The 61,974-nt window shown below is 37.9% G+C and overlaps 4 protein-coding genes, 4 non-coding genes and 1 pseudogene across 8 annotated transcripts; 1 reads left to right on the top strand and 8 right to left on the bottom strand.

Annotated features, from left to right (window-relative positions):
- Positions 1 to 2,054: 2,054 nt before the first annotated feature.
- On the bottom strand, positions 2,055 to 12,344 carry LOC139149826 (mitochondrial import inner membrane translocase subunit TIM50-like). Its single transcript, XM_070721819.1, has 9 exons — positions 11,937 to 12,344; positions 8,387 to 8,418; positions 8,113 to 8,193; positions 7,798 to 7,917; positions 6,708 to 6,815; positions 6,169 to 6,267; positions 5,353 to 5,509; positions 3,251 to 3,354; positions 2,055 to 2,689 (listed from the first exon to the last, which is right to left on the bottom strand). Exons 1-9 carry the CDS (start codon positions 12,319 to 12,321, stop codon positions 2,603 to 2,605), a joined length of 1,173 nt encoding a protein of 390 aa, XP_070577920.1. The 5' UTR covers positions 12,322 to 12,344; the 3' UTR covers positions 2,055 to 2,602.
- Positions 12,345 to 14,549: 2,205 nt separating this feature from the next.
- On the bottom strand, positions 14,550 to 15,745 carry LOC139149825 (uncharacterized protein F13E9.13, mitochondrial-like). Its single transcript, XM_070721818.1, has one exon. The coding sequence runs from the start codon at positions 15,743 to 15,745 to the stop codon at positions 14,819 to 14,821; it is 927 nt and encodes a 308-aa protein (XP_070577919.1). The 3' UTR covers positions 14,550 to 14,818.
- Positions 14,550 to 28,107, bottom strand: LOC139149824 (retinol dehydrogenase 11-like). The gene is made up of 7 exons (XM_070721817.1): positions 27,793 to 28,107; positions 25,660 to 25,778; positions 24,790 to 24,945; positions 20,953 to 21,057; positions 19,267 to 19,479; positions 18,399 to 18,606; positions 14,550 to 17,779 (listed from the first exon to the last, which is right to left on the bottom strand). The coding sequence occupies exons 1-7, from the start codon at positions 27,849 to 27,851 to the stop codon at positions 17,680 to 17,682; spliced, it is 960 nt and encodes a 319-aa protein (XP_070577918.1). The 5' UTR covers positions 27,852 to 28,107; the 3' UTR covers positions 14,550 to 17,679.
- A 440-nt stretch (positions 28,108 to 28,547) lies between these two features.
- LOC139150746 (5S ribosomal RNA) lies at positions 28,548 to 28,666 on the bottom strand. The gene has a single exon (XR_011556283.1). It is a non-coding gene; the product is annotated as a 5S ribosomal RNA (ribosomal RNA).
- Positions 28,667 to 31,866: 3,200 nt separating this feature from the next.
- Positions 31,867 to 31,985, bottom strand: LOC139150745 (5S ribosomal RNA). Its single transcript, XR_011556282.1, has one exon. It is a non-coding gene; the product is annotated as a 5S ribosomal RNA (ribosomal RNA).
- Positions 31,986 to 36,324: 4,339 nt separating this feature from the next.
- Positions 36,325 to 36,443, bottom strand: LOC139150744 (5S ribosomal RNA). Its single transcript, XR_011556281.1, has one exon. It is a non-coding gene; the product is annotated as a 5S ribosomal RNA (ribosomal RNA).
- Positions 36,444 to 40,912: 4,469 nt separating this feature from the next.
- LOC139150737 (5S ribosomal RNA) lies at positions 40,913 to 41,031 on the bottom strand. The gene has a single exon (XR_011556274.1). It is a non-coding gene; the product is annotated as a 5S ribosomal RNA (ribosomal RNA).
- Positions 41,032 to 43,808: 2,777 nt separating this feature from the next.
- Positions 43,809 to 51,465, bottom strand: LOC139149823 (retinol dehydrogenase 13-like). Its single transcript, XM_070721816.1, has 7 exons — positions 51,340 to 51,465; positions 49,781 to 49,899; positions 49,192 to 49,347; positions 48,543 to 48,647; positions 46,793 to 47,002; positions 45,034 to 45,229; positions 43,809 to 44,666 (listed from the first exon to the last, which is right to left on the bottom strand). Exons 1-7 carry the CDS (start codon positions 51,399 to 51,401, stop codon positions 44,567 to 44,569), a joined length of 948 nt encoding a protein of 315 aa, XP_070577917.1. The 5' UTR covers positions 51,402 to 51,465; the 3' UTR covers positions 43,809 to 44,566.
- The window catches only part of LOC139149822 (retinol dehydrogenase 12-like), an 11,347-nt pseudogene continuing 755 nt past the window's right edge, over positions 51,383 to 61,974 (top strand).

Below are 61,974 nucleotides of genomic sequence, written 5' to 3'. Positions count from 1 at the left end.
TAACCCTGACTGTCAGAGGAATTGATCAGGCTATGAGTAAATATTCCGACAATTCTCATGGTAGATCCTGGGCCTGTACACATCATTTCCTCAATTATGTTACACTGCATGCACTTTTTTCAAAGTAAAATAAAATGGAAATAAGCATCATTTTTATTGCATCATTAAATCATATTTTTGAAATAACAAAAGCAACATTGATCATAAAAATAGAACCAAACGGTAGGCACGATGAATTGCTTTCAAGCAAAGTTTGCACGGCATACTTTGTACACACATGGCCGTATTTATTCAAGTGGTGTAGCTGAAATATACACTGACAGGATAAAAACTAGGCCAGCAACCTACATTTTGTCACATCTGTGCCAAAAGTGGAATTATAAAATATACAGGTGCAAGTTGCAATTTCAACATGTATATAATTCTCGGTTACTACATGACATTTTCTGTTCTATAAGCATTTATTCAGGATGAAATGACATTGAGCAGTAAACGTATTTTCCTAAAAATGTACTGCATCATTATTGCAAATTAGTTGTCATTTCACGGTGAATTGCACTTTCTTCACGTATGCTGGGTCAGCATGTCCTCACTGGGGCTAATTAAACGGTGTTGTTTGATTGAAAACCGCTAGGGGGCGCTATACCAAATGTGCTTATCAGGTGTGGTACCTGACATGAAGAATGCTGTAATAATCAGAATATGACATGACCTTTGACATTATGATAAACAAAAGCTCCAGCAGGGGTAATAATTTTGAGTATTGTGAATGTAAGTCGGAAAATACCCAATGATTATTCAAACATCTTTCCCATATTGTTCTTATCATTTTATTTGTCATAAGCGATTTGTCTATTACAGAAAAGGAAACACTACAGCTGTATGCAAATGAAAAAATAAAACCAATGTTGAAATGGGACTGGTGAATTAGACCACAGTGCTGTTATGTGTATATTCTTTACTATTAAATTGAATGTGACTCTGAAACCATCACTCAACTTGGATGCCATATAATTTAGATTCTTGTTGCCCTCTTATAAACAGTAAGTGCCATCGCATTTTATAACTCTGGTCTTCATTTTCCCCTTTGTCCAGAATAGAAAGCATAATCTGTGGGCAAAAGTTGTAACGTCATCCTAGTTCCACGACTACATCATCCCACACATCAGAAAAGACAAAATTTAACAATCACAAAATGATCCAACAAATCATACACACAAGACGTGACAAATAATCCTTTATTTCTTAAATAAGATCACTCTTCATTATAGTTCTTCTCATTTCCTTTTTCTTCTTCTGATGTATTATTACAAAGTTGTCAAAAAAATCTGATAAATGGTCATTATAGTTATATACTGTATCCCCCAGCCCGGGACATGTATGTATGCTGCAGATGTAGAAATATGCCACAACGAATTATTGTTGGTGTTCTCATATTTAAACTTCTGACACTTTTTTCCTAAGTGTGTTAATCAGGTGAAACTGAAGAAAATCTTTAGAAATTATCATGATAATAGAATTGATGACCTAACATCATTGAAAAGGCTGTGCACCATTGCAAACAATAGCGCTAGATTATGATTGCAGGTTTGTTACAAAGTTTAGCATTCAACACACGATAATGAATCTGTGGACAAAAATTCTGTATGTTTTCATTTTGGTGTCTGTATTTATTGTTGTAACACGTGTTTTCACTCCTTGACGGGTGAATTTGTTGAGTTTCGATGATATCACTAGTGATAACACATTTCTACAGGAGTAATTTTCAAGTCTTGTCAAAAAAATTCAGACTTGTATTTAGTTGTAAATATTAACTGTGGAAGCATATTGTCATTGGGAATCCGCTCTTTTGCAATGTGTATTTATTCTGGTATGGGCCACGCTCGAAAAATGAGTAGCTCTTTGTAGAGGGCGCTACATTTGTATCCACAGGAAATACTTAAAAAGCCTTTTATGATACAAGTGCGTTTTCCTCATGAGAGATAGCAGCTATTATAATCCTACCATCACAAGCAACACTGACAGAAATGACTGTGAAAGTCTACCACCATGAATAAGGTTTTGTGTAAACAAAATTTAATTTTACACCACAAGTTACAGCTCAATAATGCGAGGACACTCTGTTGAGAAAATACAGGTTTAAGAGCCCCTACACTGATTTTGTTGAAAGCAATTCTCACAATCATGAATTAAAAGTTATTTCTAAGCACGTCTCTTAACTTATTATTGTGTTAACCTAAGACGATATTAGCTGTTGGCAGATATGCCGACTGTAGAGGGCGCTGTGCAACATAATGCCCAACTCTCAGAAGGACACGGTTCCAGGGTAGATTGCTGCATTTGAAGCTTCTTCAACGGGGTGGTTATGAAAAGCCTAGTTACATTAGTTGTTTGTCCTATCATGGCTGCAAATGGTCAGTCTCCATGAAATCTTTTGAACTCTTGAGGCAGTAGAGAGCATACATCTCGCTTAATAATCACATCCTTTCCTAATGCAGTAGACTGCACCGAGCACAATCTCACTGCTGGAGTGTTTTTGGTGAAAATTCACATGATCTTTATCTAAAAACAGAAGTCATCTTTGCTCGGAAGAAGATCTCTCCTATCTGTTTCTGCCAAATAATCCTTTGGTAAGTCCCCCTGTCAGCGAAGTCTGTGGCTTGTCAGCTTGCCGGTAGGACTTCTCCTCCTGTTGAATAAAGGGGGAAGAGTGAAAAATAAATACATTCTGGCCTTTAGATTATTGTATAGAATTTGAAAACTATGAACTATGCTTTCGTCCCTGCAAATGAGTACCTGCCATGACAATGTTATATTGAGGAACTATTGATTACTCTAGTGTATTGTGGGTATTCAGTTGCATTGTGGGTAATCCAATGTTGTAGGCGTACTCTATTGGAAAGTGCCACCGATAATTGAATGACTGAGAAAAGTACGTTAAAAATTTAAGACAATTATTTTACTAATTGCTTTGGGAAATGCAATAGAGCTCCTGGTTCAAATTTTCTACATCTTTCTTTGAAAAGAAATCCATGACAATTTGAGAGGCTTTTTTGCAGTGACAAAACAGTTCACCATTGTTGCCAAATGAAAGCAAAAAAAAACAAATTTCATCAGGGCTTGTCTTTTGTTGCAGTGACAAACTGTTCACCACTGTTGCCAAATGAAAGCAAAAAAAAGCCAAAATTCAGCAGGGCTTGTCTTTGGTAAAATGACAAAACACAGGATGAGAACAACGTTGCTCTCTCACCTGTAGTCTGGCTTGGTTTCTCTTGAAAGCTTCCAACGGATCATCCTCCAGCCTGTAATGTTCCAGAACCGTCCTCACATCCTCGACTCCGGAAGCGGCTATGGCTGCATATGTGAAATGCAAAACAAAATATCCTCGGTGGTTATTGCAACATCCGCACATGATAAGGGGCAGCAGTGGAAAAGGATGGCAAAGTAGACATATCATTAACATGAATGTGGAAAGAAGTGATAAAACAGGAGAGGAACACAGGCAAGAGTTCTGGAAACAAAATACAGTATCTATTTCTGATATATTTTTGTTTATTGACATGTCTCGTTTGTATGAGAAGTGATTAATGTTTCTTGGTCTGATGACTGGGATACGTTAGGTCACTGGCCAACACTACGCCTGTTATGTATGTAAAACACAGATACACTGCCATGATTTCTAGCAAATATCAGAACTTGTGTCATCAAAGTGTTCATACATGTGTGCTGCAGGTCACACTCCAACAGCTCCATAACATGGACTGCGAACATTTTAACCTATAGAATGATCCAACAGCTTTGATGTGGTTGTAAAACATACAGAACCAAGCCAATGGCAGGGGTATGATGAGGATGGGTCTAATTTGTCCCGCTGAATTACTCTCTTGATTTCAGTTCAAGTTGGTCATATAACTGATAACATATGGCCAATGTCCCTGAAGCATGAATACAAAATTAAATATTTCCTGAATGTATGACATTATCTCACTAAAGTCGTACTAGGGAAAAATGTCTGACCAGCAGTTTTGAAAAACCAAGTGACCTTAAACAGGCAACAGAGCTCTGCTGAGTTATGTAGAGAATAACTTTTTGTGACGTTTTGATGATAAAGGTGGATATCTTTGATAGCTCGTTTCACGAAAGCCTGACCAAAAATAGCAAATTAGCTGCAAAAATACAAAATTGAAAATTTCATCATAATTTCAATATATTACATTAAGATAAACCCTGGAAACCTGTATACCAAATATCAAAGGTATCAGATAAGTATTTTTCGAGAAACAAATTGTTTGACCAAAAATTGCACCAAAAATACAAAATTGCAGATTTCATCATAAATTCATTATATCATATTTAGTTTATCTGTAGGAACCTGTATACCAAATATCAAAGCTATCAGACAAGTACTTTTTGAGAAATAATTTTTTTTGACCATAAATGGCAAAATTGCCCCCAAAATACAAAATTGTAGATTTCATCAAAATTTGAATATATCATATTTTGATCATTTCTTTAAACCTGTATACCAAATATCAAAGCTGTCAGACAAGCGGTTTTGATGAAATAAATTTTGACCAAAAATAACAAAAAAATTCCTTAAAAATACAAATTTGCATATTTCATCACAATTTGAAAAAATCTAAGTTTGGTCATACCTAGGGACCTGTACACCAAATATCAAAGCTGTCTGACCAGCAGTTATGAAGAAGAACATTTTTTACCGAAAACGCCTTTTTTGCACCAATTTGCATATTTTCAAAAACATCAAAAAATAAAAAAGATGGCTTTTCATAATCATATTTTGCATCTACATAACAAATATCAAATCTGTAAGTATTGCAGTTTTCAAGATATCGAAGTGGACTGACATCCTCCCAAATGGACATACATACATACATACATACATACTAGCTACTATAGACTTATTAGCTACAATAGACTATAGTAGCTAAAAATGCACTCCAACAAATGTATGTCAAGACTGAAGACCAGTGGATCCACATTGAGCAGTTTTACAAATAAACGTAATTCTAAGGGGGTCCAGCTGCTCCACCAAGCTATTGGAGGACTTCCTAAGAAGGCTCAAATAGTTTTAATAATGAAGACACTGCCCAGTTGCTTCAGGTATGGCAGATGCATTTCGTCAGACCTGACCCATTGGAGACCCCTAAAAACATATTTAAACATGAGGTTAGTTGATAATGTATGTCACAGCAGTGTGGATCACGATGTGTCTCGGTATCTCAAATTTTTTTTACCATTTTGAAGGACTTGACCAGGATGGGGCTAATTCTGTGTCCTTGGTTTCTTTTTCAAGTTAGTTCATTTTAAGAAGCAGAAGTTTGAACTCACTCCGTAGGAATATCGCCAAATCAAAGAGTGCTCTATCATCGTCATTGCCTTCCCATGCTTTCAGTCCTATTGCATTGTTTGGGTGGAGTTGATACGATTTCTTATCATAGTCTACGATGATTATCTTGGAAAGCTCTCGATTTAAGCTTGATAAATCCTAAAAAAAACATATGGAAACAGAGAAAAATTGATAGTAGCTTTGACAAAATGATATTAACACCTGCATTGATCATGTTCCTCACATTATTTACACCATATTGTTTTACACTGTTCTTTGTCACAATAATATTTCCTGTCTGTATCTATAGATTCTGAAATAAACTCAAGACTAAGTTGTTACATCACTTCTCTGTCAAGGTCAAACGCTGAATAAAATCTCACTGGAGAGCAGTGTGTTTTTTCTTTTCTAGAATGCGGGAAATGCATTCTTCATACTGTTACTGATATTGTATACAGTGATAATTTTAAAATCTCTCTTTTCTTCTCCAAAGCAGTCGCAAACCATGTTTTGAAAATAATGTACTGACTCCACACTGATCAAAACACTCAATGCAAATTTGCTGTCAGGAAACCGAATCTCAATTACCGCCAACTAATGAACACAGACAGAGGACGGAATCAAAATATCTGAATATCAGAGCATTGGAAATGCATGTCTATGCTATGAAAACAGAACACACTTACAGCTATGCTTGACGGATTTACTGCACCTGTGAGTTGCAAGTGTAAATATCCTGCTGCACTTTTGGAAATGCATGTCTGATGATAAAATATGTGAATCAACATGACCTCTGACCTGCATAGTGACACACTGACCTTGACATGGTGGCCATCCATGTACCGTGTGGCATCTCTGAAAAGCCTGTAGGTAATGTAGCCATTGGGGTCCAACTTGTCCACCAAGGGGTAGCCAGTCTGTGAAGACAAAAAAGAAGAGGATGAGATAGGATTGCCGTTTAATAGAATCAAACAGAGACTGTGCACTGTATGAACAACAAGTCTTCAGTATTCAGTTGCAAAAATATTTCAATTCCGAATCAAGGCATCAAAACATCACAGGAAACAAGGTATTTTGCAAAAACAGACAGTTGTACAAGACAAGTGTACAACATACTCTGAGTAGAATGCAACTCCCATGGAGGTTTTCTGCCATTGTACATGTTGGGAAAGTAGGGCAATTCTGTTTTCCATGGCTTTATCATCAATTTTCATGGTCATCCCTCGGTTAAAGAGTTTAAGTTTCCCTATATGAAGTAGGAGAAACATTTTGTAGGAGCAACATTTTAAACCTTCACACTCGTGGCGCCTGCTTCTGTCTTTAGTGTCTACATTCTCCATGGTTGCATTAAACTTACCAAACTCTGTTCCTGTGTGTACAGCACCACTTCAAACAACGGTGGTCCTACTTGGGAAAGAAAGAAATCAACACCTGGTCTTTTCTTGAATCTCCATCCCGTACCGTACTGTATGAATGAAAAAAGACAGCAAGGACAAGGTCTGCTAAGAACATTATTGCATGCAGTCGCAGTATTTCCCTACCAGACTTAAATAATGCATGCTGTGACACACTTTTGTTTGGATGACTGAGAACAGTTTTGAACAGCATCATAGACTCTCAGGTCGATGATGACATACGGCAACGTACACTGAAGTTGTTGTGGGCCACTCCTGGTACGAGCAATCCTTCAGAATTCACGTTGAATCAGCTACAATTGCCATTCATGTCGTGTTCAGTTCCTCAACAACATTTGACATGAAATTGGTTTTAAAGAGGTAGGAGAAATTGCAATCACTGACGGTCTGCCATATTGGATCATATCACAAAGCAAACCAAGATGCAGCTGAAATAATTGTAGCCTTGGTGGGCTAAGATGTGTGGCTAAGGCTTCTGTCGTGCGGCTTGCGCATTTGAGCATCACGCAAGCCGCACGACAGAAGCCCAAGCCGTCAGGCCTGCCCGACCCACCAAGGCTATATGGTGTGCGAACCCTGCTACCATTTCTAATGTCACCCAATGTGATTACATTGACACATAACGGGGAACATAGATATATGGTGTGCGAACCCTGCTACCATTTCTAATGTCACCCAATGTGATTGCATTGACACATAATGGGGTACCACGGCAAAATCTAACTAGGTACTGCCTTTAACAAACACACTGCAAAAGCATCTGATGACTTTGGTAATGGACAATTGTAATGCCATTGCGACATAAACTGACACAAAATATGACATTCACTGTGAGTTATTCTCATTACCTAGATGAAAATATCTTGGTTTCATCATTTCTGAGCAAGAGCACCAGATAAATGTATGAATGCACACATAGCAACCAACCTTTGTTGCTGTTGTTTTGACTTCGTCTAATAGAAACATGTGACAGTGGAAAAGTATAATGGTGTATTGTTCAACTTGATCCACCAGCCTGTGACATGAACTTACCGTCCATTCTGGATGCACTAAGACATTTTTCATCTCTAGGACCAAGGTGTACGGTGGCTGATAGAACGGCGCCTTCACTGGGTCTGGCAGAAGCTTCTCGGCTGTTGGTTCAACTATCATCTGTGAAAACGTAATAGCACGGTGAGCAAAAATCGATAACTACATTTGTTCAGGGACTAACCTCATCAATTAGCTGAGAGAAATACAGAACTTACGAATTTCTTTGTGACACATATACATCAGAATTCTTTCTCATGAAAGATCCATCTCTTTTCTAATTCATCATACTAAATCAAAGACAAACTTGTAACTTACAGTTCTGTAATTCCGACACCACTTTATCGTTCTCTGGATGTACGCCCAGACTACAAAGTTATCGTCAAATTCATCAGCTATCTGCAAATAGACAAATATGACGGACATATCGGTTAGAATCAATTAAAACTACCTATCAGTAATCTACCCACTGTACCCCTTTCCCGGTAAACAGGTCCACAATCACCATTGACAACAATGGGTTTGGGCAAAACCATGGTAATGAAGGGGTTAAATGTCTACCAATAACCTGGAAGGGAAAATTGCTACTCACCCTGTTTCCTTCTTCGTCTTTTTGTGGTTCACCTGTCAACAAGATTCATAGTGTAAGTTTTTAATACCGCTGACTGAGAAAGTACGTTTGTTACTAAATACAGAAACAAGCACACCGTCGGCTGTGGCAGATGGAAACTCAGATATAACTTGTCTTTTTGCATGCATGTTAATCCAGGGAAAGACACTAAGGGTTGTCCGATTGCCCGGGGCAAGTGAAAGTCGCCTTCGGGCAAGTGAAACGCCGATGCCACTTGCCCGACGGGACAAGTGAAAAATAATTACCATACCTAGAAATCAAATCCATGAGATCGATTTTCTGATATGGGAACAGCGACTTAAACAACAAATAATAATTATTTTACTTCATTGTGAGAACTAGGAATAAGTTTTCCATAATATCACATGATCGTTTTCAATAAACAATACCATCAGTTAATTACCGTACGCTGGTAGAGCGTACGTCCACAAAGTTCCTTGCCCTCACAAGAAAAGGTTATGGTGTCCACATGTCTGTACGATCAAAAAGACATACGAAGTTTTTGTGTTTTGTATGAATGTTTACAACTCTATAAAAATAAAATTAGGTAGCGACAATTAGCACCAAAAATAGTACTTTTACTAAAACATTCTCTACAATGCAATGTTTAGTTCAGTGACTGGCATCCCTGGGGTCATTGTGGAAAGACTGCATGCAAAGATGAAAGCATGCATGGTCACAATCAAGCTTTGGTGTCAACGGGTCCAGTCTTTGTATTTTCAATGAACACTGACTTATTTCTCAGGTCAATGGCCAAAAGTTTCTTGTCCGTGGCAACCAACCTCTCTGTTTGTGAATTTTCCCCATGATTCTAAAATGACTGTCAAGAAGCAATCGGACCGAATTTCACATCGAGATATTCAGCATGCATCACATCGTAAACTCGCTGACAACCTAAGTTGATGTCGCCTGGGCATTAAAAAGACCACCTAGGTCATCAGAAAAACATGTATAGTGCAATGTAATGAAAACTTCATGGTGCCATGGTGGTCAGGGATGATATAGGTAGTGTAAAAACATGACAAAAAAGTACACTATTTTTCAGAAGCTTCAGAAATTCTTTTATAACTTCTACAGATTTTTTTCTTTCTGTACAGTTCAGTTAAAACTGAAAAAATACCTCGAAGGTACAGTGGAAGTGGCTGTTTATTATTTGTACATTATTATAGCCCTAAGAAAGTAAACATACAAGCATATTATATATTATAATTTTTTTATGAACTTGAATATTAATGAGCTGTCCAGCAATAGTGAGAGAGTGACTGACATTTTTCACTACATCATGAAGTTTGATGAATAACATGATAAAGGTTTTGAAGTAAAGTGTGTGAAATAAAAAATCACTGATTTTGTTTTTCGAACCACATAATTTTACTGGGCAAGTGGTTTTCCAATTCGGGCAAGTGAACTTAACCCCCCACTTGCCCAAAGGGCAAGTGGATAAAAAATAAGTGTCTTTCCCTGTAATCGCTGCAGCTTTAATGGATGGATGTTTTGACTTGTGATTATTTTTTCTGTCTCAATAACTAGATCTGCAGGCACAAAATACAAATTGGCAATTCCTATATGCTTGATTTCCAGAGATTCATTTTTGCATATTAATGGCTAAACTCTGACATCATTACAAATCATTCCTATTTGTTCTCTGGAGTTTGGCTGTCTGCGAATTTCTCGTCAGCTGACAATTGTTATTGTACATTATATCACTGTAATGCATGCATTCTGAATGGTTTACAGTTCAGGTAACTGTTGAGAATGCTTGATACATGTTGGGTCAATCATCGTCACTGAAGTTAACGATACTGAATGTTATTAGTAAAGTAAAATGTGCCTCTCAGATGGATATTTGGACTCCAAAATTTGATAATTCTTTTCGGATCTACCACTTGTGTGAATGTTATTAGTAAAGTAAAATGTGCCTCTCAGATGGATATTTGGACTCCAAAATTTGATAATTCTTTTCGGATCTACCACTTGTGCGGGCTAATTTGATTGGTCTGCCAAATTTTCAAGCTCTATCTGACGAGCTCTATCCAACGGTCAAGGGTCCAGTGGCCGGCCATATCTTGCTAATGGCCGGCCACTGGACCCTTGACCGTGAATCGCTGGTAAACTAACGGTTTGGGATGTCACGAGAGCAAATTTTTTTCACAGTCTGTGAGCGACTGAGTTATTCCGGTAGGCACAGAGCGGCATCGAGTTGATTTCGGCCGACAACAATTAGAAAAGGTAGTTTATCGTGCACGGTCCAAATCGGGACCGCGCACGAAAAAGTCAGCAGGGCTGTGGTGGGAGGCCATATAATGCCAGGACCACACAGCATCGTACGCAGGGCTAGCACGTAGAGCTGCAACAGTCTAGGGATTGTAGGGTCTTTCAAGTTGAAGAGACTGCAGGTTGGTGGACACATCAACACACTTGACAAGTAAAGTTGTATCTATTACAACCTGTATTAACCATTGAGGTAAAAAAAATACCCTCATGCATTAACCCTTTCACCCCTATTTCCCTTTCTAGAGATCCAAGTTTACCAGAGAAAACAATGGGATTGATTCACATGGAGCTACCAAAAGAGGTAGCTCCATGGTTCAAACCAGGGTGGTGAAAGGGTTAGCTGCAAAATTGTTGCTCTACGGTGAGGCGGTCGGTGAGTTTTGGTTTTTGCGACCTCGCTCACCAGTAGAGCTACAATGCCGAAGGCCCTGAAGCATACAAAATAAGCACGCTGCACATGGCACGGCATTTTGATGTAAAATCCCATATATTTACTGCATTTGGTCATACTGATTTATCACTACTGAAGATTAAACACTATACTACACTAACCTTGTCGTGTATGGGGTTTGGTATTTGTTCAAATACGTCGACCGCGTTCCAAAAACATTTCTTGGAGCCGCCATTACCAACTTCCGGTAATGGCGGCTCCCAGAAACACGCTCAATGTTTATGGAACGCGATCGACGTGTCTGTGCTGATACCAAACCCAATAAATGACAAGGTTAGTGTAGTATAGTGTTTAGTCTTCAGTAGTGATATAAAATCGGTACGACCAAATGCAGTAAATAAATATGTGGGATTTTACATGAAAATGCCGCGTCATGTGTGGCGCGCTTATTTTGTATGCTACAGGGCCTTCGGCATTGTAGCTCTACTGGTGAGCGAGGTCGCAAAAACCAAAACTCACCGACCGCCTCACCGTAGAGCTACAATTTTGCAGCTAGTGAAAGGGTTAAACTGGTGTTCAGACACATTTTAGGATCCGGGAACAAGAGAAATCATCTAAGCCCACACAAATGTATGCCCTCCTGACAAGAACGACCTAGGTTAGAATTTTCAACAGCCTTGGTCAGACTTCTTGACAGCCAAACTGGGTACTTTGCACTTGCACTGGTAATGCTACACAGCACATAGTGACCCCAGGGGTAAGGTATCTCCCTGGTGACACTGAAATGGATATTACTGATCATGCAACTTTACGTCAGCAATGACTCAGTTCATAGTGAAATCTCACCGAACTCAATGATCGCCAACACTGCAGCAAGGCCAAGGGAACCGAACGTTATAATAAAAGCCCACTTCTGCGCTCGAGCAAAGCCAGTTTTCCCCTTCTTTTTCTTGTCTTCTTCTTCTTGCTGTTTGGCTTTGAGCCTGTCTTCGGCTTCCTTCATGATCGACCCCAGCGGTTGGTAGCTCTGAGTCGTCGTGTTGGTTGCTGTCCCTTCGCCCTGCGACGTTGCATACAACCGCGAATGGAAATTCAAACGGCCAATAGGAAGAAAAGTTCTATTCACTAAGTTACCAGTGGCTAAGCATGGCCTGAATGTTGGCGAACTTCGCTGAAGAACGCGAAAATAACTTGCACATGGCCAGGTACATATCCTCCTGATCGTGGCCATGTTGGACTGTACCACTTCGAAACGAGGTAAACTTTCAGTTACTGTTCCAAATATACCTTTTGTTTGAATCATTACCAAGTTGAGAAACTTTCGAAAGTTTTACATATAAGGGACCTTTATTTGAAATCGGGCCGAAAGAATGAAATTATAAGTCGAGATTCTCCAAGTACCTTCGTCCCCTCTTTTTCATTACTCATGTAATCCGATCTTATGTTGGCGAGTGCATCGAGTGACCTACGAACCGCACATGGCGCCCTCATCGACGGTATAAACAAAAAACAAAAGTTTAAATGTAGTTAGCCATTGAGGACGCCCCATAGATATGCCAAACATCGTTTTTCGGGTTCGACCAAGATATCATTTTGTAGAAATATATTCTTGCATCAAGAAAAACCTAGAATTGGCACCAGCAAAATATATTTACAAAGAGACAACCACGAGACAAAAATCTCGTTTTCTCACTGAAAAGACAAACAAATGTCCGAGAAAAAATGGCAAAATTAGGAACATTTTCATGTTTAGAAATAGACGAATCAAAATATATATCTCAATGATTATACTCACGATAGAGAAAAGAACATTAAATGTGTTACATTAAAGTTTGCGGTGAGCAAACGGCAAATAAACATTACTAATTTTTTTTCAGTATCATGGCACTGAAGGCCCCACAAATAGTGAGCAAATAGTTGGATCAAGCAAACTTGCACTTCTGACAGAAGCACGGAAGAATATTGATAAAATAAACAATGGTTGCCTGAGACAAAATCAGCGATACAAGCGACATGATAATGTTTAAAAAGGCGAAAAAATTGCAATAGAGAAAAAAAGGTATATATCTTGGCAGTGCGTTGTTTGCATCGGGCGGCGTGTTGCCTTACGAACGGGTCACAACGCCTCCGTCGACAACATAAGTAAAACATCTTTTTAAGATATTTTACCGTCGAGGGCGCCCCTCAATTATGGGAATCTCCCTACCATATTCCTATATCAACACGAATCTAGTATTGGAGGAACAAAAAATGGCATGTACCTACAAAGAGGCCGGTGGGAGACAGTTTCAGACGTTTCATTAACACATAGAAAAATAAACAACAGATGCCTGTGAGAAAAATATGGGCCATTTTAATGTGTAGAAATTGAGTCAAAATTTTATTGCATATTTGCAATGAAGAAGGCAAGGTATATACATGTACTTTGCAGCATGTAATTTTAACTTCAGAAGGGCACCCAGCTCCTCAATCAATAACATAGACAAAGTACAATTTTTAAGGTAATTCCTGATGAGGGCGCACTATAAGTGTGACAATATAGTTCTCGGTAGTTTTGCAATGATATATGCTTTGCATTGAGAGGAAAAACTAGTATTGGAGCCAACAAATATGTACTTACCAAAAACAGTCACTAAATACTTTCAAACTTCTCGTTTACTTATGGAAAAATAAAAATGGATGACTGGGATAAAAAGAGCGATATTTTAATATCTGGACATGAATGGGTCAATATTTAGCACAATACTTCCGACAGGGAGGGAAGGAAAGGTATATATGTGTGTTGTGTGCAACTCTGAATTAAGAACGGCTCAGAGCGCTCACATCAACAGTATAAACAAAAGACAATTTTTTTTTGGTATTCAGCTGTTCAGGTTGCCCAACAAATTTGTCAATGTTGTTCTCAGCATCGATGTATGGATATATTTTTGCATTGATAGAAAAAAAACAAAAAAACACCTGAAAAGAAACTCTTACGGGCTTCTCATGTGCTAATAGAAAAAAAAGCAGATGCTTGAGAGAAAATGTCCTGCCTGTGCTTACACCACACACCTTCAAACTGTAAATGCACAGTACACAAAAATGCATGACTGACCCTAAGATGCGTAGCATATAATTGGCTCGGGAACTATGCAGTTTATCTCCTGGCACTATTTTCTGAAAATTGCCACACATAGTGATCTGAGAAACAGGTTAGTTGTTGGTGTACTGCATTGAAGAGCACAAATGCAGAGTCATTTCCCTTACAATATTGGAATTGGGCTACACTTTTTACACACTTCAAGAACAGTCTTCCTCACGAGGATTCGCTAAAGACGCAAGGACAGAGAAATCTTCCTCTTGGTATATTCTGGTTTTTCACATGTAAATGGTGAATGACTTGTTTTTCAAGCGGTCAACCGTTATCTGTATGTCATGTGCAAGAAATACTTGAAGAGAAATAAGTAATATCAGACAACCTTTCCCTTATTATATATCACGTTTATTGTTTAGATACCAAACATGTTCAGACAATGGTGAGATTAAAATTAAGAAGTTAAATATTTTGAAAAACAGCAATACTGTCTGTTCTTGTTAAATTCACAGGGATTCAGTCTCACTTAGGTCCATTGGATGTAATTTCAGCTCCATCCCATTAGAGTACTGGTATGTTCAAACAGCAAGAAGAGAGAAGTTATAGTATCCATGCTGTGCGTTACATTAGTCAAATATGCATCATATCACCGACTCTAAAATTGGCGTCTGTGGTCTGTGGTCTTTTCAACCAAGTATGAACAAATAAATGCACCCCGTGTGAACATAAAGCTTTGCGTTTTATTCATGTTTCCAACTTCTCTCATAGTATTCACCTTTTCCACCATTTTCCTGACCCTAGTGAAGTCGACCCTGTTTTTCCACGAGCCTTGATCTTTGAAATGTGAACCAACTATCAAGCCATTGGCCGACATGTAATGTTCTACATTGTCTACAGTCACCCCTGAACCAATCAGTAGTGGCACATTAACCGCTTTCTGCACATCTTTCATTTCTTGTATATCTGTGGCTGTCCCTGTTGCAGGGCCCGTGACGATGACACCATCAGAACAGAAGAATTCGGCAGCTTTGGCAGTTTCGGTAATATCAACATCTGCAGTGATGGCATGAGAACTGTGTTTCTTCTTCACGTCTGTGAATATTTTGATGTCGTCTGCATCAATATTTTTCCGAAATCTCAGAAGCTCTGCGGCACAGGAATCCATGATACCTTCATCAGCAACATGGGAGAAGACAAACCCCTCTGCTCTAATGAACTGTAATCCTGTTGCCTTAGCAACTGCCATGGCCTGAATATTGGCTCCAGAAAGGATCTGCACCCCACAGGGAATATGGGAACACATTTGGTTGACTCGAGAACATATGGCAGTCATAAAAGCTGTGATTTCGTGTCCAACATCTTTGGTATGTAGGTACGGAACGTCATGCATATTTTCCACAATGATACCATCCACACCTGCCTTTTTATAGATTTCTGCCTCCTCGCATGCCATATCAATAACTTCTGAGATACTCTTGGTATTCCTTGGAGTTCCCGGTAAAGCTCCGACATGGATCACGCCAATAATATTCGACTGGCTTCTCCCGAACAACTGTGCTAAACTTTTCATTGGGTTTGCCATTTTGAAAGTGTTTCATGCATCTACAGGCACCCTTGCTCTGCGTAGTGCATAGCACAGTCCAGTCATATGGACGTGGAGGTCTCGCTTACCGCGCTTCTATGTGTTTACGAAACTGAAGTTGGACTCAGTTTCAAATTCGATTTCGGATTCGACTGAATGTCGTACTTCCGAAAATAATACCTTTCAAGGTTTCAGCAAAAGTCCGTCAGTTACATATTCGATAGCTAGATTTATATTTTGTTTGTAGCACTTAATAAGTACAATTCTCTAATGTTACATGAATACTTTTCTCAAAAGAAATTCTAGTAGATCGCTCAATACCACAAGAGGGCGCACTTTGGAGAACTTCACTTCGAAGAAATTTAAACTACCAAACAACTACCGAGTCGTCCATCTCTTTGTCAAGTTCGTCGTTTGACTTGAAATATGGGGATCGAACTCTCTTCCGGTGGTAAAAAATGATAAGACTGGCATCTATATTGCAAAGTTGAGTAAGCATTCATGAAATCCAAAAAAACGTCAGCAGACATGATGCATCAGGGTGGATGATGAAATTCTTGTAGATCTTGTTTATTCAATAGTAAAAAAAAGCAAAATGTTCAGTGAATCTCAAGGGGAAAAAAATCAAAATTCTTCCATTCTAGGTGATCATTTGATCAATGGTTGTCTACAGTAAAAATGGCTGTAAATCTAAAATCTTTTAGACTGTGTATTATATATCCACAGTGGGAGTCTGACAACAAGATTGTTGTCCACACCTATAATAAATCATGATGCCACAAAAACTTCCTTCCCAGACACTAGGCCTAACGCATAGCAATCTGTTATCCGATACTTCATTACTTATTGTATCCCGGGATTGTAACCTATTTATGATTAATTGTGAAGTCTAATTAAAGCTTTTTTCAAGATCTCTACTGAGACGTATATGCTTTCATCATATTTGAAAACTGATTAATTAAAAGGCTCTATATCGTGAGATTTTACTGTCAGGTTTGAAAAAGAAATCAATGAGATAGTTGTGTCATGCCAGATACCAATCATCATGGTTACAATGTGTATGTGAGGTAAAGTTCTTTTCTCTTGACGTGAAAACTGGGAAATTTTGGGATTCAATTTTTTTCCCTTGAAAATTGTCTTTTCAAGTTCAAGGAGGGATACTGTTGGATATTGGTTCAATGAACAACTTCTCACAGAGTACACAGCAAGTCTATGCAAGGGATGTCAAGAGTTTGGAAAGTGAAGATATAGTGCATGTCATGGCTATGGCTGAAAACTTCACAAAAAGTATGTAAAATCTCTTGAAAAAGCTGACCAAAGAATAATCTACATAAGAAAATAGAAACTGAGTTTTCATACTCATGCATGAGAAAATATAAAATGAAAAATTTTGGTGAAAAGGGTTTATCAGGTATGTAAGCAATTTTTTGAAGAAAATGTACCACTTCTCTTCACATTCATGAGTAAACACAATTTCTTAATCATTACAATTGTATGAATTCACATGTGAAATTTGCTGAAGAAATCGTCACGTTGTAATTTGAACAAAATGAACCAGAAAGGTCTACATCTAAAAGCTAAAGGTATTCTTGAATAATAATTTATACTAATGTTCATCACTGCCGTACATTATTCTCCCTCTGAATAAAATAGACATTATAATAACTAAAACGGTGAACAACTTTCAAATTAAAACAAAATCTATCCTCTTTGTGCACAGCTATCATTTCAACCAGCTAATTAACAATAGAAATGGTAAAGTCTGCCATACTGTGACAGAATTGGAATGTCAAATCTTTTTACTGCTCATTGCAACGTTCTTTCCTATATAGGCATGCTTCACATATCCGAAATTTTCAAGCACATCCAAATTTGCGACTTGTATTTATGTTGCTCGTTAGCTTTCTTGCAATTATCTTCTACTCATTTCTGATTTAATTGTCGAGTCCAACCATGTCAGCACTCACTTCCCACAGTTTCTTAGCAACTCCATCGTCTTTTGCTTGGGAAGTTGGCTCCTTCACAGCGCAATCACTGTTACGACAGAAAAAAAGAACTCTCTCATTATCATATAATTTGACTTTTTCTAATGGAAAAGGCAAAACTTCTAAATATGAGAAACGACTATAGATATTTGCTTCGCAAGAGTAAATTTTACTATGATGTTAAATATGGCACATTCTAGCAAATTACACTGAAATTCTAAACAATGCTCCATATCCATACAAACAGTACCTTCATTTGTGTACCCATTCAAAATATGCACATATTCCTACACACTGCCACACCAAATCCCCAAAAACGTAAAGCATGTCTGAGTAATATGACAAATTCATTTATCCATCATTCTAGAACACCTTGTCTGAACCCAGCAATATGACTGACCAAAGTCTTGGGAAGTAAATGAATAACAATGAACCAAAATGAAATTTCCCCGGATATTTGGACACACACAACCCTTGAAATGTCACTGTTTGACACAACAGCCTGAACTCCTAAAACACTGAGGCTAAAGTATTTAGTCACCTATACCACATAATAGGCTGTGTAAAAGTATAGTAACTCTATCACAGTTTAGATTTACAGTAAATGAGAAATTTCACTTTCAATGACAAAGCAAGTATAATTCCACCTTGGCAAAGCACTAATTTACCTGAAATAGAGACCAGACACCCCATCCAGCTCCTCGGCAACGGCGCAATGGATGCTGGTCTGGGCGCCATCTTTGGGCATTTTTAAGACCAGCATCCACATCGGATACAGGACTGCATACAAGATGTTCCAAAGGATTCGTGGAATGTATCTACTCAGGTCAGTGTCTACTGCCCCAGGATGGAGCGAATTGGCAGTCACACCGGTTCCTGTGAATATCATCATAGAGTGTTTGAAATCTTGTTAACCCTTTGAGTGCTGTAATTTTTCCCAACAAAATTTTAGTGCAACATTTTAACAGTTTTTATGAATTTTTCAGTAATATTTTAGATAATTTTGGACCAAACAGGTTTTACATTTCATTGACTACAGTTTTTCATCAAAATTTTGGTAAAAATTTGAGAAAATTTGACTGGGGTACATTTTACAAAGGCGACAAAAATTGACTTTGGTGCTCAAAGGGTTAAAAACTTTGTACAATTGTAAAAATGATATCACTCTCTCCAAATACAATATGTTTTCATTGGATACAGCCATAGTGATCAAAATTCTGTAGGAAATTTTGCAAGTTAAAAAAAAAGACTTTTCAATTTAACAGAAGGCAAAGAGAGAAACAAACTTTTTCACCCGAGATAGTTAGGCCTGATTAGGAACCCTGAAAACCAGAACAATATAATGTTTGCTTCCGGACTTTCCTAACACCTGCTTAACACTATCAACTTTAATATTTAAATTGATAATTCATAATTCATCCCCATTTGGTAGAATTATTTATGGATGACTGTGCACAAGTTTGACTTTTGTTGAAAAGTAATTGAGTATGACTGTAGAAGAAGGAATCAACGAGGAATTTAAAAAACTTCACTAACCTTCTAATCTTTTACTCAGTTCCCTTGTGAAAAGGATGTTGGCCAGTTTACTTTGTGAATATGCGTGCATTGTGTTGTAGCTTTTCTCGCCATTCAGGTCTTCAAAACACACCCTTTTGACAAAAGCGTGACCCATGGATGACACAGTGACGATCCTGCTCGGGGCTGATTTCTTCAGAAGGTCAAGTAGAAGATTGGTCAGAAGGAAATGACCTGAAAGGAAATGATGACATGCCGACATCTCAGTAAACTGTTGATGCACAAATGTATTTTGTAACAACATTTCTAATTGGCCGTAGGAGGACAGTCATCCTGCACCCTTTTGACACTTTTTCTTTTCCCATCAGTTCCTCTTTACTTATCAGTCGATAGATAATACTCCTGAATAGATCTTATATATACAAATGGATGCTTTATATGACTGTACTGTAAAGTAGGTTGGCATAATTGCTTGAGAAGTACATGTCACCTGCCTTAGAATATTGAAACTACAAACTATAACTTGTGTCAATCTCCAAGTACACAAATACCATGGACTGAAATCTGACCTGGATGATCAAACCAAACTGCAGCTAGAAACTACACCAGTTAGATGACACAAGACTGCTTCAAATATTCATGCTGCATCTCGCGCAGAGGGATTTATCAATGACTGCAGCTGGTTGTTTGCTATGACTCAATCCGATTGATCTTAAATTGTATCTCAAACACATCCCGCTTCAAACGTAATAATTAATGTACAAGGATTCACCAGTGTTTTTTGTGCTGTCCATAGAATACTGTGTCTTTTTGCATGGCTTAAATAATGATGGTAGGTCTATTATTAATCCTGTGTGTATGTAACATTCAATTATGTTGTGGCCGACAACTGAATTTTAGTTCAGACCAGAGTTGATTTGTCAACAATACTTAAACATGTGTATTATAGACAAAAAAAGGAACATTGTGTCCAAGATCGGGTGACCATTTGCCTGACGTCATTAATGCAAACTATTTTCTACTTAATGGGCAACACAGTCCCTTTTGGGCCTGTGATATTTTTATTACACCTCTCTTGAATAATTTTAATAGTAATTTTCTTTTAGTTTCATATGCAAATGACAATCATGATGATAGATTAAATCTGTTAAAAAATACTGCGATTATCATTTGAATAATTGTTATGTGCTTTACAGATTTTGCCAGCATAAGTTTGTAAAAAACTGGATTTCCTATGTAAATCATCTAATTTGATCATTTTTAAATCCCAAAGTTGTCAAGTTGAAATTAGTTCCAGGTCACTTTCAACAACTTACCATTGAATCCTATGGGACTCATAATGTTTGATATATGAAGCATGTAATAACATTGTATATTATACACTGGGCAGTGTCTTGGCAAGACAAATACATTGCATTTTATAATACTTCAGGGAGAAGAACATAAGAATATTTGTTTTACAAAATAAACAAAAAATGAAAGTGTTATCAAAATGTGCAAATATTGTCTCTTTAAAAAGTTGCCAACAACTTGCAGATACAATCCCTCCTGTAACCAAGGTGATGTTAAACCCTATCCTTTCTCTCATCTCCAACAGCTGATCACAAATTGTTGAGAAAAGCGTATGACTCCAAACTGAATTGCAAACCAATTCAATATTTCAGCCCTGACAACAAACTCTCAGTGCAACCAATCGCCGTGTCTTACCGAGGTGATTGACTCCAAACTGCATCTCAAATCCATCCTTTGTCTTCATGTAGGGACACCACATGACTCCAGCATTGTTCAGGAGAATATCCAGTCTAGACTCCTCTGTTAATAAAAGACAGTCAATCAAAGACATTACAGGGACCAATTCCTTGACGTGGTACACCTATTGTTCAATATGTGTACCTGTATCATTCTTGCTTTGTAAATCTTTGTTTTCCATTGAATTTCAAATCAATCAAAAAATTTGTTGCTATCTCATCACACGCATGCATCTTTAAGTAGATTGAACTATGAAAAATGCAATGCATTAATTACAGTATATCTACTGGTAAAATTAAATTCAAAAGTAGCTATAGCTTTTGACAATTTTTTTTATATGTCACCATTGCAAGTCTCCAAAGCATGTTGAAACACCCACTATTTAGCTAGTCAACACTGTGTCAAAATATGTAAAATGTAATGTTATTGTATTGTTCACATTTGAATTCTAGTCTGGGACCTTGTCAAGTATGGTGCCACCCAGCTACCTGATGGACTGCATCATTATTTTTGGAAATGGTCAAATGGTATGGAGGGCTGACATGTGTCATGTGCTGACTTGAGCTAGACGATAAAAAATCCATGATAAAATTGAATCACTTGATTATGATTTCTGATTTGGAATAAAGCAAACTGTTTTATGGTTTGAGTAAATGTTAAGAGTGATCTAGAAAAAATCCTAACGTATGCATGTTTCTTTATATATCTATTTAGAATAATTCCACCTCAAGATAGATTGTAAGATTTATTGAACAAGCAGCTAAACATAGGCTTAATCCAACTTGTCTCAATGCAAATACTTCCGAGACACTAAGAGACTGAACACGTCTGCACCGTGTGATGAACAGTAGAAAGTTCTAAAGGGTAAAAAATAACTCATTGCATCGTGACCAGTACAAGGAAATTAGCAACTGATCAGTAGTGGTCAAGTGGCAGCCCCTCACACCCCTCAGTCACCCCATCCCCAAATATTGGTACAGTCCGTGGTGTGACACTTGACAACATCCTTAGTCTGGATCAAATTCACTTGTCAACAATAACGATGCAGTTTAAACATGTATAGACTGACATGATCAACACTTTGTATCACTATGCTTTGGGGAATCGCATTGCCAACTGAAGTTGACATTAAAAAATACAAATGGTTAATATAAATCACCAAAAGTTGCAGGTTCTGGCCATTTAATTGTACAGCATTCAAAATTGAATTGTGATAATTCAGTGTGCCCTCTAACAAACACGATTTCTGGAAAGTTTGTGTCAATATGAGGAACTGTGGAAACTTCTGTGCAATAGCCCTGTGTCTTTAACATGATCCAAAAATAAAAATGTTGCTTGCATCACAGGCAATTTGTTTGCATCATGGCATGTCACATCGGCACCGAGGGCGCTCTGAGTAATGAAGCCTTAACTCCACATCTCTAGAAAGTTTACAGGGTTGACGAAAGATTTTTAAAGTTACAGTCTCCAAGAAGGCCCCTGTGGCTAAACTTTACAATGAAATCTTCCAAGGTTTATGATCAGAAAGCTTTTTTTCATTTCTGTTTGTAATATGCAATGAATACAGTAATATGTAGTGGCCTGTTATTCTTTTTAAACAGGCATTTTTTTTATTTTTCATTTGAAAAGAGTTGCAAGGGTCCTTTATCCACAGAGAAAGTCATTGTCATCCTTTTCAACCTCTGAACTGGTTAAAAGTGAGGGTTTTTGTGGAGCAAAGTTCAAAAGAAATGCACTGTGCAAGCTATATCCAAGACCCTTGTTGTATTCACTCCGCCTCACTTTTGTTTCTCAGGTCCAATATAAGATTTGCCTTGATATGTATATCTACAGTATGATATCACAAAACAACGCAGATCATGCTACCCACTCTGGCTGTTAAAAAAGGCAATGCACAAAAATTGCCAGATTTTGATGTTTATGATATCATAACCAGCGTTGGAAACTACCGCCCGTCCTCCCGTCCGAGACGGGTAACTTTTCAGTCGGACGGGAGGAAAATTGTACTTCCACGTCGGGCTCTCGTCGTGTGTCGGGCTCTCGATAGTAGCCCATACAGCATACCCAGTAATCTCATCGATCAGCTGCTTCTAGATGTTGTGTAAAATAAACGAAATGTAGAAGCGTCCGACTTCGACGCACTTATGCTACTGAAACTGTGCAACTGTGTGACGCCGGAACGCAATGCAAGCGAGACATGTAAACACGGGTAAACAGGAAGTCGTCGCTAATACTAGTAAATCTCACACTAAGCGAGATTTGCGCGATATCTGCCAGTGCTATAAATATAAAGATATAAAGGAAAGATATAAAGATATAAAGGATATAAAGGAAAATGAGGGCAACTCCACATATCGGCTCTACCAAGATTGCTTAGTATTACGATATGGTGAATAAAAGGATCATTGCATTTATTTTGTGTGGAATACATGGCAAGACACCGGTGAATCCATAGTGCTTTGACCCTAGTCATGTGATTTGGGTCCCCAATAAACCGGTTTGTTGATTGAGTGATTCGCCTTAACGGTGTTTCGGAACCAAAAATGGGGTTCCTTCATCAGTCGCTCTCTTGTTTTGTATCCTATCCGCTTGGTTGTGTGATGAAGTCATCTTCGTCCTCGAGGAGGAGAAGCCAGATTCGTTATTGAGAGAGTTAGCCACTATCGACTGACTCTATAGTGAGCTATCCGGTGTGTGGTGTCATATTATAATTGACATGACCAAGCATCGACCGGAGCTTCTGGACGCTTATAAGGATTTTTGTTTTAGGGCATATTTTGAGCGTTGCTAGTGCTCGTTATGTTAACAGTAAATGTTGTACTAATCTGTCAACCATTAGTTTGTTTTAGGCATTTAAATCGATTATCCGAACTTTTAGTTTTGTGTCAATTTTTCGCGGACTTTGTAATAGATTTCGGGTCGATATTGGTGCCTGCTTTCCGGTGTTTGAAAAGCATGTTGTGAAGGGCTGCTTCGAGAAATAAATCTTGTTTCTCTGTGTTTAGCCATTCCCAGGTTTCATGGTTTCGTTAACAATATTTGCTGTAAACAGCCTTTGAAATCGGTTTGGTCTGAGGAGACTATTGGTTTATTTAATTCATGCCGCCAACTTTGATTACTGACATGGCAGCTCTCTCAGTTTTTGATTTTCTTTGCCAGATGATGTTTTCTGTATTGCTCAGCAATCTTTTCAGTTTGGTTGATTGTAGTACCAATTCAATGACAGATTGCATCTTGGTTTTATACGATAAAGTGGCATAAAATGGAGACAAATTAAAAAAATGTTTCCCCGCTATCGTGAAACCTTTTAACTGTTTGAGCGATATGGGCAAAGTGTGTTTGCATTAACTAATTATAATTAATTAATCAGAGTATTATCAGCATTGTTATTGTAGAAATTTTGTATTCAAGTCCGGATTAGAATTCATTTCAAACAGTGGAATTCAGAACAGTTTGTTTGTAAGATCACAGTTAATACTCATGTTGAAAATAAAGTTGTTTACAGTTTGAAGTACATAATGGTTTTGTGTTTTTGAATGAATGGATTTGTCAAAAATTCAGGACAGGCAACTTTCTGGCAGGACCGGCAAGTTTTGAAAGTTACCAGTCCTGATGTCTGGCAAATATTTTGGCCAGTTTCCAACACTGTCATAACAAATGAATATAATTCCCCTAGAAGACACTTTGTGATTTGGTAAATGTGTATTGCGCAGACACTCCAATTTCATTATCAAATCATACATAACATTCTTAGACAAGTCTGCATGTTGAATGAAATCACAACTTACATCCTACCTTTGTTGATGTCAGCAGCAAATTCTCTCACTGAAGCCAGTGATGCCAGGTCTAATTTTTTCACAATGACATTTTGGTTGCCTGATGTTTTCTTTACCTCAGCGGCTGCCTGGTTGGCCTTCTCAAGGTCCCTGCAGGCAAGGATGACTCTAGCACCTGTAGTGTATCAATAAAAGGCATGAAACTTTGTGATAACAGTCTACGGTGATAGTAAGCAAGTCAAGGCTGTAAGAAATGTGGACATTTCCAGCGTATCTGCCAAGAAAAAGAGTGTCATGATTTTGTCCTCAAAAGAAAATGTCTCCGAATACTACCACCCACTTCGGGGTAAATTTGACACTGAGATGAATACACATCTTATCAAACATTTAAAATAGATTAGAGTATAAACACAGCACTTTGTTTCTACATTGAAATTTAAATATTTCCTTCAAGCAGCAGATTCTCAAAGACTACATTGACAAGTACGACCAGTATCATTCAATGATAGTTGCATCCTGGACATTTACAGCCATCAGACACCTTACCCTGACCCTATCCCTGGCTCCTACTGATGAAAAAGATATCTCTTGGTGGAGGAACACTCCAATGCTGCCTGTATATTACAGTCGGAATTGCTCAATGTGAGATTTCAGGGCAGTATAGATGTTCTGTCATAAGATGTTTTCTGTCATTAAACATTGCTGTTGAGGGGATAATACAGCAAATTAAATACAAAGATACATGCCTGTTTGGTTTCTAACCACTGTGAAGCATTTGATATTTAAAAACAGCTTTGTGTCTGTACAAATTTTCATCTCTTTTGGAAGACAAAGTATAGGAACACATTGTCACATGGTACCGTGGATCATGATAAGAACATTGACATACCTCTTCCCGCAAGATCCTTTGCAGTTTCCTTGCCAATTCCTGTGTTTGCTCCAGTGATGATTACAGTCTTGCCATCAAGTCTTGCTGTACTTTTGCAGACACCACCTTTGAAAAAATTCCTGCAAATTTATAGGAGAGGAAATGATATTCTTTATCACACTGCCTGAAATGACACTGCACAACAAAAGATGATGCTAACCATGATAGATTGCAGGTCTATTTGTCCTGCCAGGGTCTATCTCCTGGGCAGAGAGGCAGCATAACTTGCAGAACACACAAAACTGTATTAATCCTTTCACAAATATGATTTGGCCAAAACTTATTGCCATCAATGGTGATTGTGGACCAGTTTACAAGGCATTGGGCTGAATAAGTTAAAAGATGACATTATAGCACAGTCCTGCACACAGGACAAACTGAAGGGGCACATGAAAGTTCCATGAGCTGCCATTTTTCAACGATTTCACACAATGACGACTTTGACCTGGGAGTTAGCTGTATTGTCATGGTGTAGTAGTTTATGTTGCTAAGATAGCAGTTGGAGGATGAAAACTCAGTCTGACTAAAAAAAGTGTAGAGATCATGATATTTCTGTCTAGTCAATTTCTAGCTGTTATATACTAGCTATAACCTCACCTGTCTGCGAGTTGACCAACAGAGACAAAGAACTGCAAAATCATTAGCAAAGATGGAAACGTTGCATATGATCACCATATCTGATTTTGAGCAAATTTCTAAAAGCTGAAAAACTATGAGATAATATGATCTAAGCAGTAATAGTAAAGGGACTATAAAAAGAAGCTACAACACAAAAATCACAAAATAATATACACATCAAAAGCATTAGTGTCTGTGCTTGCATAACAGCACCTTATTGTCATAAATACCTCCTAATATTTATCGCTCAAATTTGACCAGTCTCTTACTGTTTGCCAGTATCTAAACAACACAACTTGAGAGAATTGTGGGATTGATATAAATGATACAACAGCTACTGCATAGTTCCTGGGCCACATCGATAACTGAATGATGATTAGGATAGAGTTTACTGTAATATACAAAGTTCAAAATAAATCTTCACCAAATTTGGCGCTTGTAACCTCTTATATAAGAGCCCACTGGCCTCAGTCGGTAACAGACACTTCGTGTTCGTGTTGGCTACATGGACGATCTTCCCTCAGTCACGTAAGAGCAATAAACATTGAATAAGCCATTTGCAATCGTTGTTTTGTGTACCATACACCCTGGAGTGAAACCAGGGTCTCAGTTTCAAAACAGTTCTTTAGTCTGTTTACTTTAGCAATCTCAAGTGATTTTCATGACATGCCCCCCTTTCTGTTCTTCTACAGTTTAGCCTTGAGTCTTCCAGGTTTCGGTTTTTTGGTTTCAATCCGCAGTCCTGACCTCAGATCCTTGCAGGTTCACTTGCGCCCGTGGCCAGGTGAACGGTATCGTTTAAAATAGGGTCATCTTAGGTCACACCTGGGCACTGTACAGCAATTACAGGTACCTGGGGATTATTTTTGCGGGAAAAATGTTTCTATATATCTTAACTTTGAATTGATCCGCATAAATACGTTAAGGGATCATACGAACGCCCATCGCTAGTTGGACCAAAGGTCTCTCTCCACAACGTGGACGTAGTATTTTGGCGCATCCTGAACGCTAATCGTAATCACAGTCCCTCCCCGTGTCGTAATATATGTAGCGCGTCGCCAAGAAGACGACGTAGGCGTCGCACGTGCACCTCATCCAATTTCGCATAATTGCAGTGATTTTTGACCTTGTGCCTTGTTGGTTGGCGGCACAGGTGCTCGAAATTGAATGTTACTCTACATCGATACTACCCACGCCTGTTGCCACACACAGTCTATCAATATCATGCGTATCTATCTGATTGGGTGGACGAGTGCGCCTCCTGATCCTGAAAGCAGAAGTGTAATGCAGTGACAGTGACATTGCCTTAAAATGATGGCATAGTACATATATCGTTTTCTGTGAGCACCCTCCACAAAAGAACCGTGATAAATAGAGTCACCACGGACTCGCGAAGAGACATCAGGCAAGCCGAGGTCACGAAGAGGAAGGTACATTTCAATTTATAATAGTATAATCCGTATTTAATACGTGTACCTGAGAAGATACAGTACCGGTACAGACACTACTACCAGTGCTATGATGTAAAACACCATTCTTCACGGTTGTTTGCGGGGCCGGGAACCTCAACTGATTTTCAGGTCAAAGTGCGTGATTCAGGAAAAGACGATGACTTCAGTCTTGCTTGCCAGACCCAGTAGAACATCGAACCTGCCAGACAACAGTCAGCTGCAGCCAGTTGTGGTTACTGGAACATGTATTTGCATACGATATGACCGCTTATAAGCGCATGATACATGTGATATGCTTCCTTCCCCCTTTCTGTCATGCCGTTGGCTGCGCTCTGCAGACACAGCCAACGGCGGGAATGGGGGAGGGCACGTCATCAGACAATGCAAATCCATCGCAAGGTAGAGTATTTTTTGCCCTTCAGACAAACATTTATTCTATAAAGTTCCTGTATTTTGCATGTATTTCTTTGTTACTGGCGCCAGTATTAATCTCTCAATAAAGCTTGTTGGGAATATAACTCAATACATGGTCACAAATCTAGTCTATTATCCTCCCCGATGTGTCACTTGATCTCCAAGAGATACTAGTAGTATAGGCCAGTACTTGGAACTGATAAGGTTATTGTGTGACACTTTGTGAGTTTCACTATAATTCATTGTAAATGAGGAAAGCTATAAAAGTTAAATGCCAATAAAGTTCATCTGGAAACCCTAAAAATAAAGACGATTGAAAAAAATAAATATATTTGGTTGAAATCATGGTAGAAGGGCAAAAAGTAGAGCCTACAGCACGTGGTATTCCCAGGCGGTCACCCATCCAAGTACTAACCACGCCCAACGCAGCTTAACTTCGGTGATCGGACGAGAACCGGTGTATTCTACGTGGTATGGCCGTAGGCACTTCACAGGGGAAAATGTACCCCATATAAACATTCTGATATAAGTCGGTAGCATTACTTACATTTCATGTATTTTTGTAACGAAATCAATCGGGTATTTTTCATAGTTATTAGTTCACAAGTCTAATTAAACTTGGGCTAAGCCTATATTTTCTGAAACGACGGATCGGAGGCATCAAACTACTTCCATGCTCAAACTTAAATCTTTCCGTATTGACATCTCTCTCCATTAGGCCTACGTAGTTAGCATTTCGCTGTCCTATGAAATACAGATTCATTATCATCGGTCATAGCACAGAAATTCACTGCTATCTCGAGATACGAAGGATGGTAGATGGTCATCTTGTCGGTCACCATGGTGAAGTCAACGCCCTCTTTCAAATTCAAGTTGCCCGAAAGCACTGATAAGAGCAGCAATTCAACAAGTAGGCCTACTACATGTCGTAAATCACCACCCCTAATAAAGTTTACTGAACGTCGTCAATTAGCTGATAAGTGCACCCCGTTGCCGTTAGTGTGAACATTCATAATGCAATCTTTATTACTCAAGTGAAACGGTATAGGCTTGCAGTGTAATTTAAGAAGTTGATCAATTAAGCATCGATTGCTGTTCCAATATATTAATTAGCATTATCACACTGAAGCGCGCTATTTTATTGGAAACGCACAGTAGATGAGACATGATCTTATTGCTTTATCGCTGAGCCTAATAAGGCCTGACGTTGAGGATTCGTCCATCGCGAGGTAGAATCTATATTTTTTGCCCTTCAGACAAACATTTATTCTATAAAGTTCCTGTATTTTGCATGTATTTCTTTGTCACTGGCGCCAGTATTAATCTCTAAATACGACACGTTGGGAATATAACTCAACTCATGGTTACAAATCTAGTCTATTATCCTCCCCAATGTGTCACTTGATCTCCAAGAGATATAGGCCAGTAGGGCCTAAGGTTATCGTGTGACACTTTGTGAGTTTCACTACAATTCATTGTAAATGAGGAAAGCTATAACATGCCAATAAGTTCATCTGGAAACCCTAAAAATAAAGAAGATTGAAAAAAATAAATATATTGGGTTGAAATCATGGTAGAAGGGTAAAAATTGGAGCCTACAGCACGTGGTATTCCCAGGCGGTCACCCATCCAAGTACTAACCACGCCCAACGCAGCTTAAGGTAGAACGCACCTCGGGACAGACATTGGGACTCTCAAACTTTTACAATTCTCTTCTGATATACCACATGTGGGGATTCATTTTAAAGCTCTTGGTGAAAGAAAACTTTTCACCGGCTTAGTTTTCCGAAATTCAAATTTTTTTATTTTTCTCCATAGAGTTAACACGGGATGGCGGCCATTTTGAATTTCTAATATCGGTAAATCTTGGGTAATTTGTTTCTCTAGTACAAAAATTTGCACGGTGACCCCCTATTTTTATTCTTGATTTTGAAAGAGAACGATTGAAAGATTCCTTGAGGAAAGTTAGAGCAAAAGTTTAAGTCTTTCACTTTCGAGGTGCATATTACCTTAACTTCGGTGATCGGACGAGAACCGGTGTATTCTACGTGGTATGGCCGTAGGCACTTCACAGGGGAAAATGTACCCCATATAAACATTCTGATATAAGTCGGTAGCATTACTTAAATTTCATGTATTTTTGTAACGAAATCTCAATATTAATCTGACTAGACGAGCACTTGATGTACTAATCAATACAGTCAGCATGAAAATTACAGCCGGCTGTCAAAGCGCTCCCTCTTGAAGGTGTATGTACGGCTGCATGAGTTCGCCCATGTCGCCATCAACTTCAAGCATGAGTGGAAAGTGCAACTGCAAGTGCTTCAAGTTATGCTGTGAAATCCATTTCTCCCTTTTATACGTAATCGGGTTATGTTGAACCACATGAGCTAACAGCCGTTGGAGGTAAGACAGGTCCTGCAGGTCACAGTTCGGAGTGTGGACAGGTACAGGGCGGCGATATCACGGTCACTTGTGATCTATTCCGCTCTCGGACTATGCGCCCGTCTATGTCAACTTTGTTTTTGAAAATATATTTTATTTCGTTTCATTTCCTTGCACATATTCCACCCCTTCTCATTTTAGTGTTTCTATCATTATAGCTTTTATCCTGGCAAATGTAGAAAAACAACTTTTATGTTGCCTTTTTCGCAGTTGTATTTTATTAGTCCTTACAGTTTATATAGACTTTAACTTTTATTTTTTGCTGTTATTGTTTAAAGGACCCCATGGAAGATTTACAACCTTATTGGGTCACCTCCCAGATTTGTGCTTGTAAATGGGTAATCCTTCATTGTGGATAAATAAATAAATAAATAAATAAACATAACATGTCTTCAGTCTGGCTTCCAGTAACAGATCTTCATTGTTCACGGGAATATTGTCCGGGTATTTTTCATAGTTATTAGTTCAGAAGTCTAATTAAGCTTAGGCTTAAGCCTATATTTTCTGAAACGACGCCCGGATCGGAGGTATCAAACTACTTCCATGCTCAAACTTTAAATCTTTCCGTATTGACATCTCGTTCCATTAGGCCTACGTAGTTAGCATTTCGCTGCCCTATGACATACAGATTCATTATCGGTCATGGCACAGAAATTCACTGCTATCTCGAGATACGGGGGATGGTAGATGGTCATCTTTTCGGTCACCATGGTGAAGTCAACGCTATTGAACGTCTTTGCCGTCATCTTCCTCTTTCAGATGCAAGTTGCCCGAAAGCACCGATAAAAACAGCAATTCAACAAGTAGGCCTACATGTCGTAAATCACCACCCCTAATAAAGTTTACCAAACGTCGTCAATTATGATAAGTGCACCCCGTCGGTGTAAACATTCATAATGTAATCTTTATTACTCAAGTGAAACGGTATAGGCTTACAGTGTAATTTAAGAAGTTGATCAATTAAGCATCGATTGCTGTTCCAATATATTAATTAGCATTATCACACTGAAGCAAGTTATTTTATTGGAAACGCACAGTATAGATGAAACATGATCTTATCGCTTTATCGCTGAGCCTAATAAGGCCTAACGTTGAGAATTCGTCCATCGCAAGGTAGATTATTTTTTGCCCTTCAGACAAACATTTATTCTATAAAGTTCCTGTATTTTGCATGTATTTCTTTGTCACTTTTGTCAATAAATATATTTGGTTGAAATCATGGTAGAAGGGCAAAAAGCAAAGCCTACAGCACGTGGTATTCCCAGGCGGTCACCCATCCAAGTACTAACCACGCCCAACGCAGCTTAACTTCGGTGATCGGACGAGAACCGGTGTATTCTACGTGGTATGGCCGTAGGCACTTCACAGGGGAAAATGTACCCCATATAAACATTCTGATATAAGTCGGTAGCATTACTTAAATTTCATGTATTGTTGTAACGAAATCTCGATATTAATCTGACTAGACGAACATTTGATGTACTAATCAATACATTCAGCATGAAAATTACAGCCGGCTGTCGAAGCGCTCCCTCTTGTAGCCCTGCATGGCAGGGCTGTGTGTTACCGGCGTTAGGCCTATACGGCCTCCCACGGGGCCGTATAATAACGCCGGTAACACACAACCCTGCCATGCAGAGCTATCCCTCTTGAAGGTGTATGTACGGCTGCATGAGTTCGCTCATGTCGCCATCAACTTCAAGCATGAGTGGAAAGTGCAACTACAAGTGCTTCAAGTTATGCTGTGAAATCCATTTCTCCCCTTTACAGGTAAATCGGGTTATGCTGAACCACATGAGCTAACAGCCGTTGGAGGTAAGACAGGTCACATTTCGGACTGTGGACAGGTACAGCGCGGCGATATCACGGTCACTTGTGATCTATAGCGCTGTTCACGGTTACAGGTTTGTTACTAAATATAGCTGTACGCGCGCGACATCGGACACACAGCTTGAAATGCGGACAAATTTTATCAATGTTGCATGCGTGGCTGTTTTTGCAGCTTGTACTCTGAGTCGTGAATATGTTTTTTAGTATTCACTGTTACACTAGCAGTCGCCAACTGAGATGTATTTTCGTCGTTCTTGCATGCGTAATTTTCAAAAGCGTAATCTAAAAATGCGGACAAATATTTATTTTTGCATATTAATGAGAGAACAGTGACGTAAACTGTGAACGGCCCTATTCCGCTGTCGGACTTTGCGCTGTCTATGGGGCGCATAGTCCAAGAGCGGAATGTAGATCACAGGGGACTGTGGATCTGAGCACAAAGACGTGCAAAATCACAAGGGACACTGGCTTGAGTCTTAATTAGGCCTAGTTCGTTTGCTTGTGTGTGTTTGTTTATTTGTTGCATACGATGCCATTTTTGAATAAACACAATAAAGAACTAACATAGAGATGTATTTCTGTGCACGTTTGTTTGTCAATAAAGAGCTGTTTTTGTTTATCCGTACTGCGAAGTCAAATTGTCAATCTTCACTGTCGCAATGTCGTAGTCTAGCCTATAGCCTGGGTAGTTCAACCGTGGTATAATATATACAATAATATTTTACTAATAATATTCACATTTCACAATTATGATTATAAATAAACATATCTTACAGCCTACTCTAGCCTACATGTAGTAATACCATAAAATATTGAATTTTTAATAGGCAAACAATGGAATCAAATAAGACAAGAAAAAAGCCAATGAAGCCATCTAGGTATCCTCTGTCCAGACTAGACTTTGCTATAAGCTTAGGTCTCGTGTGGGCTGTTGTTCAGAATGATGAATTTAGATCGCGAGTCAGAGATGCAAGTCAATTAACTCATAATAGGTAACAACACAATTTTTTTTTTATTTCTTGTTCATTTAATACACTACTTGGAAATTAAGTCACTCAATCGGTACAGATAAGCCTTCGAAGGTTTTTCATGTGACTGCATATAAATTTGCACTATCATTCGAATGGGAGCGGCCGGATATCTTTAAAAGAACTTGCAAGAACGGGCCCGCGAGGCGCCCAGGTGTTTATGGATGCTACACGCCTCAAGCCTTGCGAGGGTTTTCTGAAAATGGGTGTCAGGTGACACGTTTGAGGAATCCTAGCTATCTTCCGATGTACGCGGTCGATGTGCAGACGACTGCTCGTAGTCGATTAAAGAACGGCGAAACACATTTTGTCGGACTCATAGGAGGCCTATCCGGGCTGAACCCATCCCCAGTTAGATGATAATGGTAGAATGCACTCCGTACCTTGGGACAGATAGATGTCTGGCCGCAAACCTTTACACTTCTTTTTGGTCTAGGAACTAATTTTGAAGCTCGTAGAGTTATTAAAATTAAGATTTCACCAGCTTATTTGTTGTTTTTGATTATAATCACCCATTGAAATTGAAAATTTTAATTTTAAGTCACAAAGTCAGGTATGGCGGCCATTTTGAGTTTGACTTGTCGGGAGATATTATTGCTTTCTCTAAAACCGATGACCCTTTTTTTATTCTAGATTTAATTCGAAAGGGAAATGACTTAAAGTTCTGTTACGGGAAGTTTGAGCAAACGTTTGTCTTTCGAATTCGAAGCGCGTAGGCTACTATCTTCAAATCAGTTCAAGGATGTAGCGGTACTGAAGTTTCCCCCATTTATAAGTAACTCAATTGGTACAGATAAGCCTTCGAAAGCTTTTCATGTGACTGCATTTGCAATTTGCACTATCATTCGAATGGGAGCTGCCGGATATCTTTAAAAGTATTAAGAACTTGCAAGAACGGGCCCGCGAGGCGCCCAGGTGTTTATGGATGCTACACGCCTCAAGCCCTCCGAGGGTTTTCTGAAAATGGGTGTCAGGTGACACGTTTGAGGAATCCCAGCTATCTTCCGATGTACGCAGTCGATGTGCAGACGACTGCTCGTAATCGATTAAAGAACGGCGGAACACATCATATTGTCGGACTCATAGGAGGCCTATCCGGGCTGAACCCATCCCAATGCAGTCAGATTGATGGTAGAATGCACTTCGTACCTTGGGACAGATAGATATCTGGCCGCAAACCTTTACACTTCTTTTTAGTCTAGGAACTCATTTTGAAGCTCGTAGAGTAAATTAATTAAAATTAATTTAATTAATTAATTAAATTAAAAGTTGCATGTTCTTTACACAAGTAAAAAACGTCACCATCTCTTTATCTGATTTGAATCAGGTTGCCCATCCCAATACTCATTATAAGGGATTCAACAATGATCGCATGGATACAGGTGGACAACGTGTACGAATGAATGCCGCGGAATGTCTTTCATATGAGCCAAAGTGCATTTCTCAACTATAAATTACAACTTTGTTTTTGAAAATATATTTTATTTCGTTTCATTTCCTTACACATGTTCCAACCCTTCTCATTTTCGTGTTTCTATCATTATAGCTTTTATCCTGGCAAATGTAGAAAAATAACTTTTATGTTGCTTTTTTCGCAGTTGTATTTTATCAGTCCTTACAGTTTATATAGACTTTAACTTTTATTTTTTGCTGTTATTGTTTAAAGGACCCCATGGAAGATTACAACCTTATTGGGTCACCTCCCCGATTTGTGCTTGTAAATTTGTAGTCTTTCATTGTAAATAAATAAATAAATAAATAAATAAATAAATAAATAAATATATATATATATCATGTCTTAAGTCTGGCTTCCAGTATCAGATCTTCATTGTTCACGGGAATATTGTCCGGGTATTTTTCATAGATTTTAGTTCAGAAGTCTAATCAAGCGTAGGCCTAAGCCTATATTTTCTGAAACGACAGATCCTTCCATGTTCAAACTTTAAATCTGTCCGTATTGACATCTCGTTCCATCAGGCCTACGTAGTTAGCATTTTGCTGCCCTATGAAATACAGTTTCATTATCATCGGTCATAGCACAGAGATTCACTGCTATCTCGAGATACGAAGGATGTTAGATGGTCATCTTTTCGGTCACCATGGTGAAGTCAACGCCCTCTTTCAAATTCAAGTTGCCCGAAAGCACCGATAAGAACAGCAATTCAACAAGTAGGCCTTCATGTCGTAAATCATCACCCCTAATAAAGTTTACCAAACGTCGTCGATTAGCTGATAAGTGCACCCCGTCGGTGTAAACATTCATATGTAATCTTTATTACTCAAGTGAAAAGGAATAGGCTAGCAGTGTAATTTAAGAAGTTGACTAATTAAGCATCGATTGCTGTTCCAATTAGCATTATCACTAAAGTTCATTATTTTATTGGAAACGATTGCACAGTAGATGAAACATGATCTTATCGCTTTATCGCTGAGCCTAATAAGGCCTGACGTTGAGAATTCATCGATTGCAAGGTAGAGTATTTTTTGCCCTTCAGACAAACATTTATTCTATAAAGTTCCTGTATTTTGCATGTATTTCTTTGTCACTGGCGCCAGTATTAATCTCTCAATAAGACTTGTTGGGAAATATAACTCAATACATGGTCACAAATCTAGTCTATTATCCTCCCAAATATGTCACTTGATCTCTAAGAGATATAGGCCAGTAGAACTGATAAGTTTGTTGTGGGACACTTTGTGAGTTTCACTATAATTCATTGTAAATGAGGAAAGCTATAAAAGTTAAATGCCAGTAAGTTCATCTGGAAACACTAAAAATAAAGACGATTGAAAAAAATAAATATATTGGGTTGAAATCATGGTAGAAGGGCAAGAAGTAGAGCCTACAGCACGTGGTATTCCCAGGCGGTCACCCATCCAAGTACTAACCACGCCCAACGCAGCTTAACTTCGGTGATCGGACGAGAACCGGTGTATTCTACGTGGTATGGCCGTAGGCACTTCACAGGGGAAAATGTACCCCATATAAACATTCTGATATAAGTCGGTAGCATTACTTAAATTTCATGTATTTTTGTACCGAAATATCAATATAAATCTGACTAGACGAACATTTGATGTAATTTAATTGATACAGTCAGCATGAAAATTACAGCCGGCTGTCGAAGCGCTCCCTCTTGAAGGTGTCCTATGTACGGCTGCATGAGTTCGCCCATGTCGCCATCAACCATAGGGAATTCAGTCTCCGATGATGATGATCAGATGGTGATGATGATGATGATTAAACATTAAAAATGAAGAAAAATAAAAATATATTTGGACTCAGTAAAGTTGTTATTGTTGTTGTTATTGTTGTAGTTGATAGTATTTGCAGAAAAGAACAAATTATGCACTGCAAAATTCAATACAGCCTTACTGTAGACTTGGAGGTAAGCTACCTCCATGCTATACACATGCGCTGCACTATTCAATATAGCCTAAAAGTTAGGCTGTATTGAATTTTGCAGCGCATGTGTATATAGTATACTATAAAGGCTGTATTGAATTTTGCAGTGCATGTGTATAGTTTGGCTGTATTGGATTTGCAACCCATACTTTTTTCTTTTCTTGTGAGTATTTAGGTTGCAGTGGCGGGCATATCGACTACGGGATCGATAAATCGAACCAAAAATCGATCTACTTAGCAGACTAACCAGCTAAGGAGCGCATGTGACTGCATAGTCCAAAACCGGAATGTAGATCACAGGGGACCGTGGCAAGGAATCGACTGCGGTATATGGCTTCTGCGAATTCTTCCCCGGGAGGGCGCACACATTTCGTGACGTAAACATGAGCCCATTACCTGGTATGGCCGTAGGCTTTGGAAAGCTATGTGGGGTACACACATGTGGGGTACACACTTGGGGATAGGTTCGGTTAGAGAGAGACAGAATAGGCCGGAGACAGCTTTGTATTGTGTCTTAGTATGACCAAGTTCAAATTGTTTTATTCGTATTGTCGGTTTTTCTTTGTCAGAAAACACAACTTTGATAATAATATCAATATCAAAAGATTAGCAATTGCAGGAATCGAAAATGATAATAATGCAACATCTGACATTATTTACTGTATTACTTCCTTTGTAAAATATACAGTTTGGAATATTCGAAATTCGGTTACTCTTGATGGGATTAAAGTTTCCCTTCAATCCTATGTCATGCAATTGAAATGTCATCTCTCCTCATGGATGAATACATTGTATTTCATTTATGAGACGATGAACAAAACTGAGGATTTTATCACAAAGTTTTCAAGCCTTGTAAGACTGGAAGGAGAAGAATGCATCCTGAATGCATTCATATAATGATCTTTGTAATTAAAATTATTTGGGTTTTTTTTCAGACAAGACGCATTGTAATTTTAACGCATTTACAGTTATGTAGATTTGTTTTATTTGTGACTATGTTGAAATAAATTTATCTTTTTCAAAAAAAAAAAAAAAAAAGAAAAGAAGAGCCCATTACCTTTTATAGCATGTTTATCCTGTTTATCTTCCCTCAAAATCACAAGGGACACTGGCAGTTCGTTTGCTTGTGTGTGTTTGTTTATTTGTTGCATACGATGCCATTTTTGAATAAACACGATAAAAAATTAACATGGAGATGTATTTCTGTGCAAGTTAAAGAGCTGTTTTTGTTTATCCGTACTGCTCAGTCATTTGTCAGTCTCCACTGTCGCTATGTCGTAGTCTAGCCTATAGCCTGGGTAGTTCAACCTTGGTATAATATATACAATAATATTTTACTAATAATATTCATATTTCATAATTATGATTATAAATAAACATTTCTTACAGTCTACTTCACGCCTACATGTAGTAATACCATAAAATATCGAATTTTTAATAGGCAAACAATGGAATCAAATAAGACAAGAAAAAAGCCAATTAAGCAATCTAGGTATCCTCTGTCCAGCTAGACTTTGCTATAAGCTTAGGTCTCGTGTAGGCTGTTGTTCAGAATGATGAATTTAGATCGCGAGTCAGAGATGCAAGTCAATTAACTCATAATAAGTAACAACACAATCTTTTTTATTACTTGTTTATTTAATACACTACTTGGAAATTTAGTCACTCAATCGGTACAGATAAGCCTTCGAAGGCTTTTTATGTGACTGCATTTGCAATTTACACTATCATTCGAATGGGAGCTGCCGGATATCTTTATAGAACGGGCCCGCGAGGCGCCCAGGCGTTTATGGATGCTACACGCCTCAAGCCTTGCGAGGGTTTTCTGAAAATGGGTGTCAGGTGACACGTTTGAGGAATCCTAGCTATCTTCCGATGTACGCGGTCGATGTGCAGACGACTGCTCGTAGTCGATTAAAGAACGGCGAAACACATTTTGTCGGACTCATAGGAGGCCTATCCGGGCTGAACCCATCGATCCCCAGTCAGATTGATGGTAGAATGCACTTCGTACCTTGGGACAGATAGATGTCTGGCCGCAAACTTTTACACTTCTTTTTGGTCTAGGAACTCATTTTGAAGCTCGTAGAGTAAATTAATTTTTCACCAGCTTATTTGTAGGTTTTGATTAATCACCTATTGAAATTGAAACTTTTAATTTTAAGTCATAAAGTCAGGTATGGCGGCCATTTTGAGTTTGACTTGTCGGGAGATATTATTGCTTTCTCTAAAATAGATGACCCTTTTTTTTTATTCTAGATTTAATTCGAAAGGGAAATGACTTAGGCCTAAAGTTCTGTTACGGGAAGTTTGAGCAAAAGTTTGTCTTTCGAATTCGAAGCGCGTAGGCTACTATCTTCAAATCAGTTCAAGGATGTAGCGGTAGTGAAGTTTCCCCCATTTATAAGTTGCATGTTCTTTACACAAGTAAAAAACGTCACCATCTCTTTATCTGATTTGAATCAGGTTGCCCATCCCAATACTCATTATGAGGGATTCAACAATGATCGCATGGACACAGGTGGAGAACGTATACGAATAAGAGCTGCGGAATGTCTTTTATATGAGCCACCGTGCATTTCTCAACTAAATTCCAACTTTGTTTTTGAAACTACATGTAATTTCGTTTCATTTCCTTGCACATACTCAATCCCCCTTCACATTTTCGTCTTTCCATCATTATAACATTTATTCAGTCTGGCTTCCAGTATCAGATCTTCATTGTTCACGGGAATATTGTCCGGGTATTTTTCATAGTTACTATTCCAGAAGTCTATTAAGCTTAGGCCTAAGCCACAGTTAGGCCCTACGAGTGTTTCGATACATAGCGGCCGCCCCGTGGTATCCATAGAATAATAGGCCTATACCACGAGGCGGCCGCTATGTATCGAAACACTCGTAACTGTGGCCTAAGCCTATATTATCTGAAACGACGGATCGGAGGTTACAAACTACCTCCATGCTCAAACTTTTGAATCCGTACCCGTTTCATTAGGCCTACACAATGTCTGTAGTTAGCACTTCGCTATACGAATACAGATTCATTATCGGTCATGGCACAGAAATTCACTGCTATCACGAAATACGGGGGATGGTATCATCTTTTCGGTCACACAATGGTGAAGTCAACGCTATTCAACGTTTTTGCCGTCATCTTCCTCTTTCAAATTCAAGTTGCTCTAAAGCGCTGATAAGAACAGTAATTCAACAAGTAGGCCTACAAGTCGTAAATCATCACCCTTAATAATGTTTACTAAACGTCGTCAATTAGCTGATATAAAGTGCACCCCCGTTAGCGTAAACATTTATAATGTAATCTTTAATACTCAATTGAAACGGTATAGGTTTACAGTGTAATTTAAGAAGTTGATCAATTAAGCATCGATTGCTGTTCCAATTAGCATTATCACACTGAAGCGCGTTATTTTATTGGAAACGCACAGTATAGATGAAACACGATCTTATCGCTTTATCGCTGAGCCTAATAAGGCCTGACGTTGAGAATTCGTCCATCGCAAGGTAGAGTATTTTTTGCCCTTCAGACAAACATTTATTCTATAAAGTTCCTGTATTTTGTATGTATTTCTTTGTCATTGGCGCCAGTATTAATCTCTCAGCAAGACTTGATAAGAAACATAACTTAATTCACGGTCACAGAGATAGTTTATTATCCCCCAGTACCCAATGCGTCACTTGATCCCCCAAGGGATATAGGCCAGTATAGCTGCAATAATTGTAGCCCTTGGTTGGTGGGGATTGGGCTTCTGTCGTGCGGCTCGCGCCTAAGGCGCGAGCCGCACGACAGAAGCCCAATCCCCACCAACCAAGGGCTACAATTATTGCAGCTAAGGCCAGTAGAACTGATAAGGTTATTGTGTGACAGTCCCACTTCGTGAATTTCACTATAATTCATTGTAACTGAGGAAAGCTATAAAAGCTCATCTAGAAATATTAAAAATAAAAACGATTGAGAAAAAAAATATATTGGGTTGATATCATGGTAGAAGAGCAAAATAAAAAGGAGCCTACAGCACGTGGTATTCCCAGGCGGTCACCCATCCAAGTACTAACCACGCCCAACGCAGCTTAACTTCGGTGATCGGACGAGAACCGGTGTATTCTACGTGGTATGGCCGTAGGCATTTGCAAAGGTAAAATGTACCCTATATAAATATTCTGATATACGTCCTGGGGCTCCCTAAATTTCATTAATTTTTCTGAGAAACTTCGATATAAATTTTAGTCCTCGAACATTGAACGTAATTAACGCATTCAATCATTGAAAGTATAGCTGCGAAGCGCACACTCATGCGCGCGTGTACGGTGTAGGCTTGCTGCGAATCCGTAGCCTCTGCCACTCGTACTCGGGTAGGTTGGTCATTGGAGTGGTAGGGCTCCCAGCAGTTGAACACGTCAAGGAGTGGCAGGGCTCGTTTTCGCAGCAAGGTGTAGGCCTAAGTTAAGGTGAAGGGCGACGAATTCGGACGCGCACGCGGTTTAGAACGTTTCTGCGCAGATTTAACACCAGCCTGCCGCAAATGGGTTATTTTGTTGCGCATGTGTTTAACATCACCTGTCATTGTTGAAATTGCGCTTTTACCTAATTTTTTGACCCAGTGTCTTAGAAATACATGTGACCTATAACCTTGTCATATTTTGACCCCCTAGGAAGCTGGTTTTTATTCAATATGAGCGAAAAATTAGCATTTCTCTCCCATTTACATGGCGCATATTACCCATTCACGTGGAGATATTGTAAAAAGTAGCGTGGTGACACCCTTTTATTAAATATTTAAACTTAATGGTATTATGTCAGGATTTTATTCGCAAAGTTTGGTCAAAATGACACCATTTAAAGCGACAGGAAGAAAGTTCGAAAATTATGTAGTGATTTAAATACGATATCGTCATTTTGTAATCGATACTTATGTTAAAATTTCTTTACAAACATCATGAAAATTATACATTCGATAGATATCGATCTTAAGTCTAGGTATTTATTAAACTTAACTCATTTGCTAAGCGTTTTATAATTGCTTTCTTTAGTTTAAGTGAATTATATCATTTTTATTTATTTCTAACGACGCCATTTTAACGTCCGTTTCCATGGAAACGAGCGTGGTGACCCCCATTTTTTATTTCATTTTTGCACTTGCAAAACAGCCAAGAATTTTTGTGCAAAGTTTCAAGAAAATGACACCACAACCTAATTTTGACGTAATTCGTAGTACTTCACCTTAACCACAGTCTATGCGCCCCACAGACGTGTGTACATTAGCTTTAATATACCTGAGAAGAAGCCATGTTATTGATGTAAGACAGAAACATGGAGGCAAAAGCCGATGCTGAGTTTTGATGTGCAAAACAAAAAAAAAATAATTTTACTCCTGTACAGCTCCTGAGCACTGGTAATGGTATTTAAATCGAGGAATCAAGGAAGTCGCAAGAACTTCCGAATCAAACCACTGATGGCGCCTTCAGTGGCAAATTGAGCATTTTTTTTAATGCACACCTCATACTCACCACTCTAAAATGTTCTTTTTGAAATACATTACCATGCAAAAAGGATTTTCTTTAATATATACAAAGCAAAATACTAGCGAGATTTTTATGCAATTTTTCTGATTACTCTTCCCTCAATGTTTATTGCTAAGTGTTAATTTCAATATTATATTGATTGATGATTTGGTAAATATTATTATCACTATGGAACAAAGTCCACTCTGATATTCCATTTTCATAATTTATGCACTTATATTGACAGCATCTGCAAATTACAACCATTAAGTAGGACGTCTTCAACAACACTGATCAGACTTGGTCGTCAAATTTGCAGACATATCTTTCAGGATTGCAGATTGGAATCTATTCCAAAGTATGTGCATAAGTATAACATCATGCTGTAGACATACCATTATATGAAAAGTTCTTGTGAAAGGCACTTAGCACACGCTCATAACTCAACAGTAAATCACCTGATACCAAAATCTGGCGGACAAAATTTTTACAGAATGAACAGGCAGTGAAAAACCACCATATGTTATATGGTATGGAAGATCTGTTGACCCTAAGCGATGGCAGCACTTCCAGTCTCCAATGTTACACCTGTAAAAAAATGAATTCCTCACAGCATGCTTGTCTGTAGGCACTTTAGAATACGTTTCAGTCTCCTTCAAGATTCAGTATCCTATGTCAAACACTATCCAGCATACATGCTATTCTATACTGTGTAAACACCATTCAGCATATTTTCATCAAGCATGCAATTATCCGAAATAATTTGGAAGGATCTGTGAAGCAACTACATCAATCTATCTATACCATTTTGCATTCAAACAAAGTACAGACGTTTCCTTCATGTGCAAATATTCTTTCTCATGCACACAGATAAAATTGCCAGAGACATCAATCACTGAAGAGCCAATAAAGATTAACATAAGTTTCAGGTTTCAAACACTACTACTTACTTTTTACTGCAGCCATGCATGCAAGCCAACAGACAACGCTGTGGGGATTTCTATAGAGGATCTATAAGGGTATACGCTATCTAACTGGCTCCTTCGTTCATCTTTGTTTAACCCTTTGAGTGCCAAAGTCAATTTTTGTTGCCTTTATAGAATATGACATAGCCAGCAACATTTTTCAGATCTGGACAAGTTTTTTCAGATTTTGCCCAAAATTTTGGTCAAAAATTGTAGCCGTTGACATGTTTTGTCCATTTAGTCCAAAATTATCAAAAAATTACAGAAAAATTAACAAAGATTGGTAAAATGTTACACTGAAATTTTGGTGTGAAAAATTACAGCACTCAAAGGGTTAAGAGCAAGCGGTATAAAGAAGTGGGCTAAATTTTCCTTTTACCCAATTTTTGCAAAGTTTTGACACCTTTTTTTGAACATGAAGACAGTTAAGAGGAAATAAAAATATCAACATCATTTATTTAACAGAGGATGCAATTTCCTGACTATATAACTGTAAACCTCTTTCAAAACCCCATCATAGTACATTTACTGCCAACAGGGCAAGTTTACTTGAAATTCAAGTGGAATGGAAACCTTTGTATAAGCACTTCATATAAACACTAACTGTACACCACTTTTGCTCTTTCATACACTTGGTTATATTGCAATGTGAGAAATTACTTAAGTCTTGTTTTAAATATGTTTAAAAGTAGTTGAAACTGATGTATTAGCTTTCCAAAATTTTTATATCAGATCATTCATACCATGATTTCCCTACATGAAATAAAAAAAAATGGGCAGTGTGTCAACTAATTCTATGAAGTCCTGTTCTGTATTATTAAATTCAGTATGACGGTACTACTATTGGTGCTACTTCATTACCCAGAATTAATGTATCTTCCACATTAAATACATTATTAAATGACAATACATGTGTATCTCCTTGATAATAATATAATCTTACTCAATCCCATATCAAGTTGTATAAGATTGTCCTATTAACTAAAGGCCAATTACTGCTTTAAAAGTCTGTATCATCCACTACAAATTTTCTTCACACACAAGCTTCTCAAATCTTTTACACATGCAGACACCAAACAATGATATGGGTACCATAGTGCCATAAACGAAAAAAAACCCCAAAAAACACTGTTGTAAATGAATCAATGCACAATCATCTAGGGAAGGAAATTTGAAATGTCCTCAGTTAGGATTTTATTCTTCTAACCCAACCAGTTCTGCACTGACTTTCCAAAGCCTCTCTGCAATTTCATCACTCTTCGCTGGAAGTGTCGGTTCCTTGGGCACGCAGTCACTGTAGATAAAAAGAAAACATATGGGGCACAAGTTTAGAAAACCTGTTATTTTGACATGAAAAATAAAGTTACAGTACGGTATGAGACAGAATCTGTCCTGGTAAATATATGTGGTTGGGCTCATTTTAGAATGATTCCTTCAAACTGAAATTCCAGAGTAAGTTTGTTTCCAGAAAAAAAGTGGAGGGGCCTGGGTCATATATCTCACATTCAGAATCAATGCAGACTGTGAAAACAATAACCTTTGTATTCCTTTCATGAAAACATTCAACAAATACAAATATACATGCACAAGAATTTTCAAAGAAATAACCTACGGTCAGAAGGATTATTTTAAGGATTAAGTGCACTCTTATGTTGGTTTACCTGAAATACAAGCCAGTTACATCTTTCAGACCTTCATCTACAGCACAATGAATGGAAGTCTGAGCTCCATCTACTGGGTCTTTCAGAACTATGTACGCCATAACATTCATGGCGAAGAGAGCAAGTTTGCCAAAATGACGGCCCAGTTCTGTCTTCACAACTCCTGGATGTAATGAATTCACTGTCACTCCGGTACCTGATGGAGATACAGTTACAGCAACAATGTAAGAATCATGTTTATGAAGAAGAGCCAACGACAGCACTTTATGATGTTAAAACACAAAGAATTGGCTGGCCAAAGAAATAGTCAAGGGGTCTTCAGTGGCAATGAATAAAGTGTTCTGATGGCTAGTTACTATGGATACATGTTATACATTTTGAGTTTGCTTATACTTCTTGATTACACTAATCATGCTTTTTTTATTGTTTTCCACAATAGATAAAGTAACTCTCAGAACATTTAATCAACAAACATAATGAGCTTCAGAACGCTCCTCAGGGAAAGATATTCGGACTCTCAAACTTTTACAATTCTTTTCTAATCTACCACTTGTGGGGGTTCATTTTAAAGCTCTTGGTGTATGCAAACTTTTTACCAGCTTAGTTTTTTCTAATTTGAAAATTAAATTTTTTTTCCATAGAGTTAACACAGGGATGCCGACCATTTCAAATTCCAGATATCTGAAAATCTTGGGTTTATATTTAATGTTTCTCTATTACCAAAATTTGCATGGTGACCCCCGATTTTCATTCATTTAACACGCGTTTGTGGAGGGACCGTGGTTGAAAGATTCCTTGAGGAAAGTTTGAGCAAAAGGTTTAGTTTTACACTTTCGAGGTGCATACTACCTAAAATAGCAGCATGCTTTCAGTTAAACATGTGAAAATGCCACAAATATTAAAGAGGAACTCCTGAAATTTGAACTTTTCACAACACTTGGAAAGTTCTGCTATTACAATATTCTGTCAGTGATAGTAGCAGGGTCATTAATTAGTTTATAAGACTAAGTAAGTACTGTTTGACTATCTGTTTTGTTCATTTCCATATGTCATTCCCTTGACTTTGTTGTAACAGACATCTTTTGTAACTCTTGAATATCTTTAAATTAGACTCAAAGTAGGAACATTTCTACTAAGTCTGACATTCCTAGGGCAAGTAATTTGTGAGTTTACAATTTTTGACCATTTTTACTATTTCTTAGCATTTAAGGATCATTTTTGTTCATTTATTCATGTGACAAACTTGGCTTTAACAAACTTGGATCTGCAACCCCATGTGATAAATTTACAAAATTTTAAAAAGTCTAGGTTTGGTAGTATTTTGCATTTAAATTTTTTGTCATCATTTCTGTTTATATTGAACACATTCACATAGTTTTGGAGCGATTACGTTGAGATTTTGAATCCGTGACCCAAAATACATGAACAATACAAATTTGAAGCTGATTCGTGCCACCATTTCCAAAAACCTGAGTGAAGGACAGTGTGACTAACAGACGAACAGACAGACAATGGACATTGGAGAGCTATTGCCCCTATAGCTTCTTTTGCAATATTTATAAATGATAATCAGAAGTCAAAAAGGCTCAGCATCAAACACAGAGTGAAATTGGCATTATACTTGAACCACACATACGTGTACTAGATGATTGGTTGTAGTGTACATGTACTTTATTATTGGTTTCCTTGATTGAGAATTTCATTACACCTAGTTCATGACCAAAAACACAGACTGAAGACAGAATCTGGTGTGGCTTACCTTCCAGTTTTCTGCTCAACTCTCTAGTGAACAACACATTTGCGAGTTTGCTCTGACTGTAGGCAGAAAATTTGGAGTAACCTTTTTCACTGTTGATGTCATCAAAATTGATTTTGCCATTTTCGTGTGCCTTTGAAGACACATTGATTATTCTGCTTGGCGAAGACTTCTTCAACAGATCAAGCAACAAGTTGGTCAGCAGGAAGTGACCTTGATATTCAGCCAGAGAGAGAGAGAGAGAGCGAGAGAGAGAGAGATAAATTCATCCTCCGATGTAGGTTGCCTGAACTTTTCTTGTCAATGGACTGACAATAATAATCAAAGGGCTGTGTTTGAAAGTTAAAAATAGCAGTACAAAGTATTTTTGTCTTGAAAACCTCATTATCATATACCTACATTCACGTGCCTGTGTAAAGCTATGGGAGAAAAAGCCCTCAGATCCGTGCATTTTTTTTACGTATCACGCCCTGGCCCGGTGCCCAAATATGGGCAATCACGTGCATTTCTGAACTATTTCGATTCTGGTTACTACGCGCGTTGCTATCCGCCAACGTTCCAATCGTACACAAAGCCAGCGTGAGATTAGGAAAACGTCTGCTCGCTCAGATCGTAGTTGCGCGTGGCGACAGTGGAGCCGCACAGGTAACATTGGCTTTTATTTCTAAATTCTGGTGAAATCCTGTGTATACTAAGTGCGTGCCTGTTCAGTATAAATTACCAGAAACTGACAACACGCTTTTGTCCTTCTAACACCTCGATTTCAGCCTTGATCTCTGTTGGTCATGTACAGTACGAATGTTGCTTTGCGTGTTCTAGAATTCTGCAGGTAAACAAATGACGTCATTATGTATGTCAATCCGCGACGGGAGCGGCCATCGTATTTCTGAAAAACTGACACAAATGGCGATGGATTTTTGATATCGCACGCATTTTGATCTCCCAAACAATGTTCAATATTGTGTAAACTACATATTTACCATTTCATACGGTATATGATAAAACCTTTACGGCCCTGATACGGCTTTTGCGGCCCTTGGTCGTACGGCGTAAGAGCCCTCGCACGCTCGGGCCCTTCCGCGCCGTACGACCTCGGGCCGCAAAAGCCGTATCAGGGCCGTAAAGATTAAAATCAACTACATTACTTCAATAATAGTTGATTGGAGTTGCCCATTATGTCATTATGTGAGAGTCAAATAAAGCCTGGCTGCAGCATACAAATAGGTTTACAATTTTGTCTAATTATGTTGTCAGAGCGGCTGAATCTTCACTAACATATATTCCAGGGAGGATATTTCATCATATTCCTGATATAAATACCAAAATTTTGTTATTGCTTTCTTAATCCATGTTCTAACACAGGTTAGCAGTAATAGTTTGTCAACCACTCCTTTTAACCTGTTTCAATGTTCTGACTGTGACTTAAATTTAGCTAAATTTAGTTGAGCACTTTCGGACACTGATAGTTTGCACTAAGCTAACATTCATTCAAGATGTCTGTGTAAATCAGACGAAAAATTTAGAACTACACAAACCTAATTTAAATGTGCTATCCCAATATATGCTAAATATGCTACCCCAAAAATATTTCCTTTGGTGTTGCACGTCCGACTGACCTAACCAAATTAAATTTTAATGTGTGGATGATTTGGAAAATTGTCACTTTTTTATATCCAACCTTACTATTACCTACACTGAATAGATACTTCGTCCTTGACTCAAAGCAGAAGAATTGTGCCTGAATATTGCTTACCAAGATGATTTACACCAAGTTGAAGTTCATATCCATCCTGTGTCTTCATATGGGGACAGGCCATCACACCAGCATTATTGATGAGAATGTCAAGTCTAGATTCTTCTGCAGAGAAAATAAGTCACTTTCAGGAAAGGGAGTGGGTGTGTCTTTGCTTATCATGACGATGCATTTTGTATGCAGTTACGGTCATTTTCAGCTGTATAGAATGCCGGAGTTGATTTAAATGTTTTCACAAATTGTAATTGGGTTTTGTATGTTGTTCCAAAAGTTGCTGCCCTAAGTGCATGGGGATGCAGACATAACAAATGCAGACAATGTTTATCTTTCCAAATAGGATTTGTAAATTTCTGGTTTTTTTTTTTAAATCTAACCATTTATCTGGTGTGTGGGTGAAAATTTGTTTCATTGTTTCAGTTTTCTATATTTGTGCTATTAAAACATTAACTTTTGAAGCAACTAAAATTAACAATTCAGTCATTCTCACTGTAGTGAAAATGACAATAATTGTAGGTATTCTACATGTTTGGAAAAGTGACAACCAACACATCTGCCTAGTTTTTTTTCTCAGAAAGAAATGTATGGTTAACTAATCACCACAATTTTAACATTCACAACTTTACAAATTGCTTTTAATGTGTGAAAATACCTGTCTGTATCTCCTTGGCAAAATCCCGCACTGATTGCAGGGATGATAGATCCAGTTTCTTCACAACAACGTTCTCGTTCTTTGAACTCAGTTTGACCTCTTCTGCAGCCTTGCTTGCTTTCTCCAGATCCCGACAGGCCAGTATAACCCGGGCACCTGCAGTGTATTGAGCACTTTGTTGAGAGAAATCTGATCAAGTTACGGTAAAACCATTGCAAAAGAATCTGACTTTGTTTGTCAGTGGTTTCTAAACGATCTCTATTTTTCTCATTGTTTGTACCATTAAGTGTACGGGAGTACATTCATAACAGGTTAAATTTCACAAGATCTAGGACATGGTTGTATCACTAGTCGGATGAGTAAATTTCATATTTGTTGTACCAGCAGTTGCAAGCCAGAATGTCTGCATTGGGGGTATTTTTGTTCCCATAATTTGCATATTTGTCATTTTGAGAAAATAACAAGATGAGGAAGCTGCACGCACCATACTGAATGTAAATATTTATCAACAGGAAAACTATATATAAATACATGTATTTTCAATTTTATAAACTTAAATGAACCAGTGGGATAAAAACTATGCCAATACCTCTTGCTGCCAGATCCTTTGCAGTTTCTTTTCCAATTCCCGTGTTTGATCCAGTAATGATCACAGTCTTCCCGTCAAGTCTTGCTTTGCTTGTGCACACACCACCTTTGAAATATTTCCTGAAAACAAAACAACCAAACATTTGAATGTTACTAAATTGTCTGACTTGAATGTACCACCGACAGTAAAATTTGTCTTCGGCCAAAAGTGAAATTCATAAGATGTCTCTAGTCTGCCATCTCCAACATATGAATTATCAAGTTCAACACAACTAACATTTAATAGGATGTGAAATTTTGAGATTACATAAATGACAATGTATGTGCAGTACACATACACACACTGTGTTTGCAAGCTGAACTTGAGTGAAAATAAGGAGTACCTAAGTCCCAAGCTAAAATATTATTTGTTCCTTTCTCATTCCGTATGTCTGTTACAAAAACGATGTAGTGGAACAAGTTTCTATTTTTCACATTTTGTAATTGTTTTTTAATTCGCAAGATCTGAAAACTTGACATTATATTACAAAAAGGGGAATATTCATATGAGGAGATAATCCTGAACATGCAGCTAGATGACATTTTATAGGTTAACTGTTCATCACTGTACAGTGTGATAATAGAATGTCATTATGTACAGAGTCTAAAACTTGGGATATTCTCAACCTGATTGGCTGTTCGGAAAAAAAATCAAATACGAACAATAGGTTTCAGCCAATAAGAGATGTTTGCACATTAGCCCAAACATATTGTACTGTGTCTTTGGCACAGTTTTAAACCTGACCTTTTTCTTGGCAATGCCCCTTACATGTGCATCTTTTGCCTGTCACGCTGAAAATCAAATTGTGGCCATAAGACATGCATGCCTAAGTATGCTAGAAATAGATTATGATTAGATAAAAATATCATTTAAAAATGAACAACTCTGGCTCCACTTCAACTCAAGGAACACACACCCAAAACGTGATAATGTCAAAGTGATTGAAAGAGTGACGATCGTTTTCCCTCTAAGGGACTATGCTGTAAAATAATGTGAGGTTTAGAAAATTTAGTGAATTGGAAAATAACTTTAGTGCAATCACTGCTCTCGTTACTCTTGACCAATGACAGCCATGCTTACAATAGCCTATTCCTTAGCAGTGCTTTAATCAATTATCTTTATTGAAGAAAATTTTAACTTATTTTTGTATCACACTTTTATTGCCACAAATGTGATGTAAATCCTATATTTACAAGCAAGCAATAAAAATATTATTATTATTATTATTATAATGGCTCGAATCAGGCGGCCAAGTCGGGCCGAAAGCAAGCTATTCATCAATCATGGCTAATCTTGCTATTAGAGGGAGATATTCAGCGAATCCAGCATGAGCGCACCGTGTACTGACCGTTAACTCTGAGGGACTGTGCTGACAGTGACACTGTGACTGTGAGTGACGTACGTGCAGACTCTGCAGAAGAGCACTGCGGGGTAGAACGTAAAGACCAATTAACGAATACATGCAACTCTCATTAGTGTGCCCCATCTTCATGGCCTGACATAATATTCACTTGTCTCACCTGAGGTAGTACATCCCCCCAACTGCTCCTACACCGGCGGCAACAGGCGCTGCGTAGGCCATTTTGATTCTGTGGTGACGGTCCCTTGATCGATGAGCGAGATAGTGCTCCCACCTTGGTTGCGTGTTACATTACGCAACACATATGCACAGTTTCGAGCCGATCGATTCACTGTTGAAGGTAGGTACGCTACTCCCTTCATGAGGATACTGGACAGTTGGCGGAGTTTCATTGTCCGTGTCACTGTAACCCCATATTACAGTAATATCGTTGGAGATAAACTAATTTTTGTTTTAATTCCGATCAGTCCTCTTGAATATATTATTATTAGCCATAGATGACCGAAGGACTGTTATAAAAACTTGCACCGTAACATTTTCCCCACCATTGTGAAATGGTGGGGACCCATAAGCTTAGGCTGCGTTCGTTAACACGTAAAGGGGGGGGGGGGTTGAAAAAACATTGATGGTACATATTGTGGGCAGTCTGAAAGGGGATACCCCAAGTTTGCCGCCTTTTTATTCTCTTTACCAACCATTTTCAATAAAAAAGAGAATTGAAAAACCATGCTGAATATATTTTGCATCATGTACAATTTTACCAGCAGGTAAAGGGAAGTCACGTAGTTTCCTTTGGAAACTAAGTGACTTCCCCTTAATGCAAATTTATTCCAGTGATCAGTTTGGCTTTTTTTACAAGAAAAGACGACAAGATTTTTGCCTGTGCAAAATTGAAATGTGCAACCTGTGACCGCCTCTGTTGACCAAAGGTTTAATGTTTATTTGGGGGGGGGGGGGGGAGCTTCAAAATTTTATGAGTTTGAAAGGGGGTATTTAAACATTTGTCGAAGGGAGGTTGTAAATCAGAGAACATTTTCTTGAATCTGCCACCCCTGCAGAGGTGTTTGAGAACATAGCCTTAGAGTCTGGGGATACAGCCTTACTTTTCTCCAGTCTACCATGGTAGACCACTCTGCAGTGACAATATCAGGGACCTGCCAACAATCTTGGGAGGTGGTCGTGAGAAACAGGGAAAGATATGCCTAACGCCAAAAACTTGTGCCTTTCTACTATTGAAAAAAACAAATTTAACATGATATGAAGAAAATAAAGTTTTCATGCTGTACCAGTAACTCCTAACAAAAACGTGAAAAGAAAACAAATGCATGTATTCTGAGAGGCCTCCTCAAATATCTGTAAGGTGTCCCTTCACTAGAGGTTTGCAGCAAATATTTATAAATATTCTGATATTTGATATGCATGGTTCAAGCTGGGTCACACCCTCTAAGGTATTTATATTCATTTCTTCATTTTGTTTTTAGGAGCTGGAAAACTGGTTACATTGAAAAGGTTAGTGACATTCTTGCTCTTTGAACAACAAAGTTCAAAATTACAATAAGATGAACAATAACTTAGAAGTGCTTTTAGGGTGGGAAAACTTAGGTCTGCAATAATGTTTTCCAATAGTTTCAAGCTGTGAATATTTTTTTGTGTATATCTTTGATGTTGAATACCAACATAATTGTTGGTTCAATTATCATATGCAAGTGGGCCGCTTGTTCAGGATACAAGATTGCTGTAATGGTAACCCTGATTACCTGTTAACAGGTCCACAATCAAAAATGATACTTCAATGGGCTTTGGGCCAGGCCTCGGTGGTTAAAGTATAGAATCACATCATTCTAGCATCTTCTGCAAGTCATGGTAGTGGCTAAAACTTTCTTATAGCATTGCCGCTGCTTGGAATGTGGTAAAGCATGTCGTTACACTCATCCTTTTCAAATCAGATTATTTTTATCCACTTTTTGAATACATCATAGGCTACACCAGACAAGTGAAAGGTGATATTTAATTTTATTTATTTGAAAAATAGCATAAGGGATGGACCATTAGATAGGGGGTGGTCAAAAACAGAAAAAAAAAATTTTCAGAGCAGAAAGTTAGGAAAAAAAAATCTTCAAACTAGTTTGCAAAATAAAGAAAAAATAAATAAGAAGACAAATGTGTAAAAAAAAATCTGCAAAATCTGCAAAAATCTTTAAAATCTTGAATTTTTTAAAGATTTTACCGACAGGAAGCAGCTTTCTGTATTTTTAGTACATCCTTTCAGGCACATTTTTAATTTTATTGTATACATTTAGAGTGACTGTATCCCTTATACTGGAAGTTGTGATCATCTTATCTTTTCAGGACTTTTGTATTCTGATCACTTGAAAATTATAAAATTATAGAGCCTGTTTTCTGCTTGTTTCCTGCGTACAAACCAAGCAGGTACACTAAGTAAAACATTGAAACTATGGTGTGGTTGTCAAGACAGAAAGTTATATTTGCCTTTTAAGATCAAGGTGAACAGATGCAGGTCACATCAGATTCATTTTTTTCACAGCATTTTATTGCAATGATGAATGCAAGAATGGGTGAACAAGATAAATGTATGTCTGTCGCCGCTATGTTTTCGTTTTCAAAAAATGTAATCTTCATTGAAATCAGTGAACTGGAATAAAAGTTATGGAACACTGTCTCAGATTTCTTTTCCTTTGAGTTTTTTATACGAAAGAAATCTGAAAAAATACTCCCCAAGTGCCACCAAATAACACAATTTTAATCTCTGTTTTTCAAAAGCTCCAATGGCAGGAGGGGGGACACCCCTCTCCTGACCTCCCCCCGACCGCTTATCGCACCACGTCTTCGCCCTCTTGTAAATAAATCCTTGGGAAAACACTGTTTCTCTATAGCAAACACTGAATAAATCTGCATGACTAGTCGTTTGTGTGTAGCAAATGCTGAATGACAATTATCTGAAGAATTTTTCCACCACAAAAACAGTGCATGGTTTTAACAAATCTTAAGGGACTTGTGTAGCAAGTTTCAAAGAAATTGGACAAGCCCTTTCAAAGAATACAGATTTTTTGACCATAAATGGCATAAATTGCCTTAATAAAGACAAATATTGAAATTTCACCACATCTATACATATCCAATCAATTTGGACAAGCTGCTACAGAGAAATAGATGTTTGGATCAAAAAAAGGGCAAAAATTGTCCCAAAAACACAAATATGCAAATTTCACTATATTTTGCAAACAGCTTCTCAGGTTGTCAACAGATGATCTGCAACATTTCGCAAAATCTATCAGCAATATAAATCACTAGGCCATATGTATGTTGGGGTTACAGCACGCAATCTTATTTGCGCTAGTGATATGGATGTACATTGTATCCTCAGACAGCGTCGAACTAAAAAAAATTATAAATCTGAAAATGTACTCGAAAAAAAAAATTAGCACAGCTTTTCTCATTTGGAAAATTTTTTTTTAAAGAAATTTACAATTGTAAAAAAATTTCACAATTTCATTATGACCACCCCCTCCCAAGATCTAATAATCCGTCCCTAACAAGAGAAAACGTACATTTACTCTATTTTACATGTATATATATTCCTCTCTTTTTTTCATAAATTAAATGCTTCATGACGTTGATTTTCTTATTTCTCAGAAATTTAAGCCCTTGCAAATATTATTTCTCTGTTTATATGGCATACCGTACATCCCAGTGACTTTGATATTCATTACTCATATTTTTTTTATTTTTCAAGGAAAATCATGAGTGGAGGACTTGAACTTCCAGTAGTAGTTTCTATCTCAGTTGGTTTGCTGGGATTAGTCTACCTCATGAAGTAAGCAACGCTATTATCAATTTACTCTTTTTCTTTCCTAACAGCATGTCTTAGCTAAGAATGAGTAGATGCAGTATTGCACAGCCATATGGTCTGACAAAACTGCAGGAACAGATGATGGAAAACCGGTCCAGTACAAGAAATCAAACAACAGGCAATCAGAATCTTTTGGCAATGCATAGAAGTGTTGTTAATTTACAGATGAAATCCTATTTGACTGACGTCAGAAATCTGTCCCTGGAAGACTCTTGTCCTGAGTACAGGAAATTTAGTAAAGATGGGTTTTGACAAAGCAGTTCACCAAAATGATTTCAAGGTGTAGTGGATGAACTTTTTAATGACAAAATTCAAGACAATTGTCAGTGTAATATTCCAACGATGTTTGGTCTAAACTCTCCCAACAGTTCTTTGTAGTGAGACAAAAGTTAAGAACACTTATTGTTGATTTTGGCTTTGCATGAGAAAATTTAGTTAAGTTCCTTTTTTATCCAACCAAATACAAATAGTGTTTTACAAAACTTACTTAAATCAAGCAGATCATTGTTCCATGTATAACATACTATGAAGAAAAAATAACTGCCAATGCATCTTTGGGTAGAATTAGATGTAAACATTTTTTAGTCGTCCGGGGGGACTTATAGGTTTGGTCATGTCCGTGCCTCCGTGCGTCCGTGCGTCCGTCCGTGCGTCCGTCCGTTCACGCAGATATCTCAGAGACGCCTGGAGCGATTTCGTTCAAACTTGGTACAAGGATAGTACCATACCTCAAACAGATGCACGTCGATTTGTTTCACAATGCGATCAAATTTGGCCGTGGTAGAGGACTTTTTAGTTTTCACCTCCATAGACTCCCATGTATAAGGCAGACCATAGACTCCCGTGTATAAGGCAGTCCATAGACTCCCATGTATAAGGCAGACCATAGACTCCCATGTATAAGGCAGTCCATAGACTCCCATGTATAAGGCAGTCCATAGACTCCCATGTATAAGGAAGTCCATAGACTCCCATGTATAAGGCAGTCCATAGACTCCCATGTATAAGGCAGTACATAGGCTCCCATGTATAAGGCCAAGATAAATAAAAATTTAGTTTCTCATCGTATTCATATTGCAAAAAGGATGCAGTGACACAGTTTTTAGTCCCCACAGATAAAGTCCAGGGGGCTCATAGATTGGGTCATGTCAGTCCGTGAGTCCATCCGTTCACGCAGATATCTCAGACACTTTGACAAAATGTCATGTGACCTTGGTGACCTTTGACCTCGAATATACATATTTGTCCATAACTCAGTAACCACAAGTGGTAAACCTTTCATATATGGTATGATGGGACACCCTATGACGCCACATATTGTACCTCATTAATTATGTGCATATCTAATTTTGAGCGAGCCAATAGAGCTAGAGGTCTGAATTTTGGTATATATGGATAACTTAGCAAAACAATTTTTTTGACAAAATGTCACGTGACCTTGGTGACCTTTAACCTCAAATATACATATTTGTCCATAACTCAGTAATCACTAATGCTACACCCTTCATATTTGGTATGATGTGACACCTTATGACACCACATATTGTACCTCATTAATTATGTGCATATCTAATTTTGAGCGAACCAATAGAGCCAGAGGTCTGATTTTTGGTATGTAGGGATAACTTAGCAATACAATTTTTATGACAAAATGTCAAGTGATCTCAATGACCTTTGACCTCAAATATACATATTTGTGCATAACTCAGTAACCACAAGTGCTACACTCTTCATATTTGGTATGATGGGACACCTTATGACGCCACATATTGTACCTCATTAATTATGCACATATGTAATTTTGAGCGAGCCAAAAGAGCTAGAGGTCTGATTTTTGGTATATAGGGATAACCTAGCAATACAATTATTTTGAAAAAATGTAATGTGACCTCAATGACCTTTGACCTCAAATATACATATTTGTCCAAAACTCAGTAACCACAAATGCTACACCCTTCATATTTGGTATGATGGGACACCTTATGACACCACATATTGTACCTCATTAATTATGCACATATCTAATTTTGAGTGAGCCAATAGAGCTAGAGGTCTGATTTTTGGTATAAAGGGATAACTTAGCAATACAATTTTTTTGACAAAATGTCACGTGACCTTGGTGACCTTTGACCTCAAATATACATATTTGTCCAAAACTCAGTAACCACAAATGCTACACCCTTCATATTTGGTATGATGGGACACCTTATGACACCACATATTGTACGTCATTAATTATGCACATATCTAATTTTGAGTGAGCGAATAGAGCTAGAGGTCTGATTTTTGGTATAAAGGGATAACTTAGCAATACAATTTTTTTGACAAAATGTCGTGTGACCTTGGTGACCTTTGACCTCAAATATACATATTTGTCCATAACTCAGTAACCACAAGTGCTACACCCTTCATATTTGGTATGATGGGACACCTTATGACGCCACATATTGTTCCTCATTAATTATGCACATATCTAATTTTGAGCGAGCCAATAGAGCTAGAGGTCTGATTTTTGGTATGTAGGGATAACTTAGCAATACAATTTTTTTGACAAAATGTCACGTGACCTCGGTGACCTTTGACCCCAAATATACATATTTGTCCATAACTCAGTAACCACAAGTGCTACACCCTTCATATTTGGTATGATGGGACACCTTATGACGCCACATATTGTACCTCATTTATTATGTGCATATCTAATTTTGAACATGCCAATAGAGGTAAATGTATGATTTTTAGTATATAGGGATAGACTATAGGATAGAAATTTTTTGACAAAATGTCATGTGACCTCGATAACCTTTTACCTAAAATACACGATTATGTCAATAAATAAGTAACCACAAGTGCTATGTCCTTTATATTTAGTAGGATGGGAGACCTTATGACAACACATGCTTTACCTCATTAATTATGCCCATATATAATTGTGGGCAAGCCAATAGAGCTAGAGGTCTGAATTTTGGCATATATGGATTAATTAGCAATACAATGTTTTTTTTTCAAAACGTCACGTGACCTTGATGACCTTTGACCTTGAATATGCATATATACGCATAACTCAGTAATCACAAGTTCGTTACGCTTCAATTTTGATAGGATAATAGACTTTAAGATGTCACATCTTGTACCTCATTTATCATGCACATATGTATTTCTTGGCTGGCCAATACAGCTAGAGGTTTGATCTTTTTTCCCGATTTAGAACCATAACTTAGACATGCCTCTTGTTTCAAATTGGGAACAATGACATAGACCTATGTGTCCATAGATCTGAACATATACACTTTAGTGATACTTCTTAATGACCTCGTTTCCCTGCCCCCTCAAGACCAATACTCCTATTACAAGTGGGGACTATGTCATTGTCAATGACTTGTTTATCTTATTATTAGAAGAAATACATAAATTCTCTTTGTAGAAATTATTTCAGAGGTGGTGTGTGCAAAAGCAAAGCAAGGCTTGGTGGGAAGACTGTTATCACAACAGGAGCAAACACAGGGATTGGCAAAGAAACAGCCAAGCTAGGAGCTGGCAAGGAGGGGTAAGGAATACATATTTATTATAACATACTGTCCTGCACTTCACTCTACTGTCTATGTTTATAATGAGGTTGATGCACTGAGGGACTTTGCAGAATCTTTGATTCAAGTGACCTTCATATCATTTTACATGATACCAATGGATATAACATAGCGATACAAGGTACTTGTTTTTCATGATGCCATTATCTCTAAAAGATCATTTTTTGGCTTCAGGGCCGTAGTGATAAGTAATTGAAAGATAAAGTTACTGGGAAATGCTGCATCAAATTTTCATGTGGATGACGATAATGAGAAAACAAATATTCATAAAATGCTACTCATTAATTACTTCATGTACTTTCTCAATATTCAAACCAGCATTTTCGTCATTCCTAAGATGTGACTCAGCACTTAATCCATAAAGGGACAATATCTGTAACTTTTCATACTATTTTAATAATTTTTACTCTTGGAAACAGGTCCATCTTCTCTTGCTTTTCCCCTTAATGCATCTTTCATGTTATCCTTGCCAACACCAGGCATCACAAATAAATTCTTGTCCAGATTAAAATTCTGTTGTCAACATCAACATATACACCGTACACAAATATGTGATATGTTAACAACTAGAATGATACTCATTTTGCCGTGATTTTGAGAGTACCGTAGAACAAGAAACTATACTTACAAACAGAAGTAAGGAAGAAGGTAAAACTGATCCAGCTTATTCAGCTTTACTTTGTACCCTTTATGTTTACTAGCATTTCAAACTGATATCCACAGACAAGATAGATTCAGGTTTGATGGGTATTTGTTTGTTTGTTGTTTGTTTGCTCTTGAATTACTACACCAGGTGGCCATGTGATACTTGCCTGCAGAGATCTCACCAAAGGAGAAAAGGCATGCAAAGAGATCAGACAACATGTTGCAGATGCTGATCTAGTCGTGAAGAAACTTGACCTTGCATCACTGCAGTCAGTGAGGGCATTTGTCAAAGAAATTCAAGAGGGTAAGGATATTAATTGCAAGCTGTCTGACAATCACTATTTATCGAGGTTGTGTATCTTCTTGAGTTAAAATAATACAGCAGATCTACAAACACAGTCATGATTTTGATGTTGTCTCACATTTTGATTGGCAATATCATCATTACAAGTGATGAAGAAATTGCACCATTCTTGACACGCAAGTTTCGAAGATTTTCTTTGCAAATTGTTAAAATTTGTGGTTTTTTGTTTCACTGGTATGTATTAAAAAAAACTTGCCACACATGACTCAAAATCTTCTTTATTGTCTTCTCTTGAAAATTAATTGAAACGTAATGCTTCATTTCTTTCTAGGCTATCAGAAAGTTTACCATTGAGAGCGTTCAACATCAATACCGAAAATTATAAGGTGAAATAGCTGGTTTAGGCAGACACTGACTGCGCCTCTCAATGAACTGATGCTTGCTTTCCATACTGTCTTTTCAGAAGAAAGTCATCTTAACATATTAGTCAACAATGCTGCTGTCTTTTATCATCCTTTCTCAAAAACTAAGGAAGGCTTTGAAATGCACTTCGGAGTCAACCATCTTGGTAAGAAAAAAACAAAATTTGACATATTTTTTCCAGAGCCTACAGAACATGCATACTTTTTCTCACACACCTAATCTGTTCTAGGTTTATAATTGTGTGGATATTTTTTCCAAAAGCCTGGCAATTTAGCTTTTTCTTCCAAAATTTTCACTGTACATATCATGTTTTTAATTTTTGATCACCCATTCCAAAGCTCCGGGGGGTCTATCTCTTAACATATTTTTGTTGTATGTCCATAGGTCACTTTCTGTTGACTGTCTTGTTACTGGATTTACTGAAGAAGTCTGCTCCAAGCCGAATCGTGGTTGTGTCGGCTCGGCTTCATGAATATGGCAAGATTGACTTTGAGAACCTGAATAGTGAAAGAGAGTACAACCGTCGCGTGGCTTACTCTCACAGCAAGCTTGCAAATATTCTGTTCACAAGACAACTCAGCAAGCAATTGGCAGGTATTTGCAAGTGCTAGGCTACGACGCACAGAAAAAGCCATGTTCTTCGCGAAGAGCATGGCTGCACCTGTCTAATTTCACTACTGACATGATAGATTGAAGTTACAACAAACAGTCTATTTGTTGATTATTTGTGTCCTATTGATCATCTATTTGTTGATTATTCGATCATCTATTTTTTTTCCAAACAATGTTGATACCCAGTACCACAGACAGTACAAGCTATTCTTTACTGTCTCTGCTATGTACTCCTTGTCGCAAATTGTTGTGCATGATGCACATTTATCACTTGAACTGGTATATTACCAAAATTGTGAATACATCTCAATCCTGACTGCAATAAAATTTAAAGAAAATTAATTTTTACCTGGTGCTGTAAATACATATCTGTGTACAATACATTTTTTGTAATTCTTGAAAAGTTTGAGTCACACCTTGGCAAATTTAGTGCAGCAAACAGACTATAAATAGTCACTGTCCAGATGTTTGTAATTGTAAAGTTGTGTCTACTTTTACTACAGCAGTAATCAAAGTAATAAAATTGCCATCGCATAAGATTCTTTGGTTAGTTGGAAGGTTGGAAGTTAGGATAGTCAGCCCACTGACTCATTCTCATTTTCAGTCTGTGGCATACTTTCTATGATGATATTTTTCCAGGTACGAATGTGACTGTGAATTGCCTTCACCCAGGTGTATCCATAAATACAGACCTAGGTAGACATATTCCAATGGCCAAAGTACTGAACTTCCTTGTGACCCCTTTACTGTGGATATTTTGCAAGACTAATGCGGATTGTGCACAAACATCAGTCCACTGTGCTGTGGCGGAGGAACTTGATGGTGTTTCAGGGCTTTATTTCAGGTATTATGAATTTAGAACGAATCATTTTAGATTAAAACATTGATTGCTTAACTGAAAAAAGTTACTGTGACTGCCCTCTTAAATTATTGAATTTGATATCATGTTATTCTGTGCCTCTGCATTTTGTGTAGACAAAAGCTGGACATGCCAGAGAATTGTTTGTCAGTGAAAGGGCTAGAATGATGAGTATTACAGGCAAGAATAAATTCACATCCAAAATTATTGGTGTCACATTCTTTTGTTGCAGTGACTGCGCTCCACTGGAACCTTCAGCTGGGGCAAAAGATGATGATGTTGCCAGGAGACTATGGGACATCAGTTGTAAGATGGTGGATGTAAAAGATGAAAACCAGTGAGAAGAGCTTGCAGCATGCTGACAGCTGTTCTCTGGTTAACTGTGTCATTTCTTGATCTCAAAAGATGGCAGAATAGTTTTCTGAATAGATTTTATAGTAGCACAACCCGGTATGTTATTACTTATGTTTAATCCAGGTTTGCAGTCACGTTGT

The sequence above is a fragment of the Ptychodera flava genome, chromosome 14 (genome assembly GCF_041260155.1).
Source record: "Ptychodera flava strain L36383 chromosome 14, AS_Pfla_20210202, whole genome shotgun sequence".
NCBI lineage: Eukaryota > Metazoa > Hemichordata > Enteropneusta > Ptychoderidae > Ptychodera > Ptychodera flava.
Note: the sequence above shows the minus strand (reverse complement) of the source record. Positions and strands in the feature narration are given on the sequence as shown.

Bases quoted from the DNA above. Each gene is read 5' to 3' on its own strand.
- LOC139149826 (XM_070721819.1), bottom strand. From the start codon at position 12,321: ATGGCCACGATCAGGAGGATATGTACCTGGCCATGTGCAAGTTATTTT. The intron at 7,918-8,112 runs GTAAGTTACAAG...ACGTTTTCACAG, and splicing joins GGTGTCGGAATTACAGAACT to ATGATAGTTGAACCAACAGC. The intron at 6,816-7,797 runs GTAAGTTCATGT...TCATTCATACAG, and splicing joins TAGTGCATCCAGAATGGACG to TACGGTACGGGATGGAGATT.
- LOC139149825 (XM_070721818.1), bottom strand. From the start codon at position 15,745: ATGGCAAACCCAATGAAAAGTTTAGCACAGTTGTTCGGGAGAAGCCAG.
- LOC139149824 (XM_070721817.1), bottom strand. From the start codon at position 27,851: ATGGTGTTTTACATCATAGCACTGGTAGTAGTGTCTGTACCGGTACTG. The intron at 18,607-19,266 runs GTTAGTGAAGTT...TGATATTCACAG, and splicing joins ACTGAGTAAAAGATTAGAAG to GAACCGGTGTGACTGCCAAT. The intron at 17,780-18,398 runs GTAAATTAGTGC...CTGTCGTAACAG, and splicing joins GTGTCTGGTCTCTATTTCAG to TGATTGCGCTGTGAAGGAGC.
- LOC139149823 (XM_070721816.1), bottom strand. From the start codon at position 51,401: ATGGCCTACGCAGCGCCTGTTGCCGCCGGTGTAGGAGCAGTTGGGGGG. The intron at 49,900-51,339 runs GTGAGACAAGTG...TTTTGTTTTCAG, and splicing joins GGGGGGATGTACTACCTCAG to GAAATATTTCAAAGGTGGTG. The intron at 48,648-49,191 runs GTATTTTCACAC...TTTTCTCTGCAG, and splicing joins TGCCAAGGAGATACAGACAG to AAGAATCTAGACTTGACATT.